Below are 57,874 nucleotides of genomic sequence, written 5' to 3'. Positions count from 1 at the left end.
TAATAATAAAAAAATAATAGGAAATATATAAATTAAACAAACACGACAAAATAAAATAATAATAATAGTAATATATAAATCAACAAAAATGCTAAATGCAGGATCAAAAATGCGAAAGCACTTTAACCGAAAATTACATATAAGGATAGTATAGTACTTTCGACTTTTCAGAGAAATACGTCAAAGGAAGAATCTAACTTGCCTTTATCCCTCATTTATTTGGTAGGTAGGGGTTATATAAAATAAGCCCCTTAATTAATCACATAAGTAATTGGGATTTGGGATCTAAAATTTGGGGGATTGATTTCATTATTTGATGTACATCAAAAGTGCTGCTTTATTTTATTTTATTTTATTTTATTTTATTCTATTTATTTTATACTCCCCCTCCCCTAATATTTGTCACTTTTGTAATTTTTTTATATTTCAAATTATTTGTTATTTTACTATTCCAATAAATAATTAATTGCAATTTTATTAATTTTGCCTTTTCTCACTCATAATTAATTGAAATATTTTATTTAAAAATCAATTAATGACATGGGCATTTTAGTGATTTCCTATACTTTTTGCTACTATCTATGCATATTTATTGAGTTTCGTAGTATGTGTGCAACTAACAAAAGTGACAAATAATGAGGGACGAAGGGAGTAATTAGAAATGGAAGCTCATTTTAATTGGTGCCCATCTTGGGGATTGTTTTTGTTTGACTTTTAAGGTTGACCAACAAAAATACTTTGTGGCGCTTGATTCTTTTATTTGATCGTTTTTCGCATGGAAATACTTTCCGGGCTCGTTGTATTCGCCATTGATGAAATTCTTTTCTTCTAATGTTTTCTCCGTTTTTGTTTCTTCTCCGGATAAATATTTTCTCTACATAGAATGAAACATAAATTAGGGGGGAGAGAGAGAGAACAAATCTTAATATTGTTGTGAGCCACCCCAAGATTTCGAGCATTGCATGCATGCAATGAAAAACACAGAAGAAGAAAAACAAGAACAAGAGATAATTTAGTTGACATTTGAAACAAACAAGATGTTATCTCTAATTTCAATATATAATATATATGTATATGTATATATCGATCACTTTAGCTTCATTCTTGTAAAAGAAATATATAATTGTGCCAAGAAACGTGCATGGAAGAAGATGAAGCACTCTATATTAGGGACCCCTAAAAACTTTAATTATGTACAAATACACCCAATTTTCAGATAGGGAAAAAAGAATGATCAGCAAAAATAAGGGCTCTGTACGTTGCTTTGATTTATATGATGAAGAATTGAAAGAGTCCAAAACATAATTTTTTTTCCCCAAGTCAAAAATAGAATTAAATAATTAATATAGCACTGATGATGCTAATATGTAGCTCACCTAGGGTGGTGTAGAAAACGAACTGGGAGAGCAAAGCAGATCAGTAGTTTGACAACTTGATGATCCTGAGGTACCTGCGATCATAGAACACATGAACTAAGCCGGGGGTTGATCCGGCGGAAACCCCTCCGACGCTCAAGTCAGACGTGTGGATAGTGAAAATAGTCCAGAGAATACAATTGTAGTATTGCTCAGTTAATAGGACGTACCTTTAGGAATGAGTTCAAATGTGTATTTATAGCTTAGTTGAGATTGTCGGGCCCAAACCTTGCTTGAAGGTGATTGGGCCTCGGTGATAGTGGTCTTTGATATTGGGCTCGTGGTCCAGTAGGTAAATAATTTGTAGGCCCATTGGGTTGGGCCAATTAGGCATATTATTAAGCTCCCCACTCTCGAGTCGATGTGGGGGCCATGTTGAAATGGGTGACATATCGTGTCGAGAGTAAAAATTGTAGTAGTCGACGGTGTGCGATAACGCGTTGGAGCGTGTGTCGGATGGGCGTGAATGCTCATTGGTGCATAGCGCGACCAAGTTGTCGCGATGTAAATTAATTGAGTCGTCGATTTTGTCCCGCGACGATGTAATAGCGAATTATCTCCTCGTGGGAGTTGTCTCGTCGCGGGGTAATAGTGTTGATCGAGTTATCTCCTCGTGGGAGTTGTCTCACGATAATGTAGTAGCACGGATCAAGTAATCTCCTCGTGGGAGTTGTCTCTAGGGTACTAGAGTTGATCGAGTTATGTCCTCGTGGAAGTTGTCTCACGATAATGTAGTAGCACGGATCAAGTAATCTCCTCGTGGGAGTTGTTATTTTTCGACATTGTCAATGTTTTGACGCGTTGCTTATATGTGTTTACATATAGCCTTGTGCGTGATGTACTTGAGGAGGGGATCCGACTCTCAAGATTTTTTTTATAGGGGTCATGCCCCTTGTTAGACCTTGTGGGTCTTAAGTATGTTAGGACCGTGGCCACGTTTTAATGAATGACCCATCGAAAACAAGTAGATAAATTTGAGTAATCAAGCTGGTCAGGCTATATAGATTCTCATAATATCTCTAAGTGCTTCTAGGGTTGTAATTGTGCTAACTTGAGCTTGCGATTATATAGTGAATTTCGGGCGAGTTGTCTCCTCATGGTGGTTGCACGTGGGAGTTGCCTTGCAACGGATTTGTAGTCGAGCGAGTTGGCTCCTCGTGGGAGTTGTCTCGCTGCGGGTTGTGGTACCGAGCGAGTTGGCTCCTCGTGGGAGTTGTCTCGCTGCGGGTTCGTAGTACCGAGCGAGTTGGCTCCTCGTGGGAGTTGCCTTGCTGCGGGTCGTAGGATGGATCGAGTGGTCTTCTCGTAGGAGTTATCTCGCTGTGCTTCGTAGACCCGAGGGAGTTGACTCCTCGTGGGAGTTGCCTCGCAACAGGTTATATGACTCAGCGAGTTATCTCCTCGTGGGAGTTGTCTTGCTGCCGGTTGTAGTACCGAGCGAGTTGGCTCCTCGTGGGATTTGGCTCCTCGTGGGAGTTATCTCGCTAAGGGTTCGTAGTACCGAGCGAGTTGGCTCCTCGTGGGAGTTGCCTCGCTGCGGGTTCGTAGTACCGAACGAGTTGGCTCCTCGTGGGAGTTGTCTCGCTGCGGGTTGTAGGACGGAGCGAGTGGTCTCCTCGTGGGATTTTCCTCGCAAGGGGTTGTAGGTCCGAGCGAGTTGTCTCCTCGTGGGAGTTGTCCCACTACGGGATGTAGGACAGAGCGAGTTTGCTCCTCATATGAGTTATCTCGCTGTGGTTTCGTAGATCCGAGGGAGTTGGCTCCTCGAGGGAGTTGTCTCGCAGCGGGTTGTCTCGCAAGCCCCCACTCTCGGCTCGATGTGGCAGCATAGTCGAAAAAGGTACCGAATCGTGTCGAGTGTAGATCGGTGTTGTGGTGTACCGTTAATTGCTGGCGTGGTGTGGAGAAATAATAATTTTTATTTATCCGTGTGAGAGCGTGCGCGTTATAGTGAGGCGCGCGGGAGAGCTCGCGCAATTTGGTGAAGCGCGTTGAAATTCTCGCGCGATTTGGTGAAGCGAGGTGAAATCTACGCTTAATTTGGTGGAGAGTAGTAAAAGTTGTGCCCAATTAAATGGGAGCACGCGCTCCAAGGTTGCCTTGGGAGGCGCGCGCGCATGGGAAGGCGCGCGCCTTTTCCCCTTTTTTGTTTTGTTTTGTTTTGTTTTTTTTTTTTTCTTTTTGCTGCTGGCGCGCGTGCAGTGCACGCGCGCGCGTCTTGCGCGTATAAGTCACGCGCGTGTGCTGTGCACGCGCGCTTCCTGTCCCTTCTTTTTTTTTTTTTTTTTTTTTGCTGACCCGCGCGTGCTGTGCACGCGCGCCCTTCCTTCTTTCTTTTGTTTTTGGCGCGGGCGCGCGCGGCTTGGCTGCACTTTTTTTTTTTTTTTTTTTTTTTTTTCTTTTTGCTGCTGGCGCGCGTGCAATGCACGCGCGCGCGTCTTGCGCGTGTAAGTCACGCGCGCTTCATGTCCCTTCTTTTTTTTTTTTTTTTGCTGACCCACTTGTGCTGTGCACGCGCGCGCGTCTGTCGCGTGTTCTCCACGCGCGCGTGCTGTGCACGTGCGCCCTTCCTTTTTTTTTTTTTTTTTTATTTCTTTTTTCTTTTATTCTCTTTTTTCTTTTTCTTCTTTCTTCTTACTTTCTTCTTCTAATTCTTCTTCTTTTACTCTCTTTTTTCTTCTTCTTGTTCTTGTATTTTTTTATCTTCTTCTTTCTTCTTCTATTTTTTCATCTTCTTCTTTTTTCTTTTTCTTTCTTCTTCTTTTTTCTTCTTTTTTGTTCTTCTGTTTTTTCATCTTCTTATTTTTTCTTATTTTTTCTTCTTCTGTCTTTTTTTTTGTCTTTTTTTTTCATCTTCTTCAAGGGTCTCGAGTGCGCGATTTTACCCCCCGCCCCCCTTTTTTTTTTTATTTTGGTGGTTGATATTCACCTCCTTGGGGATGTTCTATTTTTTGAGTAGGAACATTATCCTCGTCTCTTGCGATTTGATGTGAATGCCCTTGGGGATGTTCTATTTTTTGAGTAGGGAGATTATCCTCGTTCATTGAGATGGGATGTGCACCCCCTAGGGGATGTTCTATTTTTTGAGTAGGGAGATTATCCTCGTTCCTTAAGATGGGATGTGCGCCCCCTTGGGGATGTTCTATTTTTTGAGTAGGGAGATTATCCTCGTTCCTTGAGATGGAATGTGCACCCCCTTGGGGATATTCTATTTTTTGAGTCGGGAGATTATCCTCGTTCCTTGAGATGGGATGTGCACCCCTTGGGGATGTTCTATTTTTTGAGTAGGGAGATTATCCTCGTTCCTTGAGATGGGATGTGCACCCCCTTGGGGATGTAAGGTAAGGGTGATGCCCAACCTTAGGATGGGGATAACTGCCCACTGTAGGATGAGGCGCTCGAGACCTATGGTCTGAGGTGGATGCGCACGGTTGTGCCATTGGTTCGCGCGTGCGCGTCAAATCCTTTTTTCTGTTTTTTGAAGTAGGGACGTGAAACACTTGATGGGATGTGAAACCCCTTGGGGTTGAAAGGTAAGTGGATGTACCACCCTTGAGATGAGATACCCAACTTTAGGATGGGATAGCCCCCCATTTAGGATGAGGCGATCACGAACCTCTGGGGTGAGATGCCCAACCTTGGCGATATATGGTGCTACTGATTCAGTGGCAGCACGAGTTGAATCTTCCGCGATCATACGCTGAAGGTCTTCTTCGGTTATCTGAACCGTTCGAGAAGTAAGTAGAAATTGATCATGTTGAGGACCCAGTGGGGCCTCACGAGGAGGAGCGTTGGCTCCTGCTATGACGATGTATGGTGCCACTGCTTCAGTGGTAGCACAAGTTGAAGCTTCCGCGATTATACGCTGAAGGCCCTTATCGGTTATCTGAACCGTTAGAGGAGCAAGTAGAAGTTGATCTTGTTGGAGGTTCGGCGATCATATGCTGAAGGTCCTCTTCGGTTATCTGAACCGTTCGAGGGGGGCGGAAGTAGACCCCCAGAGAGTCGATGACCCATGGCGAATGAAATGTTTTGGGGGCACTGTGAACCCCCAGGGAGTCGATAACCCTTGGCGAACGAAATATTTTGGGGGCAGATGTAAGCCCCCAGGGAGTCGATAACCCTTGGCGAACGAAATATTTTGGGGGCGATGTAAGCCCCCAGGGAGTCGATAACCCTTGGCGAGCGAAATATTTTGGGGGCAGATGTAAGCCCCCAGGGAGTCGATAACCCTTGGCGAGCCAAATGTTTTGGGGGCACTGTATACCCCCAGGGAGTCGATAACCCTTTCTAGTGTTGAAGGGTCTCCTCGGTTGTCTGAACCGATCGAGAGGCGAGAAGAAGTGAATCCTATTGAGGATCTAGTGGGATATCCGAGAAATATCTCGTGGTGGATCCCAAGCACGAGGAGGAGGAAGTGGCAAGCCAGAGCCTCCACGGATCGGGAGGTTGCTAGCTCTGTCATTTTCTCTCCGAGCAGACGCCTCAGGAGGATCTTGTTGGCTACGTGATCTGGTTTGCATCGTTCCCACAGACGGCGCCAAAATGATGATGCTAATATGTAGCTCACCTAGGGTGGTGTAGAAAACGAACTGGGAGAGCAAAGGAAATCAGTAGCTTGACAACTTGATGATCCTGAGGTACCTGCGATCATAGAACACATGAACTAAGCCGGGGGTTGATCCGGCGGAAACCCCTCCGACGCTCAAGTCAGACGTGTGGATAGTGAAAATAGTCCAGAGAATACAGTTGTTGTATTGCTCAGTTAATAGGACGTACCTTATGGAATGAGTTCAAATGTGTATTTATAGCTTAGTTGAGAGTGTCGGGGCCCAAACCTTGCTTGAAGGTGATTGGGCCTCGGTGATAGTGGTCTTCGATATTGGGCTCGTGACCCAGTAGGTAAATAATTTATAGGCCCATTGGATTGGGCCAATTAGGCATATCAAGCACCTATTATTATATATTAATTTAAGCAATAAAGCAAGAGCCATATGTCTAGTTTTGTTTGCACCGAGGATCACCCCCTATTTTCCTTGTCTTTGCCCCCCAACCATTACATTTTACATTGAAAATGTATAATGGCCGGTAAGTGGTAATTTTTTAAATTTTTAATTTTTTTCTTCTGTATTTTTCATTGCATGCATGCAATGCTCGAAAACTTGGGGTGGCTCACAACAATATTAAGGTTTGTTCTCTCTCTCTCCCCTAATTTATGTTTCATTCTATGCAGAGAAAATATTTATCCGGAGAAGAACAAAAATGGAGAAAACATTAGAAGAAAAGAATTTCATCAATGGCGAATACGACGAGCCCTGGAAGTATTTGCTAGTAATACTTTCGGTTGACAAGATTCACACTTATTGAACACGCTACAAAAGTTAAGTCATCAGTTAAATGTTATTATTCATTAGCCAAATTAGATCAATTGGAGATAAAGAAGTTTTGGAGTTTTGACTAAGTTGTAGATATTTTAAGGAAAGTTTTATCAATTTTTCGATGTATATTTGAGTAAAGAGGCCTCCGTTGTCGTTACCCTCTAGAGATTAACTAGAATTTTCTTGGAAAGCTCTCGAGCCATTGACAACCATATAATTGAATCAATCTCCGCCATGGATTAGTGAGTGAAATAGTATAAATAATAGTCCATAAATGGTGGTCAAACAAGAAAAAAACTAGTCACTAATATAACCCTGTATAGTAAGCTACATGTTCCTTAAATCCATGTACATCCTAAACCCTAATTGATGAAAAATATATATTCATGTACGCACACAAAATTGTAAGAACATAAAAAAAAATACTAAAAAAACAAATTTAGGAAGTATTTGCTACGTTTTCTATTCCGGCTATTATTCTCCAATAAAGTCCCTAATTGATGAATAAAGGGTTTGCTGCACCGATTCTCCCTCATTCATCAAATCCAAAATTGTATCTACACATGCACGTTCCGCTCGGATGCCCTGTACGTGCTCCTCCACCGAAATGGGCGCAAACGGAGAGAGAATCTGGTAAAATTCGCGGCAAACTGTGGCCTCCCGGCCCTTTGCTTCCAAAGAAAGCCTCGCGAAGATCAAATGTGACAGTTCGAAGGGAAGGCCCCACCCAGGTTGCGCGGGCCCCTCGTCTTCGATCAGATTGAGTACTAGGGCTACTTCTTCAGTCGCACCACGGTGTTGGTTGATTTCTAGGGTTGCTTCCGCCGCAGCACGATGTTGGTTGATTTATAGGGCGGCTGCTTCCGTCGTAGCACAATGTTTGGACTCCTCCGCCGCCGCAGCCCTGTTCGAACCCCCTCGGCTTCAATCAATTTCCCCATTAACTTTTTTTTTTTTTGAATTTTTAAATTCTAATCTCAATTTCTGATACTCATTTTACTCTCTCTCTAACTGTTCAAAGTATTATTATTTTAAATCTGCTCAAAGTATTATTATTTTAAATCTATGAAGTTGTTTTTTCGCATCCTTTTATATATACATAGGGGTGGAAATCGGACGGATCGGATCGGATTTGGGTGTTTCGGAAAATTTCCGATTTTTTTCGGAAGTCCAAAACGCCTTCCAATTCCGATTCCGATTCCGATTTTTTCGGAATTCAAAAATTGATTCCGATTCCGATTTTTTCGGAATTTTCGGAAAATCGGAATTTTTCGGAAATCTTCATTTTCGGAATTTTCGGAAATTTTCGGAAATTTTTCGGAAATTTTCGGAATTTTTTCGGAAAATTTCGGAAATTTTTCGGATTTTTCCCAAAAAAAATAAAAAAATTGAGTTTTGACTTTTGTATGTTTTAGAAAATTAAAAAATAATAATATGTCCATATATATATATATATATATATATATATATATATATATATATATATATAATAATTGGAAAAAATATTTGTAATATACTAATATATATTACTAGTAATTAGTACAGACTGCGGATAGATATAGACATATAGTATATATTATATATAGTAATAAATCGGAATAAATCGGAAATAATCGGAATAATTTCGGATCGGAAATCGGAAATTCCGAAATTCTGTTATGTATTTCCGATTCCGATCCGATTTTTTTCGGAATTTTCGGAAATCGGAATTTCGGAATTCGGAATTGAAAAAGTCGTTCCAAAATCGGAATATTACGGATCGGATTCGGCGGAAATCGGAATTTTCGTTCCAATTTCCACCCCTAATATACATAATCCAATTTGATGACATTAATCACCACCAAACCCCCTTAGCTAATGTCAAATTATGGAAAGACTCCCCCAACCCCACCCCTTTTGTTTGTATATAATTACAACTAACCCCTCAACTATGAATGACCACTCTTATGGTGTCAAATTCAACAATATCTTCTACATTCCCTGGAATCTTCTAGATGCTGGTCGTATTTTAATTTTTTTCCCTTTCTTTTTCTTCTTTTAATTAATTAGGGTTTATTGCATTCAACAGCAACGTATAATGTATAAAATGGAATTATAAGACAATAATATGGTAGTATATATGGAAGGAGAACCCATTAAAGTTGTATCCTATTTTTTTTGAGCTTCGAAATCGATTTTGAAGTTTTTTTTTTTGAAACCCGCCGGCAATTTTCGACACATACAGGTCGATTTTTTGGTCAATTTTCGACACCAACGTGTCGAAAAATATATTTAGAAAAAAAAAAGAAAATTCGACACATACCTGTCGAAATTTCCCAATTTCGACAGGTATGTGTCGAAAAACACTATTGGTAAAAAAAAAAAAAATCTAAATATATTTTTCGACATGTTGGTGTCGAAAAATGACCAAAAAATCGACCTGTATGTATCGAAAATTGCCGGCGGGTTCCAAAAAAAAAAACTTCAAAATTGACTTCGAAGCTCAAAAAAGACATCGATACTTACCTTAATGTGTTCTCCTTCCATATATACTACCATATTATTGTCTTATAACTCCATTTTATAAGTTTTGTGAGGTTTTATTTTCTTTAGTTTTGAGATTTTTTAGAAAGGTTTGTCGTGAGGAAGAAGAAGGAAGAGGTTGAGGGATTTGTGAAGAAGAAGATGAGTTTGAGAGATTTTGTGTGTTGGTATTGAAGAAAGAAAAATGAGATTTTTAATATTTGTATGAGATTTATTTTTATTAAGGGTATTTTCATTACTTATTTATTATTCAATTTTTATTTTTTTAATATTGAAGTGAGAAAAATTTGGGATTCGTTATAGTCATCCCCATTCTAGAATAGAAGAAAATAAAATAAAGCATTTCTTTTCGTACACAAATAAACCTCTATGAATTAAGTTGGGATTAAAAAGTTCTATTAATTTAGCGAATTATTATATTATTGAGTTAATAATTTAACACATTTTCATTCTAGATCGAGAAAAACTATTATTTAATCGAAGTTATTAATTTATCGAGGTTCTACTGTACATCAAATAATCAAATCAATCCCCCGATTTACAGATTAATTAATTAGTGTCGTATAATTATGTGATTAATTAATTACAGTAGAACCTCGATAAATTAATACCCGATAAATTAATAACCTCGCTTAAATAATAAATTTTCCCGGTCCCGACTCGGAAACAACGTGCTAAATTAATAATTCGCTAAATTTATAAGATAATACACATTCGAAAAATTTAAAAAGCCCCATATAATATATAAATTAATAATGCATAAAATAACTCTTAAATTACATGGTTTAGTACATATTTTATATATCTATAAAAGCTTATTATAATATAATTTAATTGTTGCTTGTTTCTTGTTGAAGTTCACATTACCATCAATCTCGTCCCTCACTTTTCTTAACATGGTTAGAACTTTCGGTATTGGTTTGTCATAACTCAACATAAAATCATTCTATACCATTGCTGCTTTAAGAGCTTCCGTTCGTGAAACGTGCTCTATAATGCATTGAACTAATGGTACAATGAATAATATACACGTAAAAAAATTTAAAAAATGTATTTATTGAAAATAATAATAAAAGTAATTTTATAAATTAATAATTTATTAATTAATGTATAAATTAATAATAATTAATTTATCGATAAGTTAATATTTCGCTAAATTAATGAAATTTTGATGGTCCCAACAGTATAATACTATAGAGTTCAGTTTAACTGTAATTTAGTGTCGCATAATTACTTATGTGATTCGCCGGCCACACACTACACACTGAGATTGAAGAGCAACATGAGCGAGAAACGGTTATTCCGGCGAATATTGCCTCCGATCTGCCGCACCACTCCGATCGACTACAGTTCGCCGCCTTGTAACTTGGTGCACTGGAAACGATAGTGACGTCACCGTTCCGGCGAATCGCTGTGGACGGCGTTTTTCTGGCCGGTAATTTTATTTTTTCTGATAAATGTATAAAATTGCAGGTGAACTAGGGTTCATTCTGTGGAGAGTATCAACGATCCGTGAAACTCGGTCCCGATTATTGGGAGTTGAATTTTTCGTCTATTGATTGGTACTGAATACTGATATTGATTGAATTATTACCCAAAATTTCAGTACTTGTTTCATCTTAATTTTTCAACGCTGATAATTGTTAAAGTCTATTTTAATTGTTAATTGTTATTACAATTTTTTTTTAATATATAATATTAGACTCATGTGATCTTGTATAATTGTTAATTGTTATAATTTCATTTGATCTTGTACACTAAGTAAACAACAAGAAAATTCAGTCAACTCTCTCCAAAAAAAAAAAAAAAGGAAAATGGCACCGTTTCTGAAGGTGGCGGTGATCGGAGCCGGTGTGTCGGGCCTGGCCACAGCCCGAGCCCTCAAAAGTGAAGGTTTTGAACAAGTTGATGTTTTCGAAAAATCGGACAATCTTGGTGGCACGTGGGTTTACGATCCTAAAATCGAATCCGATCCATTAAGTCTTGATCCAAACAGAGAAATTGTACATGGCAGCTTATACCTTTCGCTCTGCACTAATCTCCCTAGGCAGCTTATGGGGTTTTCCGATTATCCGTTCGTAACTAGAAAGTACGGTGATTCGACGACTTTTCCTAGTCATGAGGAGGTGCTCGAGTTTTTGAATGAGTTTGCGGTTGAATTTGGATTGGCTGAGATGATAAGGTTCGAGACCGAGGTTGTAAGAGTCGACCGAGTTGACTCGAGGAACGATCAATGGGTTGTTGAGTCGAGAGCGAATGATTTGAGCTTGAACGAGATCTTTGATGCAGTAGTTGTTTGTAATGGTCATCATACTCAACCGAAATTGGCTGATGTTCCAGGTATACCATACAGTTCATCTTATGATTTCAATCATAAATTTGAAATATAGTATTTGTGTTTAGTCAAATGAACTTTTTTTTTTTTTTTCGATTCATAATTGGCAAGGCTTAGAAATATGGCCTGGAAAACAGGTGCACAGTCACAATTATCGAGTCCCCGAGCCATTTCGGGATCAGGTGATTAGCCACCATAGATTCTTCCATATTTTTTTTCGGATCAATTCTTCACTGGAAAATCGAGGTATAGAAAATGCATAACTCTCGATTCGTTCTGATTGTATGTGTGGTAATGTAGATTGTGGTGGTAATTGGAAGTGGACCGAGCGCAAAAGATATTTCTCGGGAAATTTCCAAAGTAGCCAAAGAAGTTCATGTTTCTTCAAGATCCCCGAACGTTGAAGTTTCCAAGTTGGATTTTGCCGATAATATGTGGCAACACTCGGAGGTAATAGCACAAATTTCACCCGACGTTGATCATCAATATAAAAATAATAAAATAATCACGCTCCATGCAGATCAATCGTGTCGATGGAAATGGAGAAGTTATGTTCGAGGATGGTGCCTCTGTTTACGCAGATATCATCTTCCACTGTACAGGGTATGAATTATGATCGCCAAACTACCCCTCAATTTCCTAGTTTCGATTTTTTTTTTCACATTCACCGAACTATTGAATACATTTATACGAAATTTTCCTAGGTTCAAATACGATTTCCCATTCTTGAAAACCGATGGAATTGTGACGGTTGATGACAACCGCGTGGGACCTCTTTACAAACACATCTTCCCTCCAAAACTCGCCCCCGGCCTTTCCTTCGTCGGTCTTCCATATTTTGCGGTTAGCTAATTTCTTTGTAAACATATATAATTTAGTATTATAAGCGAACTTAAATTAGCTTATTCGATTATAAACGCAGGCTCCCGTACTAGCTATATATGATTTACAAGCTAAGTGGATAGCGCGTGTTTTATCCGGAAAGACCTCTCTACCATCCGAGGAGGAAATGTTGGCCGATACTCGAGAATACTACCGGAATATGGTTGAGAAAGGAGTACCGAAACACCATACTCATAGCCTTGGTCATGAGGTTCGTCTTTTTTTTTCGGGGTTTATTGCATTCAACACCCTTGTGTTTTCTGTAATTGCAAAAGAACCCCTCGTGTTATTTTATTAGCAAAAAATCCCCTATGATTCGCAAACTACCCCTAAAAAGTAAAAAATCACAATTTAGGGCGTTGTTTGCCAAAAAAAAGTAATTGCAAGGGTTTTTTTTGCTAATATTAATAACATATGAAGTTTTTTAGCGGTTTGATATAACACAGGGGTATGAAATGCAATAAACTCGATTATATTGGGTTAAAGTTGTTATGATGGCTAATCTCGAGCGTTGGTTTTGTCAACAGTTTGATTATGCGGATTGGTTAGCGAGTCGAATGGGATTACAAGGAGTGGATGAACGGACGAGATCGATACAAAAGAGTTACTATAAATTCCTCATCAAGAATCGTGGATGGAGGAATAGAGAGTGGGAATTTAGTGATGGAGTTCAAGAAGAAGTCAATTAGATTTGATGAAATTTGTTGTAATATTTATCAGTCCTATTAACCCGTGATTTGATTACTCTTTTAGTGCTTGATTTATTCACATTTTGGTGAAAATATATATTGAATTAAATCATGCCATTGTGAATTATCTTTGATTAGGTTTTGTTTTGAATGTGCAGAAAGTTACATTTAGTTTTAACTATGTAGCACAGGCACAAAAACAACGATACGGGAAAACGGCATGTCCCGAAAATAGGGTTACGGGAACTTGGGGGAAAATGTGTAAATATTAAAAGTATTGGGGTATATTTATATATATGCTATACAAGCATATATAAGTTTTTATTTATTTATAAACTATTTTTAAAATAAATTTTACTAAAAAAACAATCATTTTACAATTGTACATTAAAACATGTAAATAATCAAGAAAGTAAAAAAATATTTGAAAATTTGTTATTCATACATGTTTTTAACTCTTTAGGAATTGCGAAATGGCTCGTAGGGTGTTCGGCAGGTGTCTTCGAGTTTCTGACAAACATGTGAAATGCGAAAACGTTAAGAAGTTGAAGTTTTCGTACTACATAGAGTTTTGACTTTTAAGTAAAGTAAATTTATTTTTCCCCTCTTTTTAATTAGGATAAATTACAAAAAAACCCCCTAAACTTAGGGTCCATAACGCAAAACACCCTCATGTATTTGTAATTACCAAAAATTTCCTGAGGTTTGTTTCCGTCTTACACCAATCTCTTACAGTGTGATTTTTTACGGATTTTTTTTATCCCAGGGAATAGACTTTACATAATCTCAGATATATTTTTTTATTTCTCACCTATTTAATAGAAATTATAATAGACTGTACACATTTTCTGTAAAAACTCAATCAACTGTTCATAATTTACCCTTATGATTATTATTATTTTTTATTTTTATTTTTATTTTTTTATCATCTATTATCTCCACCACTATCGACGGCCACCTCAAACTAGACCTGACCACCGATTCGGTTAGAACCAGAACCGGAACCGAAATTGAACCGGGGTCAACGGTTTTAGAACCGAACCGAAATCGGAACCGGAACCGAAAAAACCAGTTCGGTTCCGGTTCCTCGTTTTTGGAACCGGGAACCGACGGTTAGAACCGCGGTTCTAACCGTTTGAACCGGCTTTTTAAAAAAAAAAAATATATATATATATATATATATATATATATATATATATATATATATATATATATATATATATATATATATATGTATATATATATATACGTTAAATGCAACAACATCCCCGTGTTAATCCTAAAGACCAGAAAACCCCATGTGATAAAAAAAGTGACCCATACCCCCCTATAATCTATTTAAGCAAGTACACTCGACCCTTTTTTATTTCACCTGTTGACCACCTGCGAAAAGACAAAAAAGCCCTTCAGTAAAAGCGTGGTATTATCAACAAATTTACACACTCTCTCTGATATGATCCAGCCATTGATCGAGGTTAATGCCGAGCTGACCAAAGTGCAGACTCTCAGTGTGAATGTTGATGAGATGGCGGTGCCTAGAGAGATGCTTGAATCATTCTCTATACAGAGGTTGAACGCATTGGGACTTCAAGCTACAAAATACTCACGGTCATATCCACTTCAATGGCTGCTAGATAGTGTGTTTGGTGATGTGGTGCAGAGATGTGTAAGTTCGCTACCAAACAGAGAGATCGATCTTGTTTACACTACTTGTGATATTTGTCCGGATTCGAGGACGAATCCTTTTAAAGAGGGGGAGAATGATATGATCCGCACAAGCTCCAAGACAAAGAATTGGAAGAAGAGAAAGCGAGTGAGATTAATGGAGCCGTTTGTGTTGGGATTGAAGAATAAAGGCTAGAATCAGGTCTTTGAAGAGTCCGTGGTTTGGAATTGGAAGAAAAGAAAGAGAAGAATTCGTTGGACAAGTCGAATTCCATGCATCCGAGATTCTCGCCTATTCTGGCAGAGTTTACCAATCGAGTTATAACTCTCGCATCTGAAGTCCATTTAAGCTGATTCAAAATAATTCGGAAAGCTAACTGAAAGATCTACAACTTTCATGTTTTGAGCGAAGAGATATTCGAAGTGGAACAGTGTCGAAATTGAGCTTTAATTGCTTGCACGCGCACAACCCAATGTCTCGAGTTAAGATGGGTGATCGAGAAGTCGACTTGAAGATGAAGTTATCTAATTTATTTATGCACGTTTTTAATTAAGTATTTATTATGTTTTTATTATTTTAGAGTCTTTTATGGTTAGGATTTGCTTATTTACAAGTTTCCTTATTATAGTTTAGGTAGGAGTCCTTTTCCTTGTGAAAAAGGAGTCTTTTTAGCACTTATAAGGGCAAATGGCAAAAAGGCCCATCACATGGGACTTAAATATATTTTGGTCCACAAAAAAAACAGTTCTCAATTAAGCCCATCCCCATGTCTTTAGTCTAAAATACCCTCAATAATATAATTCTTATCAATTCCACCCATTATGATTTAACTTCCTTAATATTACACATTGACCCCGGATTTAAACAAATATATCACATTAACCCCCAAAACTTTTTTTTTTCAGAAAATAATTTTTTTTTCTGAAATGTCCAGATTCCGGCGTTGACCGCCGGAGACCGCAAGTCTCCGGCGTTGACTTTTTATTATTATTTTTTTTTTGAAAACCTTTTTTTTCCTGAAATTTTTTCCGGTCGGTCAACCACCGTTGACCGCCGGTCTCCGGCGTTGACTTTTTTTTTTTTTTTTTTGAATTGTTTTTTTCTTAGAAGAAAAAAATATTTTAATTAATATTACTGTTTTAGCTACTAAATTACTGTCTCAGACAGTAATATTATTGTTTGGGACAGTAATATTATGAATATTATTTTTTCTGAACAGTAATATTATGAATATTATTTTTCCGAACAGTAATATTATTAATATTATTGTCTAAGACAGTTAAATTACTGTTGAAGACAGTAATTTAGCATCTAAGGCAGTACTATTAATTAATTTTTTTTTTAAGAAAGAAAATGAAAAAAAGCCAATTAACAGTTAAATTACTGTCTCCGACAGTTAAATAACTGCTGGAGACAGTAATTTAGCAAACGAATACAGTAATATTAATTAAAAATATTTATTTTAAGAATAAAAAAGTCAATTAACAGTTAAATCACTGTCTCCAACAGTTAAATAACTGCTGGAGACAGTAATTTAGCAACGAATACAGTAATATTAATTAAAATATTTTTGAAGAAAAAAAAAATCAATTAACAGCTAAATTACTGTCTCCGGCAGTTAAATAACTGCCGGAGACAGTAATTTAGCAGCCAAGACAGTAATATTAATTAAAAAAAAAATTAAGAAAAAACAAAATTATAAAAAAAAAAAAAAAAAAGTCAACGTAGGAATCTGGCCGGAAAAAAAAAACATTTCAGAAAAAAAAATATTTTCTGAAAAAAAAAAATTTGGGGGGTTAATGTGATATGTTTGTTTAAATCCGGGGTCAATGTGTAATATTAAGGAAGTTAGAGCATAATTGGTGGAATTGATAAGAATTAGGGTTAAAATTGGGGTCAAAATTGAAATTAAGGTTAAAATTGGTTAATTGATGAAATTGAGCTAAATTGGGGTGTAAATCATGAAATTGGAGTTGAATTGAGTTTCAATGAATTAGGGGTAATTTTGGTATATATAAAATGATTTTCCTTATTTGCAAATAAGTTTGAATGGGGTGGATTTATTTGAAAGACAAAAAAGTTGGATGTCCCTCTTTTAATTAAGTGCCCTTGTCATGGGCCTATTGCCATTACCCCTTAAAAACCCCCACTTATAAATAGGTTGCCAATTTGGCTAATTTTATAGGACGAATTTTGATAATTTAATCATCAAAATTCTTTTGGTTCGAATCCACGCAAGGTGAAGTGAAGCGATTGAAGCTATTGACATGAAAATATACAAGACTGTTGAGGTGAGTTTTACCCTTATTTTTTCGGATCTTCTGCTTGTTATGTCCCGTTTTTTGATGTTTGGATTGTGGTCCTGCATATACTACTTTATGAGTCTGAAATTTAATGTTTTTTTGTCGGTTTTTCTTTGTTTATGTTTGATTGTTGTTGGGTCTTGTTCTATATACCAAAAAATAATAATCTATGCACATGGCTAATATTTAAGAATATTTGTGGCTACAGAGCTTTGCAGTATCGAAGTTGAATATAAAAGTAAATTTTTTTTGTCTCAGTTTTTGAATTAAATAATGTTTCATTGCATTTAAACTTTAAAACATGGTTCATCTTTTGATTGTTTAGAATTTTGTCTTTATACAGGATGGACCACTATTGTACATTTAATGTTTGGTTGGATGGAAAGTTTGTTCAAAACAAGAAATTAACTTATGTTGGAGGAAGACATGACCAAGTCCATGATGTGAATTTAGACTACCTCAACTTGGACACACTTTATAAGATTTATAGGCTCTGTGGAGGAAAGAGGTTTGATATACAATTCTACTTCTTGTGTCCTGGGCAACCACTTGATTATGGGTTGAAGGTTGTGGAAAGTGTCATTGGTATCCAATTTTTGATTGATGTACACCAAGGACTAAACCATGTGACATTGTACACAGGGGAGCTTGGTATAGAACCAGTTATATCAGTTACAGAAATGGGAACATTATTCATCCAGCACCAGAAAAATAAATTCCTCTGTTATTGCAAGAACCTGAAGAAGTTCAAGCAACTAATGAAGAATTGCCTCTAATTTCTGATGAAGTGCAACCAACAACTGAAGAGGAATCATCAACAAATGAAGAATTGCCTCCACTTACTGATGAAGTGCAACCAAGAGCTGAAGAAGAATTGCCTCCAATTAGTGATAAAGTGCAACCAAAAGCTGAAGAAGAATTGCCTCCAAATAGTGATGAAATGCAGCCAAGAACTGAAGAAGAATTGTCTCCAAATACTGATGAAGTGTAGCCAATAGCTGAAGAAGAATTGTCTCCAATTACTGAAGAAGTGCAACCAAGAGCTGAAGAAGTGCTAGTGCCTCCAATTACGGAACAAGAAGATGATTTTGATGCATGGGCAACAAATTTTGCTTCCAATTTTGTACAGGCTGAAGAGCCTCCAACAACAAATTATACAAGCTCTTCTGAATTTGATGATTCATCTGATACAGACTACATTCAACCTGATTATGATGCTGATGACATAGATTCAGATGCTCCAACTGAAGTGTTGGAAGACATTGAAGGGTCTTCAGAAGATGATATTTTTGTTGAAAAAGTTATCACTAAACAAGACCAAGTGAAGAAGCTGAAAAATATGTTGAGGAAATCTAGAAGAAAAAGGCCCAAATTGCAGAAGTATAGTATTGATCCATCTCCATCAGAGTAGTTTAGTGATGTAGATGATGATGATGAAATTGAGAATCTAGATGACATAAATGAGTGTAACAGGTATCCTATATACACTGAGGGGCAGAATATGAAAAATAGGGACTTGGAAGTTTGTATGAAGTTTCCAAGTATTGAATTATATAGAGAGGCTCTTAGAGATTGGGTTGTGAGAAGTGGATATGAGTTGGAGTATGTGAAGAATGAAAGAAAAAAAGTTACTGCAAAGTGCAAGGTAGAGGGATGCAACTGGAGGATTCATGCATCAGTTGTTCAAGGTGGTCCAGTATTCAAGGTATAACTAATACTTTTAAAATTTTAATATGACATTAAAACTTGTTTATAACATGTTTATGAACTTATATTGCAGATCAATACTATTTTAGATGAGCACACATGTTGTAAAGTGAAGGTCAACAGACATGCTAATGCCAAGTATATTAGGAAGAGATTGGAACAAGGAATTAAAGATAATCCAGACATTTCTATAGTCAAGCTGCAAAATACCATCTTACGAAAAGTTAGTGTGGATGCTGGATACTGGAAGGCCAAGAGAGCAAAAAAAACAGCAATGGAGAGGATTAGAGGAGATGATGCAGTAGAATACAAGCTATTGTGGGACTATTGTGAAACAGTGAGGGACAAAAATCATGGTTCTAAGATGTTACTCAGAAAGGTACTCTATTCAGAACCCCCTATCTTTGATAGAATGTATTTCTGTCTTGATGCAATGAAAATGGGATTCATGTCTGGTTGTAGACCTTTGAATGGCTTGGATGGGAGTTTCCTTAAAACATTTCACGGGGGACAACTTTTGGCTGCAATTGGTAGAGATGGCAATGAAAATTTGTTTCCTATTGGACTTGCTGTTGTGCCTGTTGAGAATATGGAGACATGGACTTGGTTTATTAGTGCATTACTTGAAGATATTGGTGGTGTAGAAGAAACCAAATGGACTTTGATTTCTGATAGACATAAGGGGTTGCTGGAGACATTGAAAGAACTAGCACCTGGTTGTGCTCATAGGTTCTGTGTGAGACATATATACCAGAATTTCAGAAGTAAGTGGCCATCTGAAGATCTGAAGACACTGTTATGGAAAGCTGCATCAACTGGAAACAAGAATACATTTGCAATGCATATGACTGAGATTCAGAAGATTGATAGAGCTGCAACAGAATGGTTAAGAAACATCCCACCTTGTCATTGGACCAGATCACACTTCACCACAAGTTGCAAATCAGATGTGCTAGTCAATAATTTGTGTAAATCTTTCAACAACATGATCCTTCAAGCAAAGGAGAAGCCTATAATCAGCATGTTTGAATGAATTATGAGAAGATTGACAACTAGACACCAAACAAAAAGAACTGGGATAGAGAAGTATGAAGGCACAATTTGTCCAAACATTTTAAGAAAAATCAACAAGTTCCAGAAGACAGCAAGAATTGCTTTCCTACTTGGTGTGGGAGGGATGAATTTGAGGTTCAACACTGCTTGGATACATACATTGTGAAGTTGACTGATAGAACTTGTTCATGTGGCATATTTCAGCTGCGTGGGTTCCCATGTGCTCATGCGTGGGCATGCATTGCGGAGAGGAGATACAAGTTGGAGGATTATGTGGACAACTGCTACAAAAAAAACATGTATTTGAAGACATTTGAACACATGATACATGATGTTCCAGGGCAGAGAGATTATTTGAAGACTGCTTATGAACCACTTGCAGCACCAACTCCAAAGATAAATAGGGAGAGACCTAAAAGAATGAGAAGAAAAACACCTGATGAGCAACAGATGCCCTCATTCAGAAAAGGCTTGACCCATACATGTAAGAATTGCATGCAAAAAGGCCATAATAGTAACACATGCAAGAATCCAAGAGCTCCAAGAGCACCAACAGCTTCAAGTGCACAAAGAAATGATCCTAATGCACAAAGAAATGGCCCTATTGCATCTTTTGTACCTCCAGCAGCTCCAAGAGCAGCAGCTCCAAGTGCACAAATAAGTGGCTCTAATGCATCTTCTGCCCCTCCAACAGCTCCAAGTGCACAAACAACTGGCCATACTGCATCTTCTGCCCCTCCAACAGCTCCAAGAGCACAAACAACTGGCCATACTGCATCTTCTACCCCTCCAACAGCTCCAAGAGCACAAACAACTGGCCATATTGCATCTCCTGCCCCTTCATTGGTAGTGAAGTCAAGAACTCCAAGAGCTCCTCAATTTATGAGATCTAGATGTACTGGATCTCCATCAGTTTCCTCTCAAGAGTCAATGGTTGTGAATACAAATGCAGCTCAACCATCAAGGGTAAAATGTAGTTTTCTTGATTTGTAGATTAGTGAGTTTACTTGAATTTAACTTACTTTCTATTCATTGTAGGTTTACCAGGGGAGAAGAAATGCAGCTCTGCTTGGACATGAAAAGGAGGCCTCATCAACTTTTTTTGCTCCTTCAAGAGAGGCCTTATCAACTGTAGAAGGTGGTGCTAGTTCAACCAATCCGAAAAGAAAAAGGAAGGTCCAGATTTCTGAAGTGCAAAACATCAAAGATAGGTCCAAGAAGAAGAAGATGTGGAAGATTTAGAAAGCAAGTGATGATGATAATCCAGTTTTTGTTATTGTTTATTATAAAGCCTTCTTGAAAAAACAATACTTTTGAAATTTCTAATGTAACATGGCTTATTAATTACTGTATTAGTAACATTTAGCCATTGTAAATGCTTATTTTGTATGTTTTTAGCTTCTCATGAAGATATTAGTAAAACTCAGTTTGTTTGAATGTTCTCAATATATTTATTTGACATTATTGTTGTTTGAAGTTAAAACAAGTTTGGGGAAAGTGAAAATTTAAGATTGATCTTGCCATTTTTTTTTTCTGAGTTGGTTGGTTATGTAAGATTATGTTGATTCTTTTTTTTCCAGTAAGAATATTTGGCAAACAACAACATAAAAAATAAAAAAATGAAATTGGAACAAACCCAACTATATTTTCATTAGAAATTGGAGCAATTGGAACATTGAATACAAACAAGACAAACATAACATGTACTACTTAGTCCATCAATAACTACAATATCCATCACTGCCTCTAAATGTTCTAAATCTTCTGCAAAAGTACCATCACCATAACAAACAACAATGCGCATATAACCCACGAAATTTGAAAATTGTTACCACAATCTTTTGCACTCGATTTATGAACACTTGTGCATCTCGAAATTATTTCATCCTCCTCCTCAACTTTATCCTGCACTACATCTTCCCAAGTTTGATATTTGATAGGAATACCAACGGGTTCCCACGTAGCTCGACTCAGGTCGCACCATTCGAAAAATTTACACCTTCGGATTTCGCAGTTATGATACAACCTACCTATTGACGGTTTTGTTGTTGATTCAACAATATTTAGAGAAGACCGTTGCCCGTAATAACAAAACAGAGGTGTTGTGTAACGCAAATCCATATACAACTTCATATTTCTTCTCTTTGCAGCGGTGTTGGACTAAGAGGAAGACATGAGCTCGAGTGACCCCTAATTTCGGTTTGTGAGAGGAAATATAAACCCTAATTTCGGATTGTAAGAGCGAATATGCCCTCTTTACTAAGAAGTCAATACCAGAGGGGCAATCATGTCCTTTTGCATAAAAATCGTGCATAATTGGGATGAGTAGTCCCACAAATAGCGCGTGAACGACACAGACGATCTGGAGGGGGGAAACGACTTTGACTATAGATTACAGGGGGGTATGGGTCACTTTTTTTTATCACATGGGGTTTTCTGATTTTTAGGATTAACACAGAGGAGGTTGTTGCATTTAACTCTTAACTCTTTTATATATATATATATATATATATATATATATATATATATATATATATATATATATATATATATATATATATATATATATATATATATATATATATATATATATATATATATATATATATATATATATATATATATCATCTATATATATATATCATCTATATATATATCAGTATATATATATATATTTAGTATTAATAAAAAAAAATTATGTATTTAATTTTTTTTTTAAATATACTTTCCACTTAAAAAAACTATTTTTTAAGTTATATATATATATATATATATATATATATATATATATATATATATATATATATCAGTATATAAATATATTTAGTATTAACAAAAAAAATTAATGTATTTAAATTTTTTTTTAAATATACTTTCCACTTAAAAAAACTATTTTTTAAGTTATATATATATATATATATATATATATATATATATATATATATATATATATATATATATATATATATATATATATATATATATATATATATATATATATATATATATATATATATATATATATATATATATATATATCTTATATACAAAAGAAAGAAACTCTGGGCAACCCTAAAAAACCCTAATGGTATTTATGTAATTATTTATTTTTAATATTTTTTTTTCTACTAATTTCAAACTATATTTTTTAACAACTATCAAAATTAAAACTAACTCGTGAAGAATCCTACCTTATTGCTACTTATGTAATTATTTATTTTTAATATTTTTTGATGTACTAATTTTTTAACTATAATTTTCAACAATTATTAATCTCCTATTTTTCATCAATATATCTCAAATATTAATAGATAAAGCTAGAAATTCCGCATGGGTGTAGCTCAACTGGTTCCGGAGGTGGTAAGTTGGTGCAAAGTCCTATGATCGAATCCTGGCAGCCGTAGTGTGGGAATTTCAACTCCAATGAGGGTTGGTTCCTTGTAAGCACCAGGTTCGGGTCCGCTACTTTAACGGGCCGTTGATTTACTATGATTTACATTCTTCCATCAATCCTTGTCGGGCCAAGGGATGAGGCACTAGGCCAAAACGCAAGACTGGCGACGAAAATTCGCGACGAATTTTATCTCCTAGCGACGTTTTATCACGATTAGCGACGTTTTATTTTCGTCGCCAAATCAGTCAAAAATCGACGTAAAATGCCCCGTCGCAAAGTCAGCGACGAAAATACAATTGCGTCGCCAAGTTTGGCGACGAAAAAAACATTTTGTCGCTAAAACCGTATTTTCTAAAAAAAATATTTATTTATTTTTCGCGACGGATAATACATATTCGTCGCACGTTGTTGCTACGAAATTTCATATTTGGTCGCAAGTTCATTGAATCTTTTGGCGACTAAATAGTTTTTTCGTCGCCCGGCTTTAATTAATTTGGCGACGTTAACGGAATTATATTTCGTCTCAAGTACTCATTTTTGTTTGTGACGATTTTTTTTTCGTCGCAAACATTTTTTTTTAATTAGTTTATTTATTTTAATTATTTTCTATTACAAAATAAAATCAGCTGTTAAAAAAAAAAAAAAAAAAAACCAAAACCATATTTACTCAAAAATATTAAAAACCACGATTACCAATTAAATATCAAAATACAACACCAACATCAATTCAAAAATTACATAAAAACTTGAAACCATAAATGTATTAGTTGAAGAGGCACACTAATTTCATCCCGTGTTCATACTCCACTATTAAAACGGTCGAGCAAGGTGTTCAAAATACCTCGGGTTTCTTGCAATTGCTCTTCTAATCGATCAACTTTTGCATCTTTAACTTTATTTTGTTCTTGCATTGTTTCTCGGGTTTCCTGCAATTGTTGTAAGGACTCAATTTAACTTAATTGAAACTTAATGACTCAATTGAACTTTTGAAACTTACCCAAACTAGAAATTGATTGAAATGAAGCTCTGGTTCTTCTTCTCTTCCATGGGAGTTTCTCCCCCACTATTTTTTTCTTGACTAACAATACCCTTTGAAGGGTAACCTCTGCCCATGTGCATCAAAATTTATGGAGACAAATGGAAAGAAAGAAGGGGCCCAGCGGCGACGGGAGGCCATAAGAAGTGGTCTTTTTTTTACCAAGACCACTTAATGAGAAAAATACATTTATCAATTCCCCTGCAAGTCCGAGTACAAAAACTTAAACCCAATATAAAACATCAAGAATATACTGCAAGAACATATATAACACAAGATTAGCAATAGATAAGACGAATTAATCTGCAAGTGTGGGCAACAATTATACCTAGAAATTGGGAAGGGTCACAATTATTAAAATCACAATTATTCTATCAAGTCAAAGTTACATTCATAAACTAAAACTAAATTAAGGTAGTAGTCGCAACGAGAAAGCTTTTCAATTTTTAATTGACATCAATTTTCAATTTTCAACGGGAAAGCTTTCAATTTTTAATTGACATCAATTTTTAATTTTCAACGGGAAAGCTTTCAATTTTTAAAGTTGTGTTTGAATTTAATTTGAATTTTGTAAGCCTATCATACTTTAACTAAATCGGACACAAACTATAGCACAAATCAGAGCTGCTGTCGATTATTTTTATTTTTACAGTTTAACATTTTCTTCTAATCGAACACAAAAACGAGTTTGAGCCAAGTATATAAGCATTTCTAGAACACAAATACGAGTTTAAGTTTATTTCGTACTGTTAACAATGAGTTTCAATAATCGTTCGAAAGTCAGTAGTTTAATTTTTTCTTGAATTATCGAATGTTATGGAATATAACATTCGATAATTAAGGATTAGTAAACAGTATATATCTTGTTCGTCCCACGACGAAACTCATTTCAAATTCTTAAACGACATTTAGAAAAATCCGTTATTTTTAAGGTTTCGACATGGTTTAGTATAAGAGATAACATTAACTCTTGAAATTAACAATCACCAATCTAACAACAGTTGATTGACAAAAAACAAAAATGAAGCCGCTTTCTCAAACCCCAAAATTGGAGACAACAGATATACCAGATCATAAACAAACACATACGCATTTCTTCAAGGGACTAAACAAACGGTTCATCATAGATTTAAGTTCATGCTAAGGGTAAAAAAAAGGATTTGCGTACCTGCTTGGCCTTGTAGCCGAGGCGGCGGGCCTTGTCGGGGCGAGTGGGGTGGGTGACACGTACAACAGCGGGAAGCTGACGGTACTCCCAACAGCGAACCCTAAGCAAAAACCGCATCACATCGGATTGCTTCTTCTTCCATAGCTCAGAAACGTAAGTGTAGGCACCTGCAAATTAGAAAATGGAATCAAACTCCTGAAGAAAAAAAGAGGGGAATTAGGGTTCGGAGGAAGAAGAAAGTAATACCCACCACTCAATCCGAAACCTTAAAAATAACGGATTTTTCTAAATGTCGTTTACGAATATATTTATCAATTGAGGAAGCACACTTAGCTTTGAGGTAATTAAGGATATATTTTGACAAAAAAAAAAAAAGAAAAAAAAACCTTCAATATAAACTTAGCAGCAAACAAAATTACCAATATAATTCTGGACGGAAGAGGGCGGACGGAGGACGGCTGGCGGCAGAGGTCTGGCTGCGACGGAGAGGGCTGACGGCGACGGCGACGGCGGCAAGGGCTGGCGGGAGACTTCTGCGGCGGAGGGCTTACGGGATCGGCAGCGATTAGGGTTCACGGAGGAGGGCTAACGCCGGTGGGCTGACGGGGAACGGCGGGCAGCGGACGGCAGGCAGCGGGCGGCGGACAGCAGGCGGCGGTGGGCTGATCGGAGAAGGAGAGAGAGAGAGAGAGAGAGAAATTTTAGAGAGAGACAGCAAAGTGTACGAATTAGGGTCTGTGCAGAATAATTAATCTAAAATTTGCGACGTTTCTAAATTAAAGTCGCACGATAATATTTATTTAAAAGGAACCCTAGCGACGTATACAGGTTTACGTCGCCACCAAATTCAGGAAAAAACAAAATTGAAAATATATATTGCGACGGTTTCCCCGATCCGTCGCAAACAAAGATATATATATTTTTTTTTAATACAATCATGGCGACGTTTCTTCAAATTCCGTCGCCATATATTAATTATTATTAAATAATCGGGCATTACTAGCGACGTTTCAACATAACCGTCGCAAAATATATTATTTTACTTTTTTTAAAAGAACTATGGCGACGTATTATACGTTTTCGTCGCGAGTTTTCAAATATAAAATTGCAAAATATGTAAATCGTGCGACGAAAGTCCTATTTCGTCGCAACAAATTTTTTTTTTTTTTTTTTTAATACGTGCGACGTTTTCATATGTTGCGTCGCTACCTAGAGACGATTATACAAATCGTCGCTAGGGTTTTTAACAAAACCGGGGTTTTCCACAAAAAGCGACGATTTTAACTCATAAACGTCGCAAACATGCTACGAAAATAAAACCGTCGCTAAAAAAAACGTCGCCAGTCTTGCATTTTGGCCTAGTGAGGGCTCTGGGGGCGAGGGATTTCGCCTTTTGGTGCAAGATAAAACTAGAAATTCGATTTGTTAAATCTTAGTCTATTTATTTGGAAATACTATTTATTAAATTTTATATAAAATATGAATAATACTATTTATTAAATTTTACTATATTAGAGTACTATATTTTCTCATTATGTATTAAACTGATTATTTGTTTTCACTATTTAAATATATCCGCTAGAAATTCGATTTGTTAAATCTTAGTCTATTTATTTGGATAATATTGTTTATTAAATTTTATATAAAATATGAATAATACTATTTGTTAAATTTTACTATATAAGTATACTATATTTTCTCATTATGTATTAAATTGATTTTTTTTTCACTATTTAATTATCTCCGCTAGAAGTTCGATTTGTTAAATCTTGGTTTATTTATTTGGATAATACTATTTATTAAATTTTATATAAAATATGAATAATACTATTTATTAAATTTTACTATATTAGTGTACTATATTTTCTCATTATATATTAAATTGATTATTTTTTTCACTATTTAAATATATCCCGTGTATCGCACGGGGGAAAAGGCTAGTATATATATAAAATTAAAAAAAATATATTATTAAGAACAGGACAGTTCTACGGTTCTAACCGGGAACCGAACCGGAACCAGTTAGGAACCGAACTGCAAGGAACTGGATTTTTCGGTTCGGTTCCGGTTCCTTCAAAATCGGAACCGGAACCGGAACCGAACCGAACCGTGGTCAGGTCTACCTCAAATGCACGCGGCACACGTGACACGTCACGACCATGGCGGCGGCGGCGATCGAATTCTCAGCAGCGGCGCGGCCGCTGATACGCTCTACGCACTGAAATGCAGGGCAACAGTATCGCCAAACCTTTGTCAGCGGAAGGAACTCCCACAAGCGGCGGCGCCGATCAACCCCTATCCACATCCAGCCACCGGAGAGCGAAGTACCGGCTCCGACGAACTACGGTGGTCATAGCATTGCAGATAACGAGCCGTCGTACACATGACTGAAACAGGTAATTGAGTAAATTAAGAGCTGAAACTACAATTCAATCCGCCATTTACTCTATTGGAAGTCGAAACCAAAATCGCTTACGAAACTTGTAACCTAACCGTATTGAGTTTGTGTTTAGATTTTAGAACCACATGACATTTACTCTATTGGAAGTCGAAATAAAATAATATAATTAACCTACATTGATGAAAAGGGAGAGGTTAAGTTCGAGGATGGTACGTCTGTCCATGCAGATATTATCCTCCACTGTACCGGGTATAAAATCCATAACACTGATCAGCATCTCAGTTTCGAATATTATCGTGCATATTCTGGCAAGCAAGCATTTTCAAATTTCGAACTTTTGGAATTAGCACACCTATAACAATCGGCACAAGGTAAGCTCTGTGCTGCACGTCGATGGCATCAATACCTTAGATATTTTGCATCTATCAATTTTTTTGTAAAGAAAAGGAAAATTATCCAAGCAATTTTCAAGATACCTAGCTAACATATCTGCTCCATACCAACCCTCAACTATAAATCTTTTTACACGTCTATCATTGCAGTTATAAATTTAGTGAAATTAATCTTCTAGATTATATGGAATATTCTCGATTTTGTACCCGTTTTATCCCATTCGAGCTCACATTTTGAAGCAAAATGATCGTAAGATGTATTTTTTGGCTTGTATATATCAGATTGTGGTGCATCAGAAACTATATTTTTGCACAAAATGAGTACAAACTAGAGAATATTCCGCAGAATATAGATAATTATGATGAATTTAATACCATAATGGTGGAGGTGTAAGAAGATTTATAGTGAAGGGGTTATGTAATTATTCAAATATAAGGGATTTTTTCGTAATTTGACCATACTTGAGGGGATGATTATAATTTACCCTTTTTGTTATATATTATATTGTTGAAAGGCCAAGCTAAAAAGACCCAAAACATAAATAAGAAATCGATAACTAATTAAGTTTGTCTCTCGTTATTTTTATTCTTTCATTATTTAACCCACGTTTTTTATTCTTCTTAATTGTGTTCATATTTTGAATTTAGTTATTTAGATCTTCTGTATTATATTGCATATTTTTAATGTCTTAGTTTTAGTATATCTTAACACAAAGCTCTTTAAATTTAAAAAAAATATTGGCAAAAAAAATACACAAAAAATGAAGTTGTGGATTTGTAGTTGGGAATCGAGTTGACAAGTCAAAATTAGGTTGGTTTCCTCTCGGGCCTCGGGCCAAGACCTAGTTATATACGATGGGAATTAATTTGAAGTGCTCATATAGATAAAATTGGAAATTCCATGAAACAAAAAAATGCAAACTAATCTGTGTTCTTGGCATGTTAATTGAAATAGAACAAACTCATAGGACTAAATTCTAAATAAATAGTATAAACACGAGTTCCACTCACTGTGTGTATTTCACCCGGTGCAGTGTAGTATAAACACGAGCTATAGTACTTAATCTTCAAGCAATAAAAATAAATAGTAGTGTAAGACTAATCTTCATAGTCATCGTCGTACCAATCACTGTGCATGATACGCTACCGAACCGCACGAAGGGCAATCTCGGTTGCCGTTCAACAGCCACCGAGTGTAACAGTGGGAATGCAACACATGGCCGCACCTACGCACCTCCGATACTTGACACCCTATAAACGGTCCCCACGAACAAATATCGCAAACCCTCATCATAGCCAACCCGTCTTCGATATCTCCAACCCTAGTCTCCTCCAAAAACACAAAATCTACAAGGTGCGCACGTTTGAGGTCCTCCCGATGCGAATTTGGAAACTCGAAAAACGGGACCAAGTTTTCCTCTCTGAGGGCCCGCTCCATAGCCACGCTAACGGCCTCTCCGTTTTGCTGAACAGTCCGGACCTTAAAGTCAACGAATACCGGTACTAAACGGCGAGGGGGATCCGCCGCATCTGCGGCCCGTCTCGCGAAAACAAGTAGGTCGTTCTCGAACCTACGTATTTCATCGTAGGTCATCCAATAATCCTCCAATCTTAAATTTGTTGAAACATTGATCACACCTTTCTTATAATAATACGTTGTTCTATCGTCACCGATCACGGAATGTAATACCTCCGAGTCGATAATCTCGTCCTCATCTTTGATTGTCTTTACGATGAAGCTAGCTAGTTCTAATCTTGAAGATTATATTTGTAAGATCATGATACAATTTGCGATTCGACACCGCCGTAATTAAGTAGTTCTTCTATGATACAGAAATCGTATTCGGACTCGTTGCCGGCAACTCGATGTATGATATTGATGTTGTAATAAGGTGCAGTTTCGTTTGTTGTGATTATTAGAAACATGGTTTTCGATCCATATATATACACGTAGTTGCACTCTTTTAGAACCGAAATAGCACAAATAGATGGAGACGCCTCGGTTAATCTAATCACGTTAGTGTCTCATCTCGGGTAAAGTAAGAACCTCCTAAAATTTATTGACTAAAATTATGTCAACAGTCAAATAAATCTAGTGCCAAACAAATTGTACATCGTTGTAATGGGGAGTTTAACGCAATTAAAAATTAATACAATGGTATTAAACGCAATAAATACATAACAAAAGGGTACCATTTGTGGCCTTTGAAAAAAAAATAACATGAGGGGTTCTTCAACAATTAAAAAAACATAGGGGTGTTGAATGCAATAAACCCTAATTAATTAAAAGAAGAAAAAGAAAGGGAAAATAATTTAAAATACGGCCGGCCAGCATCTATAAGATTCCAGGGAATGTAGAAGATATTGTTGAATTTGACACCAAAATAGCGGTTATTCATAGTTGAGGGCTTAGTTGTAATTATATACAAACAAAAGGGGTGAAACAAAAGGGGTGGGGTGGGGGGTCTTCCCATAATTTGACATTAGCTAAGGGGGTTTGGTGGTAATTAATGTCAAAACAATCAAATTGGATTCTGTATATATAAAAGGTTGCGAAAAAACAACTTAATAGATTTAAAAATAATAATACTTTGAGAGTTACAGAGAGTAAAGTGAGTATCGGAAATCGAGATTAGAATTAAAAAATTCAAAAAAAAAAAAAAAAAAAGAGTTAATGGGGAAATTGATTTTGAAGCCGAAGGGGGCGGATGATTCGAACAGGGTTGCGGTGGCGGAGGAGTCCAAACACTGTGCTGCGGTGGAAGCAGCCGCCCTAGAAATCAACCAACGCGGCGGAACAAGCCCTAGAAATCAAGCAACACTCAAAAAGAAGCCCTAGAAATGAATCTGATTGAAGAATAGGGGCCCGCGCAACCTGGGTGGGGCCTTCCCTTTGAACTGTCACATTTGATCTTCGCGACGCTTTTCTTTGGAAGCAAAGGGCCGGGAGGCCACGGTTTGCCGCGAATTTTACCAGATTCTATCTCCGTTTGCACCAGATTCTATCTCGGTTTGCGTGGGGCCTTCCCTTTGAACTGTCACATTTGATCTTCGCGACGCTTTTCTTTGGAAGCAAAGGGCCGGGAGGCCACGGTTTGCCGCGAATTTTACCAGATTCTATCTCCGTTTGCACCAGATTCTATCTCGGTTTGCGCCCATTTCGGTGGAGGAGCACGTACAGGGCATCCGAGCGGAACGTGCATGTGTAGATACAATTTTGGATTTGACGAAGGAGGGAGAATTGGTGCAGCAAACCCTTGACAAGGCTTGCTTCAAAACATGGGTTAAGGTATCTCGATTTCCTTGATGCCGTATAAGTTCTTGAAAGTCGTCGGCGTATCGACCTTTCTCTTTGGACTCAAGACTTGGTCGATCAAGAATTCGGCTCCGCTTCTCTTTATAATGGTAAGTAATATGTTTCGATTATTTATTATATTATTTTTTTTCAGAACATTCAATTTGTATTGGAATTTCTAATTTCGAATTTATTGATTATTCGTTTTTTTTTTTAGTTTTGACTTAATTGTTTTCAAGTTGTGCCTTGAACTTCTTCCGTTTGCGAATCGTACCAAATTCTTGATCGTTTCTTGATTTCGTGTGTGTTAGTGCATGGTTGCATTCTTGATTGATCGTTTCTCGTTAACTATACCTTTGTCCTTCTGCTATTGCAAAACTACAGCCGGCTTCGACTTTTAAAGAATTTTCAAGCTAATATACATTTCTTCTCCTCAGATCCTTACTTTTGAATTGATCGACGTCATTATTTTCGAATTGTGCTCTGTTGGTTGATTGAGATGGAAACGAATGAAGAACTTAAGAAGATAAGAGAGTTTGTAGGAAATTACTTTTATTACTTAGGTGCTTGTTGGATTTCTTGTATGGTTACAAATGAGGACCCTACCTCTATTTATACTAGACCATCTCCTCAATGGACGGTGGAGATCTATTTGATCTAACGGTTGGGAGTGGTTCACTAGAACCCTCCAAAGAATTCCTACAAAAATATCTACAAGGGAGGGTTCTAAAATATTTTCTAGAATCCTCCAAGAATCTCTACTTCTCTATACAATTGGGCCAACTTGGGCCTAACCCTATTTGGCTAAATCTTGGGCTTCTTAACCTCTCAACTCAAGGGAAACTGGCAAGGGGTTGGGCCAAAACTAGCGGGTCGTGACACATTTGTGGCCTTTGAAAAAAAATAATAACACGAGGGGTTCTTCAACAATTAAAAAAACATAGGGGTGTTGAATGCAAGAAACCCTAATTAATTAAAAGAATAAAAAGAAAGGGAAAAAAATTAAAATACGGCCGGCCAGCATCTAGAAGATTCTAGGGAATGTAGAAGATATTGTTGAATTTGACACCATAAGAGCGGTCATTCATAGTTGAGGGCTTAGTTGTAATTATATACAAACAAAAGGGGTGAAACAAAAGGGGTGGGGGGTCTTTCCATAATTTGACATTAGCTAAGGGGGTTTGGTGGTAATTAATGTCAAACCAATCAAATTGGATTTTGTATATATAAAAGGTTGCGAAAAAACAACTTCATAGATTTAAAAATAATAATATTTTGAGGGTTACGGAGAGTAAAGTGAGTATCGGAAATTGAAATTAGAATTTAAAAATTAAAAAAAAAAGAAAAAAAAAAAGAAAGAGTTAATGGGGAAATTGATTTTGAAGCCGAAGGGGACGGATGATTCGAACAGGGTTGCGGCGGCGGAGGAGCCCAAACACTGTGCTGCGGTGGAAGCAACTGCCCTAGAAATCAACCAACGCGGCGGAAGAAGCCCTAGAAATCAAGCAACACAGTGCTGTTGTTGAAGAAGAAGCCCTAGAAATGAATCTGATTGAAGAAGAGGGGCCCGCACAATCTGGGTGGGGCTGTGGTGATTGGCTGATTAAGGAGAGAAGGGGGGTCTTTTTGAATTTCAATACTACGTCGTTTTGTAAGAGTTGCGTTTTACTTATAAAAACGTGTTAAGTAGTTAATGTTTATTTTCAAAAGGTGGGGCTCGTGAGTAGCACGTGAGCTGGTTGCATGGCTGTCATAAACCCTACGTTTATGGTAAACCCTAGCTATATAAATGGAAAGTGGAGGAAATACTCTCCAAGTTTGGACTAGCTAGTGTAATTAGGGTAGGTAGCAGCAGTGATCCTTTAGCAGCTACCATCTGATCTTATGTAAGGCTTTATTTATTGTATTTGTTCCTTTCTTGTATGGATTCACAGCTCACTTTTGGAGTTGGCAATCAATGAAACCCTTTTCTGTTTTATTTTCTTTTGCTGAGTTCTTTATGTTAAAGCTAGTTCATGACATTTGGTAATCAGAGCATGGTTCTGGACATCACCTGTTCATTATCACTCAAGAATTACTCACATCATAATCACTAAACACATCACCACAAATCACTTCACTGGCACACAAAAAAAATGAGTAGAAATAGGAATGAAATCACAGATCCATTGCAATAGACCACAGGTGCGTTCAGGGAGGAGCAAAGAGAGATAAATACCAGACACCAAGCAGAGATGAGGACCTTGAAGGAAGAAATGACCAATATGAGCTTCAATATGGAACAAGTTAAGAAGTTACTTGAAGATATGACCAAGAACAACAAAGGGAAGGAACCAGTTTATATGGTGGGGCAGTCATCTCAAAACGACAGACTCTACACACCTCACCAAGATCATTTCTTGCCGGGCTTCACACCAGACAGAAGTACTAAGGGCAACAGAAGGAACCCCATGGAAGCTGAAAACTTGGGGTAGAGAGGGCAAGAGATGCAGATCTGCAACAACGCAAGGGGGCCGAGGGGTGAGTTTCCCAAATTCAACGGAGAGGACCCTATAACTTGGATAAGGAGGTGCAACAGGTACTTTGTCTTAAACCCTATAACTGATGTAGAGAGAGTAATGATGGTTGCTTTGAATCTGGAGGGCAAGGCTGAATATTGGTACATGGATTATGTGGAAGGAAGGGAGTTTGTGGGGTGGAATGTATTCTCCAATATGGTTTATGAAAGATTTATTGAAGAGAAGCCAGATGAAGGAGAAGTCTTAGAACAGTTAGAGGAAGTGCCAGAATGGGTGGAAGAAGAGACTATTGGCATATCTCTCACTGTATTGATTGGACAGTCAACTACCAACACATTGAAGGTCAAGGGCAAGGTCAAGAACAATTACTTGATAATGCTTCTTGACACAGGAAGCACTCACAGTTTCCTGGACCCTCAGACAGCAAGAAAACTAGGATGTGAAGTAATATACACTAACAATTTGTTAATCACAGTGGCCAATGGAAACCAAATGGATTGCAATGCTTAATGTCCAGCATTTCAGTGGGAAATGGGGAAGCATCACTTCATATTCGAGATGAGGCTGCTCAAATTAGGGGGATGTGATGCAGTGATTGGTGTGGACTTCATGCAGAAACTTGGACCAGTGCTATTTGACCATGTGAATCAATTTGTTACACTAAGACATGGTATCAAGGATATAACCATCCATGCTGACAAGCAAGAAGCCTCTATCAGCATGATCACTGGCCAGATGCTGAGTAAGATGTTTAAGAAGAGGCAAGAAGGACTAGGATGTTTTTTATGATGAGTGGAGAACATAAGGAACAAACCTCGGATCAAAATCAAACTGATAGCATGGGGAGGTTACTGTTGAAATACAAAGACATCTTCCAAGAACCTACAGGGTTGCCACCTAGCAGAAACATTGATCACTCAATCACCTTAAAAGAGGGAATTGTTTCTTTTAAGGCACAGCCATACAGATACCCTTATATGCAGAGGAAAAAAGTGGAAAAAAAAGGTAGAGGAGATGCTGAAAACTGGGATAATCCAAGCTAGCACCAGCCCATTTGCCTCACCAGTTCTTTTAGTAAAAAAGAAAGATGGGAGTTGGAGGTTTTGTGCTGATTACAGGAGGTTAAATGCAATCACTGTCAAGGATAGCTACCCTATCCCCATTATCGATGATCTCTTGGATGAATTGGGCCATGCAAGGGTGTTCTCTAAGATTGATTTGAGGGCAGTTATCATCAGATTAGGGTCAAATCTGAGGATATCTCAAAGACTCCCTTTGTGACTTCTTCAGGGCATTATGAGTTCAAAGTTATGCCGTTTGGGCTCACTGATGCTCCTGCAACCTTCCAATATTTCATGAATGACATATTTAGGAGGCAGTTGAGAGAATTTGTACTGGTATTCTTTGATGATATATTGGTCTACAGTGCAAATGAAGCCATGCATTTGGACCACTTGAGGACATTGCTAGAATTGTTGAGGCAGCACCAACTGTATGCCAAATCCTCTAAGTGCAGCTTCAATCAGAAAAAGGTAGAGTACCTTGGTCATGTAATTGATGAAAATGGTGTGGGGGTTGATCAAGAGGAGATTAAGACTTAGTATCAAAGAGTGGCCACTACCACAGACAGTTCAAGCTTTGAAGGGGTTTTTAGGGTTGACAGACTATTACAGAAAGTTTGTCAAGGGATATGGAACCATTGCCAAGCCCTTGACATCACTGCTCAAGAAGGGACATTTTGGCTGGAGTGATGAAGCTAACAAGGCATTTGAAGCACTGAAGGTAGCCATGGTCAACACACCGGTGCTGCAGCTTCCCAACTTCAGTAAAAGCTTTGTAGTGGAGACTGATGCATGCCAGCATGGGATTGGGGTTGTTCTTATGCAAGAGGGTCACCCCATTGCTTACCTCAGCAAAGCCTTGGGACCAAGGAATGTTGGATTGTCCATATATGAAAAGGAATTCCTAGCCATCCTCTTGGCAGTACAGAAGTGGAGATCATACTTGATTTGTGGAACCTTCACTATTAGGACAGATCAGAAGAGTCTCAAGTATCTCCTGGAACAGAAGTTGTCTACTCCACTGCAACACAAGTACCTAGCTAAGCTAATGGGGTTCAATTACAAAATAGAGTACCAAATTCTTGATCGTTTCTTGATTTCGTGTGTGTTAGTGCATGGTTGCATTCTTGATTGATCGTTTCTCGTTAACTATACCTTTATCCTTGTGCTATTGCAAAACTACAGCCGGCTTCGACTTTCAAAGAATTTTCGAGCTAATATACATTTCTTCTCCTCAGATTCTTACTTTTGAATTGATCGACGTAATTATATTCGAATTGTGCTCTGTTGGTTGATTGTATCTATGTAGTATATGTATGTATGTGTATGCATGTATGTATGTATATGTATGTATTTATGTATGAAAAGCGATGTATCGATTGAACTTCCTTTGTTTGACCAAATGCTTGATAGTCTTCAGTCTTGATCTCATATTCGACTTATTTCCAAATTTGCAGCCCTTTAACTATTTCCATGTTTGCCGATTTTCCTATTTAACATTTGGTTTCCCAAGTATTTTTTTTTTTAACTCGCAATCAATTTATATATCAAGTGTTTCGATCACTCAAACTTCTTAAATTGTAGATTTTCTGTTTCATCGCAAGTTGTAAAAAGGCGAATGAAACATTTTGTCTGTGGTCTGGTATGTCTGTGTTTTAAAAAATTTGATTGGTAGTCGTTTTATTCTTGATCATATTCTCATTATTATCTGTTTTCTTATACCGATACGTAAAACGGATCAGCAGGGTCGTTTTTTAATTCACTAGTTTTTTTTTCTTTCCTTGTTCGGTTTTGTTATGTTTTCTTATACGGATACGTAAAACGGATGAGCAAGGTCGTTTTCACTAGTTTTTTTTTTCTTTCCTTGTTCGGTTTTGTTATCAGGTCCAATATAAGAGACTGAAGAACGATGATTTGATACGTGAGTGGAGTTGGATACTCGAGTGCCTCGTTATACTTTTTTTTTTTTTTTTTTAAGAATTGGTCTTTTTGTTTAGGTTTCATAAACTACTCTTTCTTGACATATTATTAGTGGTATGTTCTTTTTTTACTATATTAGTAAACTCTTACCATTATAAAGAGAAGCAAGGCCGAATTCTGGATCGACCAAGTCTTGAGTCCAAAGAGAAACGTTCGATACGCCGATGACTTTCAAACCCATACCGCATCAAGGAAATCGAGATACCTTAACACATCTTTTGAAGCAAGCCTTGTCAAGGGTTTGCTGCACCAATTCTCCCTCCTTCGTCAAATCCAAAATTGTATCTACACATGCACGTTCCGCTCGGATGCCCTGTACGTGCTCCTCCACCGAAATGGGCGCAAACGGAGATAGAATCTGGTAAAATTTGCGGCAAACCGTGGCCTCTCGGCCCTTTGCTTCCAAAGAAAGACTCGCGAAGATCAAATGTGACAGTTCGAAGGGAAGGCCCCACCCAGGTTGCGCGGGCCCCTCTTCTTCAATCAGATTGGGTACTAGGGCTGCAGCTTCTTCAGCCGCAGCACGGTGTTGGTTGATTTCTAGGGTTGCTTCAGCAACAGCACGGTGTTGGTTGATTTCTAGGGCGGCTGTTTCCGCTCCGCAGCACACTATTTGGACTCCTCCGCCGCCGCAGCCCTGTTCGAATCATCCGCCCCCTTGCTTCAATCAATTTCCCCATTAATTCTTTCTTTTTTTTCAAATTTTTTTTTAAATTTTTTTCCCTTTCTTTTTCTTCTTTTAATTAATTAGGGTTTATTGCATTCAACAACCCTATATTTTTTTAATTGTTGAAGAACCCCTCGTGTTATTATTTTTTTTTCAAATGCCACAAATGGTATCCTTTTGTTATGTATTTATTGCATTTAATACCCATGTATTATTTTTAATTGCTTTAAACTCCCCATTACAACGTATGTATAATTTGTTAGGCACTAGATTTATTTGACATGATTTTTGTCCATAAATTTTAGGAGGTTTTTACTTTACCCGAGATGAGACACTAACGTGATTAGATTAACCGAGGTGTCTCCATCTATTTGTGCTATTTCGGTTCTAAAAGAGTGCAACTACGTATATATATGGACCGAAACACCATACTCATAGCCTTGGTCATGAGGTTCGTCTTTTTTTTCCCTCTTTTCAAATTGGGGTTTATTGCATTCAACACCCCTGTGTTTTCTGTAATTGCTAAAGAACCCCTCATATTATTTTATTAGCAAAAAATCACCTATGAATCGCAAACTACCCCTAAAAAGTAAAAAACTCAAAATTTAGGGCGTTGTTGCAAAAAAAAAGTCATTGCAAGGGTTTTTATTTGCCAATATTAATAACATATGGAGTTTTTTAGCGGTTTGATATAACACATGGGTATCAAATGCAATAAACTCGATTATATCGGGTTAAAGTTGTTATGAAGTCTTGAGCGTTGGTTTTGTCAACAGCTTGATTATGCGGATTGGTTAACGAGTCGAATGGGATTACAAGAAGTGGATGAACGAACTAGATCGATACAAAAGAGTTACTATAAATTCCTCGTAGGGAATCGTGGATGTAGGAATAGAGAGTGGGAATTTAGTGATGGAGTCCAAGAAAAAGAAGAATTCAATTAGATTTGATGAAATTTGTTGTAATACTTATCGGTCCTATTAACCCTTGATTTGATTTCTCTTTGAGTGCTTGCTTTATTCACATTTTGGTGAAAATATATATTAAATTGAATCATGTCATTGCGAATTATGAGTGATTAGGTTTTGTTTTGAATGTTCAGAAAGGTACATTTACTTTTGGCTATGAAGTACGGACACGAAAAAAGTGATTCAGGGAGACGATATGTACTGAAAATGGGGTTACAGGAATTTAGGGAAAACATGTAATTATTAAAAATATAAAAGTATATTTATATATATATTATACAAACACATATAAGTTTTTATTTATTTATAGACTATTTTTATACAAAAATATATAATTTTACCATCAATTATTATTTAATATTGAACATTAAATCATGTAAATAATCACGGAGGTAAAAAAAAATATTTATTTATTATTCAAACATGTTTCTAACTTTTTATGAATTACGAAATGGCCCATAGGGTGTTCGGCAGGTGTCGAGTTTATAACAAAGGTGTATGAAATGTGAAAAAAATTAAAAAGTTGAAGTTTATGTACTACATATAGTTTTGACTTTTGACTTTTAAGTAAAGTAAATATTTTTCCCTCTCTTTTCAATTAGGGTAAATTACGAAACTCCCCTAAAGTTAGGCTAAATAACAAAAGACACCTTTACCTGTTCGTAATTATCAAAAATTCCATGAGGATTGTTTCCGTCTTACACCAATCCCTTAGAGTGTAATTTTTCACGGATTTTTTGGATCCCAGAGTATAGACTTTACATAATTTCAAATATATTTTTTTATTTCTCACCTATTTAACAGAAAGTATAACAGGTTGTACATGAATTCTGTTAAAAAACTCGATCAACAGTTAATTAGAGGGGAATTTTGGTTATTACGTATAGATGGAGGCGTTTTTTTTCCGTTAGTTAGCCTAAGTTTATGGGGGTTTTTTCGTAATTTACCTTATTATTATTATTATATTATTATTATTATTTTTTCATCTCTTATCTCCACCACCACCGACGGCCACCTCAAACGCACACTGCACACGTGACACGACACGACTATGGCGGCGGCGGCGGTCGAATTCTCAGCAGCGGCGTGGCCGCTGATACGCTCTACGCACTGAAATGCAGGGCAACAGTATCGCCAAACCTTTGTCAGCGGAAGGAACTCCCACAAGCGGCGGCGCCGATCAACCCCTATCCACATCCAGCCACCGGAGAGCGAAGTACCGGCTCCAACGAACTACGGTGGTCATAGCATTGCAGATAACGAGCCGTCTTACACATGACTGAAACAGCTAATTGAGTAAATTAAGAGCTGAAACTACAATTCAATCCGCCATTTTCCAATCCACAGATTTGAAACCACCACCAAATTAACCCAATTGTTCGATATCTACTCAATTGCAGGTTAACCGAGAGGCAAAATTTCTAAAACTCAGTACCTGATTTTTTTTTAGGGCATGAATTTTCGGAGCAGGATTTTCATTCAAAATAAATCTAGTTTATAAATTATAGTAGTAATTTTGCACCACCTAGTTCAAATGAAGGTGGCGGTGATCGGAGCTGGTGTATCAGGCCTGGCCACCGCCTACGCCCTCAAATTGGAAAACCATCGAGTCGTAGTTTACGAGAAATCGGAACAAATTGGCGGTACATGGGTTTACGACCCGGAAGTCGAGTCCGACCCGTTAGGCATTGACCCGAGTAGAGAAGTTGTCCATGGCAGCCTATACCAATCACTTCGCACGAATATCCCTAGGCAACTTATGGGCTTTTTCGACTGCCCATTCTTCGCTCGCAAGTACGGCGAATCGAGTATTTTTCCTAGTCACGAAGAGGTGCTCGAGTTTTTGAATGAGTTTGCTAATGAATTTCGATTGGTTGAGTTGATTCAGTTCGAAACCGAAGTTGTTCGAGTTGAAAGAGTCGATTTGAGGAATGATCAATGGGTTGTCGAGTCGAAGATGAATGAGTTGAGCTCGAACGAGATATTTGATGCGGTGGTGGTTTGTAGTGGGCACCACACTCAACCTAGAGTTGCAGATTTTCCAGGTATATTAAGAGAAATATTAATTTGTGTATGATCAAATTAATCAAAACTAATCTTCTTTTTTCGTTGTTGGAAATACGCAAGGCATGGAAAAATGGCCTGGAAAACAGATGCACAGCCACAACTATCGAGTTCCCGAGCCATTTCAGGATCAGGTGATTAGATTTTCCTTTCGTTATTTTTCTTCATTTTCTTATTTGGGTAAATTACAACCATATGGTCAAATTACGAAAACCCCCCTCCTGTTTGAGTAATTACAATCACCCCTCAACTATAAATCTTCTTATTTGGGTAAATTACAACCACCCTTGCGGTTTTAAATTTAGTGGAATCTTCTAGATGATATGAAATATTCTCAGTTTTGGACCATTTTTTTATCCCATTCGAGCTCCACATTTTGAAGCTAGATGATCATATGAAGTGTTTTTTTGATTGTATATATATCAGATTAGTGCATCAGAACTTTATATTTGCACAAAACGAGTACAAACTAGAGAACATTTCACGGAATTTAGATCATTATGTTGAATTTGACACCATAAGGGTGGAGATGTAAGAAGATTCATAGTTGAGGGGTAAGGGGTAGATGTAATTATCCAAACATGAGGGTTTTTTTCGTAATTTGACCATACCTCAGGGTGGTTGTAATTTACCCTTCTTTTTTTGTTGATAAATATTCATTATGGTTTTATACGTGGGATGTAGATTGTGGTGGTAATTGGAGATGGACCAAGTGCAAAAGATATTTCTCTCGAAATCTCAAAAGTAGCCAAGGAAGTTCGTCTTTCTTCAAGATCACCTAACGTCAAAGTTTCCAGGTTGGATTTTGCAGATAATATGTGGCAGCACTCCAAGGTAATCGAGATTTTCGTATATTAATCTTGAACACACTGTTTGGAAAGCAAAAGGGAATGAATGCAGTATAAAGTTAAATTTGGAATCCAAAATCGATTACGAAACTTCTAACCATATTGAGTTTGTATTTAGATTTTAGAACCATACGACATCTACTCTATTGGAATTTGAGATGAAACAATATAATTAACCTACATTGCAGATTGATTACGTTGATGAAAAGGGAGAGGTTAAGTTCGAAGATGGTGCCTCTGTCCATGCAGATATAATCCTCCACTGTACAGGGTTTAAAATCCGTAACACTGATCAGCATCTCAGTTTCGAATATTTCTCGTCATTGAAGAATTTTGTGTGGATTTAATTATTTTCTCTTACAATTTTTTGACAGGTACAAGTACGATTTCCCGTTCTTGAAAACGGGTGGAATTGTGACCGTTGATGATAACCGTGTGGGACCCCTCTACAAACACATCTTTCCTCCAAAGCTCGCTCCCACCCTTTCCTTTGTCGGGCTTCCTTATAATTCGGTTAGCCAAACATAGTAACTTTCAATAAACGACAGTTTGAAAACACCATCGTCAGAAACAAATAGTGTAATAGGATCATAGAGACGCATGAAAATCCGTACAGTAGAACCTCGATAAATTAATAACCTCGATTAAATAATAGTTTCTCTCGGTCCCGACTCGGTGAAAACGTGTTAAATTATTAACTCGATAATATAATAATTCGTTAAATTAATAGAATTTTCCTAGTTCCGACTCTATTAATTTATAGAGTTTTTAACTGTATATGGCAACTTATGTTCGTTCAAGCACTAGCTAGAAAATAATTTCATTTGAACACGAGTTCTTTTTTTTTTTTTTTTTGTAAATTGCAGGGTGTTGTTTTTCTGATGATCGATTTACAAGCGAAGTGGATAGCGCATGTTTTATCGGGGAAAAGGAATCTCCCATCCGAGGGGAATATGCTTTCCGAGGTTGAAGAATATTACCGGAAAATGGATGAGAAACGAATACCCAAACACAACACTCACAGCCTCGTCCACAAGAATATTCCAACATCCCAGGTTCTTGTTTCTCTCCGATTTTCTAACATTATTAAACTTCATTACCATTTTGTTTGCTTTGTCGATTACTTTAAAAAAGCACTTACGAGGGACTAATTTAGAGTATTAAATTTGCGTTCAGTTAGATTACTTGGACTGGTTAGCTAGTGAAGTGGGATTAGCGGGAGTGGATGAACAAACACGATTTATTCAAAAGTGTTACCTAAAATACGTAATCGAAAACGGTGGATGGAGGAATCGAGAGTGGGAATTTGAGAATGGAATTCAATAAGAGCAATTTTGATTGTAGATAATTGTACTCTATTTTATATATATTTCCATCTTAAACTCTCATGATTTTTTCTAATATATTATAGGAAAATTTGAACATAACGATGTTTTAAAAATCAGAAAGATCACACATAGAACCGGGTAGTCCACTCGATCACAATCAGCCGAGTCAACTCAGTTTGGGTTTTTTTTCATAATTTAATCATTTATAAATAATTAGAGTGATTTATTTTGTAAAAATTCATTCAAAAGAATTTACCCATCATTAAGTATAAATTTATTAAATATATTTCATACAAATAAATTCAATTATCTGCTATCAATTTGTGATTGATTGTTAAATCACTTAAATAATTAGAGAAACAATAAAAATATTTAAAAATTTTGGTACTCCAATATGTTTCTATTTTTTTTAAAATTGAAAAGTGGCCCATAAAGTGTTCGGGACATATACGCGAGTGTCGGACACAAATCGTGTCCAAAACACATATGCGCCATGAAATTGAATTGAAGTGTCGTCCGTGTAACATAGGCAACAATCATAAAGCCAACATAGCTAAATATATGTGAGGCTAAATTAATTACTACCAATCCACAAGGGTAGAATCGGTATATCAGAAGACACCTTTCAATTCTGTGTCACGTTTACTATTTTAAAACATAAAAGTTAACCATTAATAACTCTATCAATTCAAAAAAAGCACCTATTTTTGCGAAAGGAAGTACACCTACAATAATTTTCACCCTAAATTACCCCTACTAAAAGAAGTTCAAAAAATACCAATAATGCCCTCAACAACCCTGCCCGATCCGTACATAACAAAGTCAGAGAAGCGGAGATCTTTGAGGGGTACCCTTTCTCCGGTTCAGCGTGGTCTCCGAGTTATAAATACCCGAAACCGGTCTGCACGCGGACCGGTGTCCGGTTTTCGAACTGCTCCTTTTCTTTCTCACAGCCTCCGTCGTCGCGGTGGTGGCGAGTGCACGGCACTCGCTGTATCCGGCTGCGCCGCCGCTGGAGCCGGACTCCGTCCTAGTCGAACCGGCCGGTTCCAACACCGAGTCAGGTGTCATTTGTCCGTCTTCCAAACCCGGTTCAGACAGTGCAAGAAAATCGCACTTGCGTAGATAGTTCGAGACCTTCTTCCCAGTTCTAATTATAGTTTGAAGCTACAAAAAAAAAAAAAAAAAAAAAAACCAGTTGTAAAAAATCGAAAATATGAAATGGGTCGGTGTTGAAATTTTCAAGAAAATTGTGCACTTTAGTGTGTGTAAATGTGTGTAAAAATTTACCTTGCAAGAGATACAGCAGAAGAGATTCGAATCTTGCACATTTCTGTCACAATTGATGCAATACTTGCCTGAAGCTGCTTTGCCTAATCTTGTGTGATGCCTCTTGTTCAAAAACACCACTTTTGCAAAGTTACTAGTATATGTCTGCAACCAAATTAAAAAATTAATTAAATTAAAAATTAAAATAAATTACAAAAATTAAAAAGAAGAGATAATTAATAATTTATTGGTTTACTTGGACTTGAGCACAGTCCATAAGTCTTTCAGCATCAACAAGCTTGATTACATTATGGTACACATATCGTCTTATCTGAAACCAAAAAAGAAAATAGTTAATTAATTTCAAGAAATATATATGTTTAAATTTAGATAATTAAATTATTATAGCTTCAAAAAAAAAAAAAAAAAAAAAAAAAAAATTCAGACCTGTAGTAGACGGTGAGAACGGTGACGGAGGAGGCAGTGAGGGCATATTCCGTCACAGCAATCCAAGCAAAACACGTTTTTCTCATTCCGTTTAACTTCCTCGTGAATTATGCACGCGTTGAAAAACTTCTCCGTCAACAGCGCCGTTAGCCAACCCGGAACCTCCGAATTACCCTCCAACTATACCCACATAAACAATTATAAAAAAAAACTATCAGTAAAAATAAAATCAAAATCTAGAGAGAGAGAGAGAGAGACCCACCATGACTTGTAGTTCGTTGGTTTGAAAGAAACTAGATACAGGAAGGAAATGCTCTATATATCAGTCATGATCACATTATATATATATATATATATATATACATACACAGAGATATACATATATGTATAGAGAGAGAAAGTAATACGACTGGGTGTTACTGTTACCGATGAAGGAACAGGAGTGGGGTGTGGGGGTGGGGGGTGGGGGGGGGGGTACATTTAAACTTTGGTTGAGTGTGGAGGTGGCGAAATTGCGTCTGCAATATAATTTTGGTGGTGGCATTTTCGTAATTTCTGGTAATCTGTGGTACTATTATTGATCACAGCATTGTACCAATGTTTTTTGTTTCTTTCCAACGTAGGATTTTTTGATTAATGATTTGTTTGTTTGCGCTTTGCTTATGAATTATGATTAAATTAATTAATTTTGCAGTTTAATTAACCCGGGTATATTATATGTGGGGTTAATTTAATCAGTTAATGCAGCCTAGACCAAGTAAACGCCGGGTTGATGAAAATAATGAAAAAATTAACTCATGTGGTTTTTACTTTTTACCCCCTAATATTAATGTATATTAATATACTATCCACGGTCTCGTATTATTTGTCTATTTGAAGAATTTGTTTATCCTGAATTATTTATCATTTTACAATTCCAATGAAAATTACAGCATTATTTGCAATTTTACCCTTATCGGTCTTAATTAATGAACTGAAAAATATTAATAATAAGGATACTTTAGTGATTTCTTATATTTTTTGCTATAACATATCCATATTTATTAATTTTCTTAATACGTGTGCAACAACAAAAAACGACGTATAATATGGGGCGGAGGGAGGACGTGTCATTTTCAATTGTTGCACGCATCAAGAAAACAAATAAATATGCATTGATTGAAGCAAAAATTTTGTTGTATAGAAAAATACTAAAATACCCTTGTCACTAATTGCTTCTCAGCTAATTATCTCTTAAATAAGTAAGAGTGGTGAAGGGTAAATTTGAAAATTAAAATGCAATTAACACATCATTAGAATTGAAGAATTATTTATTTGATTGTATATAAATTAGGATTACATATATGTTGATTTGAGTTAATAATTAGAGAATGGATTAAAGAAGAATAGTTTGTGGAGTAAATAGGCCTTATCACAAAACCCTAGAAATATAATTGCAATATCTGCAAAATGACAAGACTAAAGATGGTAGACTTTTTCACTTCTCGGGAAAAAATAGGGAATAGCAAAAATAAATGGTTAAATTAAATGATGATTTATTACAACAACTGAGTAGCTTCCCATTACACAAAAGCCTATCAAATCTCTTAATCAACATCTGGATTTTCTTGTGCAACTTTAATTTTGTGCTTCACTATTAATTACAATTTATAAAAAAAAAGAAAAAAATTACGGCTATTTGTATCTGAAAATTTTCAATTTTGAAACAATACTTCATTCAGTCGATTTTGAAACAATACTATGTATTTTATGTTATACGTGACTGAAAAATGAAGATGATGAATTTAGTCGATTTTGGAACAAAGCTTCTCATTTCAATTTTCAAAATTTCGATCATTCATTTTATGAAAAAACCTCATCTTAACAAATATAGGTGACATGTCATAGTTAAAGTATTTTCGATTTAATTCGAACTAGTTAAGTATTATGGAATGATTATTTTTCTCGGATATGGATAAAATTACTAATCAGTACTCCATTCGTTCCACAAAATTTGTCACTTTTGCAAAAAAAAAAAAAAAAACTGTCTTATATTATCTCTCGCTATAAAATTTTTATGTTACATTAAATACAATTTTTATTATTCCATTATTAACTCTTCAACCCCTCTCTGATTAACTAGTAAATAAGGAGTAAATAAGGGTGTTTTGGTCTAACAACATCCAAAAAAAAAAAGGAAAGCCTATGTAAAGGAATGCATTTCAAGTATTATGAAATATGGCTATATTTATTTTGGTGAAATATAATAATAGTTGGAAATATGAAAAGGCCAGAAAATCAGAGGGTCACTTTTTCAATTTTCCCTTTTTCAGCTTTCCTTAATTCCTCTGCACTTTTGTCCTCACTTCCAATCTTGAAACTATTACAAGTATATATATATATATATATATATATATATATATATATATATATATATATATATATATATATATATATATATATATATATAATTAATTTCTCTAATTTCACATCTTCATTAATTGTTAAAATTATCATAAATCTTGCCATCTAATTTGAAATGATTATATTATAATTAATATTTTAAATAATAAAATAATAATAATAATATTGTAATTAATTAAGATATGCACAAAATTAGCTATTAAAAATATTATGACTCACTGTATATCTTTCGCATGTTTGGACAAAAGGCAAATAAATGTTGGATTTGTCTTTTTCTATACTACAACTTGTCAAACTTTAATTTAGCCTTTCACACAAATGCAACAAAAAACACAATTAAAGTGCAATTGCTTTATTTCTCCAGAATGGAAAGTTTGTGCAGTAGATCAACTGTGCATTACTTTTTTACAGACATGTCATATATATATATATATATATATATATATATATATATATATATATATATATATAATGAATACAAAATTGCAGACAAAGAGGAGTTTAGAGAAAATTGCATGCATACATGCATGCATGCATGGGAACTGTACACAGCATCATCGCCAGCTGCACATATAACAGTCTGTACCAGAAATACACGCACACATGTGTTTGTGTGTGTTAGCTAGTGTGTGTGTGTGTGTGTGTGTGTGTGTGTGTGTGTGTGTGTATTATATATGTAACGTGAATTTGAATTTTCGTCGGTTTTATTTATACTCCTATATGTGATTTATACTCCTATATGTGATGCAGGGTCGAAAATTGTTCAACTTCTTCGAAAGTTATGAAAAACTAATTCGAATTCCGTTACACAAGGAATCGTAATCGGAATTTCGCTAATTACAAAATGTTAGGATATCAAACGACGGTGATTAGAAAATTCTATTTATTATTCAGCTATAATATGAAATTAGTTATACGTTTTAAATCGGAATTTTTGGAAATTAAAATCGGGCCGTAATCAGAATTTAAACTGGGCCTCTTGCCTTAGACCATTCTTCTCGGGCTTTATTACAATGTATATTGAGCCCAATTGCAAGTGCTAATACATTTTATTTAAGGCCCAATTGAAATTGGGCTTTCGTATATATGCAGACCATGTTATTTTGTTTTAATCAGCCATGCTGTTAATTCGCAAATTACGCACATATTTATTTATGCAAAAATAAATAATAATGAAAATATCTGAGCCATAAAATAAAATATTTTTTTATAGGTGACATCTCTTCAATAATTGATTTATTTGTCTAGTATTTTCTTTTTTTCCTTTTCATCTTTGTTGGCAGTTAGCAACTATTATTAAGTTTCTTGTCTACCTTTTGCTTCAATATATTGGGCAATATGTGTATTATAATTGACAGCTATTTTCTTTTATCTCAATTAATAATTATCTCAATTTTATGATGTATATCTGAAGTGTTGAATGTCATTTCAACTATATTACTAATATCGTTCAGACTTCGAACGGGATTTTGACACTTTTCTAGTTTGATTTTGGCAAAATTCAAAATACGAAAAATTGTAGCCCTCTAAGTTAACTTTCTACTAATACTTAAATCAGCTAAATTGGATGTCGGCTAAAAAAATTATGCATGAACGAGTTACATTTTGAATTTTAGATAACTCAAAATATTAAATTTTTGGGCAACGTACATTGATTCATGCATATCTTTCTCATCGGACATCCAATTTTGGTGATTCAAATTGTATTAGAAAGTTAACTCGAATATGTGTTTTGCGTTTTACCTACTTCAACTATAAAATGGTCAAAATCTCGTTTGAAATACAACACACTACACCATAAAACGTCATTGATAGCGTTTGAAAACCGCTATAATAGCCTATCATAGCGTTTTTACAAACGCTATGTCTGCCGGAGCTATAATAGACCCCCACTTTGTCATAGCGTTTTTCAAACGCTATCATACAAATTACTTTCATAGCGTCTATTCAGCGCTATTGTCCATCCTTCTATAGCATCTATGTAGTGTGATTGTTTAAATTATAATAGCATCTTTTAAATGCTATCGGTTATATGCTATTATTTGACTAATTGCAGCATAATACAAACGTTATGATAAGTTCATTTGCAGCATAATACTTATTTACGCTTCTATTTCTTTTCACAAAACCATCAGAACATAATATTATTATTATTATTTCATCTACATGATAAAAAAATAATAAATATATAATGACATTTTTATTAAACTCAAAATAATATATAGTATAGTACGAAGAACAATCCGTAAATTCTATCAAAAAGAAATTAAAAGAACTACCTATCATACTTTGCAGATCAATTATATACCATTCACTAGTTTACAAGAGGTTAAACTTTCAAGTATATTACAAAAAAACTAGACTTTCCGTTGCTCAGTCATACAGTTAAGGTTGCTCTCATTTTTCAGTTCCATGTTTCCTGTCCAACAAAACCATAAAAGTATATTCAGTAATCCAACAATGTCAATATACTACATCTTCTGAGGTACCAACTACGCACTAACAAAAAAAAACGTATACTTTTTCGCAATTCAGGAAATAAAAGATAACTTATTATCAAATATAGTAATAAGCAAATTAGTGCAGTCAATTAAACTAAAATCAGAGACAATAGAATCATCAGAGAAGTAGAAATATTACTATGAGCGTCTGATGAACAATTTCGTCCTCCAGTGATAATTTAACGCCATTCAAAATACTCGCACCATCTTGATTTAGCATCCGTAATCAACATCCTTACTTAGTGAATCTAAATGAAGTGAAATAGAGGGAGAACATTATTCATTCACAATTAAAATAATATAGTTATCTCACTAGGTTAATAAAAGTAACCAATTACATATCAAAATCATAACTCAATAAGAATACATATGATGTTTAACAAGTATAAATGTCAAGCAATTTTTGTAACAGTAATAGCAAGAAGCACAAGAAACTGTTGTCAGGATATTTATAGATCAGACATGAATAAATTGGGGAACTTCTCTACCTCATTTGTCATATTTTTAGGATCCGTATCTTCTTGTCATATGACCTACAATATTACAAATCAAAGGCATAATATTAATTATACGAACATTAGCGAAATTCACCACTTGTACCACTATCATTGATTGGTGCGACAAGAGATTAATATGTGGTGGTCCACATATATATATTTTGAGAAAATATTGCAACAATATTCTAAAATAAATAGTTCAAAGAACACTTGAAGATCATCGAAAAAGAAGAGAGCTTAATACATTAAGAATAACTCAGAAGGTTAAGTAATTCATTTTGCCTCAAGAATAACAATCTATAGAAGATAAACAAGTATTTATTTTCGTCTAGACTAGAATGCACATATATATATACATACCTTGCTCAGATAGTAGATTTATGATGAAAGGATCTCCGGTCATTGTAATTGAAGGGTACTTCTATGATATTTGGCTAAAATCCATCTTTTAAGCATTAACAAGAATAGAAAATTAGAAAACGAATAGTAATGCAACAAGTACATTTTCAAATTTCCAAAGTATTCCCAATTTTGAGCATTATCAAATACATGTTCAGTCCATGTATGTGTATGTATATACGCATTCAATACATATGAATACATATATAATATTCTAACAAACAATTTCAAGAACTATTTACTTCACCACTGAGACAAATTGTAAAATGAACGATTGAGTTAATTTTAATAGAGTATTCAATGAATGGGTCGAACCAGGCAGCTAAAAGTTATACACACACACACACAAAACAATAAACTATATTGTGTCATACTCAAAACACAAAGACACACATAAAAGAAACAATGAGATTTTTCTCCACGAAAGAGGAAAATCAACAGAACAATGGGTAAAATAGGAATCCATGGATCATAGAATACAACACTGCATATTAAAACCATAAGATATTAATGGCAATACACTATGAAAGATACGAACAACGTGAAAGGGGAATCCCCTTCAAAACACAGAACTGATAAAATAAAAAAAGATAATAATCATCTCCCATCAAATAAAAATGGTAAAACCTGATTTTAAGAGATGAATTGACACTCGGGCAAAGGGATGCAAGGACTTCGGCCATTTTTTTCGAATCTGGGCAATCAATTAGAGCAAAAGTAAACTTGATTAGGGCTTGAAAAAATCAAAGGAAAATTGAGACACATGATACACATAAAGAGAGAAATTGAATGTGAAATAAACATACGAGGATCGGAGAAGGGAGACGAACAAACAAACGGTGCGGCAACAGATCGATGGCACATAGAGATTTTTTTTTCGTCGAATGCCAGACAGAGATGTCGTTGGCTTAAGAGTAGGGCTTTATGGAAAATATTTTATCCTATTTTATTACCCAGAAAATATTACTCGTGAACTATAGCGTTTCTTTTTCCATTTATATTATTTATTTAATATATATAAAGCAATTATAGCATTAGCTAGGAAAACGCTATAATGTTATGCTATTAAAATCCATTTTTCTTGTAGTGACATATTCTATACGTCGTACAAATTATGCATGCAAATACAAATCTTAGTAGACTATAATTGAACTAATTGTGTCTATATATAATATCGAAGATTTTACTAAATTTGAAACTGTAAGGATGGGCGTGTAAGGAGATTTATATTTGAGATGATGGTTGTAATTATCCAAACAATTAGAGGGGGGTTTTGTAATTTAACCATACCTCAGGAGTGGTTGTAATTTACCCTATATATAATAATGCCTACACATTGACGGCTCCTACACCCGGTGATAAACACCGGGTGGGTCTTCTGCTGTTACGTGTCCTTTTTTTTATTTTTCTGAAACCCCTAAAGGTAAACCCTAGCGGAGAATATATTATAAAATACAAAAAAGAGACACGTGGCAGCAGAAGACCCACCCAGTATTTATCTCCGGGTGTAGGGTCGAACAAATCCACATTGACATACATGTAATTAAATAAACCAACAAAATTAATAATAATAAGAAAAAAGCTTCATTTTCAAATGGGTTTTAGAGAATAGTACATAGTTAATTAAAATCCTCTCAGACAACAACCATTTGAATTTAAAGCTAATTAAGCATAAATCCGAAAACATTATACAGTAATTAAATAAAAACAGACCTTCAAGACAGCATAATATAAAGACACATGAGATTAAAGAAAAATACTTAAAAACATAATTAACATATATTAATATAAAGAGAAGCTGCTGCTGCTGCAAGTTTTTAATTAATTTCTTAATTAGTAGGGAGAAACACCCACGTTTGCAGCTGCACCAAGAAACCCATCTTTCATTATCACATGATCATCTCCTTCCTACACATAATATCATTATACAATTAATTAATTAATTAATTAATAAATACTAATTATCTAATTACTAATGATTAATTAAGAAATTAAATACTGATTAGGGTTTCTTCTGTGTGTATATATATGTTCACACACTAACATAGCTCGAGTTAAGCTGGCTCGATAAAAACTCGAGTTCGAGCTCGAGCTCAAATATTAATTGGCTCACAATTTTTTTTAATTATAAACATAAATAATATAATGCATATAAAAAGTTATAAAATTAAATTTCGGTTAATTTTTTTATTTTTTTTTTTGTAACTTTTTTTAAATAATGAAAGATGTTATTAAAAAAAAAAAAGTAAAACAGTCAGGCTCGACTTGTTTACAGCTCTAATTGACACAAATTATGTTGTACGAAAAAAATCAAAAACAGTCAGGCTCGACTCGTTTACGGACGCAAATTAACACAAATTATATTGTATGAAAGAAGAAGAAGAAAAAAACTAGGGTTTTGATGAAGAGAGTTATATATATACCTGTTGGCACACGTTTGGTTTCTTCACGGGTTGATCTGGCATCAGTCCGAAGTGGATGTGTGGGAAGTGGGCCCACTATTTTGCAACAAAAGAAATTTAAATAAATTAATTTTCAATTAATAATTGAATAATACAAATATATACAAAACCCTAGTTATTAATATATAGAGGGTACATTTTTAGCAGCAGCACTGAAGGCTTCCCTGTGACTGATATCAGGGTTACCAGCTTTGATACGTTGGATCTCGTCCCTGCAAAATTCTTGTCTTAGATTTTCCTCTATTCAAATACTATTATTAATAAAATAATAAATGAAATTTTGTATAATTAGTTAGGCATTAAAAGAAGCTGCAATAAAGCTGCAAGAACACAAACCTATGCATACAATACCTGGGGGTTAGGGCTCCGTGGCTACGGTTATTACACAATATATATACTATTAATTAATTACTGTATATATATATATATATATATATATATATCTTATTAAATAATATATAATATACAAACACATATATACACACACACATACAATTACTAATTGCTTACTTGATGAAGCGGTTGTAAGCAGAGGGCACTCTCTGTCTTTTCTCCGGGGCTGAAAAAAATATATATTATATAATATATGATATATAATATTTATAAAACAAACAATAAAACAAAATTCAGACATTAAAATCACTTGGCAGCTGACTTCCTTTGGATCTCTCTCTCTCTCTCTAGATCTCTCTCTCTCTCTCATCACTACTTCATCATTATCTAATGATGATTTTCCCTTACAAGATTTTTATCAGATTACACTGTTTCCACACCATTGGATCACACACACACATATACACCGAGGTAAAACTTCTTGGTTTTTTCTAGTTCAAGGGACAAAAACTTAAAAAACCTAACTATAAAAAAAATAAAAAATAAAGATTTAGGGTTTGGAAAGTTTTAAATATATCCTCAAAATTGGAAAAATAATGTGTATATATTTATATATATAGATATATACTGTTGATGAACAATAAGCCACATCATATATATTATAAGGTTTGAATATTAGATGAGATAAAAGTGGAAATAATTGAAGGAAGAGGAGAAGATAAGCTACAAATGTTTGCACACAAAAAAGCTCACTCACTGTTCATGAACTAATAATTAAACTCCCAAAAAATAATTAAAAAATAAAATTAATTCAACTAACAATGTAAGCGATCGATAAATTTCTTCGTTTAATTAATTTTGAAGTGACTCAAAGGTGAAATTAAAGATATTATTCATATAATACATTATCAAGATCTGATGTGATTAAATTAAAGAATATAATGTGGCGGTATATATAATCTTACGCCGTTTAGCTGCGGGAGGCTTAGGAAGTTCGTCGATATCACGAACGGGTAACATCGATTCGTTCGGGATACTCATATTCATCATCTGCTGCTGATTCATCATCAAACTCGACGGCGAGTTATTCCTAATCTCCTCCTGTGCACACATACACATTTATTAACTAATTAAAAACACCCACAAAAATTAGCCAAAAAAATCAAGAATCTTATGTAAGTACATATATATATATATACAAATTTACTACAAGATGTGTTTTAGTAGCTATAGTTTAAGATGATTTTTTAGAACCCTAAATTTTCAACATTCAGAAACCCTAATCCATTTTCAGACAGTACACACATATATATATACATACATACATAGAGAGAGAGAGAGAGAGAGAGAGAGAGAGAGAGAGAGAGAGAGAGAGAGAGAGATACCAGAAGATTCTGAGGAGAGAAGAAGGAGTGGCCGAGATGAAGCTGATTGGGAGAAGGGAGAAGAAGTCCACGCATGTTGACCGAGAGAAGATTTGTGCAATGCCCACATCTCACTGTTACAGTCTTGAACAAGCTCGTACAAGGAACACTCACCTAACATTACATTTTTTGGTCGGTGGTGGTGAGATTCTGAAAAAAGATGAGTGTGTGTGTGTGTGTGTGCGCGTGTTTCTGTATCTATATATGTATGTATATATATATATATATATAAATATGTATTGTGAAGAAGAAGAAGGAGGAAAAGAAAAAAAAAATGTACCGCGAGGACAGTGTCACAAAAGTTGCAATGGACGTAACAGAGCTGCTCGGAAGGAGAGAGGTGATGGTGGTCCGGAGCAAATGCAGATGAAGATGACATTTTCTTTTTTCCTTTTTTTTCTTTTCTTTTTTTTTAAATAATTTCTCTCTACTATGATTCCGTGAGATTGATTTGATTGATTGATAGATTGACTTATCGAGGTATATATGTATATATGTATATAGTAGGGGGGGTGGGGGTGGGGGTGGGGGGTGGGAAGGGGGGCTTTTTGTGTTTTGACAGATTAACCACCTTGGATCTGATTTTCTGATCATTTGCTTGTTTTCTTTTTTTAAGGGGGTTTGTGTTAACCCTAAGGGGGAGAGAGAGAGATCTAGAGAGAGAGAGATTAGTATTAATTTTATGGTCAAATTACGAAAACTCCCTCCTGTTTTGTTAATTACAATCACCCCCTTAACTATGTATTATCTTACGAAAATACCCCTTAAGAGGTAAATCTAGAGATATTAGATCGGTAAAACCGAACCGAAATTTCGGTACGCCGACATTTCATACTGTTTACCGAAGAATATACTACGATTTTATTCGATAAATAACCGAATTACATACAATTTATGTAAACATATTTAAAAAGAGATGGATGGCTACTCGCTGTAATTACCCAAATAAGAGGGGTTTTTTTTTCGAAATTTGGCTATACCTTAGGGGAGTGGCCGTAATTTTGCCTAATTTTATTATTTAATCTTTATATGTTATATATGTACATGTGGAAAATTAGATAAAAGTTCCTCTAAGGTGGTGCAATTAAAAATAAGGATATGATCTACTTTTTAATTTCGAGTAAAGTACCTGAATTTATATTTTTCTTTGGCCTATATATATATCTAAGTTCCTCTGTTTATTTAAATTAGTTGACCAATCAACTAATCTATGCGACTCAATGTAACTCGGATTAATAGAAGGCGGACAATTCAAATACATTAACTGTATCGTTTGAGAATGTAAGAGACTTTTGATTGACAAAATTGAGAGGAAATAATTGCAATTTGCCCTTTAAGGTATATCACCGTCTAACGATATAATCTTGCCCTTGCGGCATGATGTCGATTATAACATAATCTTTTAGATTCTTCTAAGAGTATTCGTTCAACCTTTAGGGGTGTAATTGCATAATCTTTAATTTATTAGGGAGTAAATTGTAAGTCTTTTAAGTATTAGATAATAAACAAATCAATAGTATTTGAATTGTATACTTGTGACTTAACAATTAATGATCCATATGGTGAGACAACATGGTGACAACAAAATCATCAAAGTCATTAGTTGTGACTTAGCTAGTGAGAATACTTGTTGTTGCTAGTATACACGTGTCACTAACTAAGGATGATGATTTGCATGTCATCAATTATTAATTGATAGCACTATTAGATTAATGGAGTAATTTACTAAACACTCCTGGGTACTAATACTCTTTCGTATCGAGATAATCAGATTTTTGCAAGTTGTTAGTCATATGTTCTTCAGTCACACCTTCATCTTGTCTAACTAACTGCACTGCACTCTGCCAGATTCGTCCAACTCCATCCATTACTGTTAGTTTTCATAAGCAATCTTGTTAGACAGACTTTCGATCTAACGTCAGATCACAAAAGCTTTTAGCAAAAATGGCAAACGTTGCTTGTCCTTAAACCTATAAAAATATTTTTGAGGGGCTTTCAGCTAATTTTTCCTAAATTAAAATTTATAAAAATACTATGCAAATAAAACCAAATTTCGAGATTTGCTTCTCAAATTTGATCGAAAAACCAAGCCCAAATTCAAACAAATGTGGCAATTAACTTGAAAACAAGTCTTGGAATAAATAAAATCATCAAAGTCTTGAAATGCGCTCTAAGGAATAATCAATCCTCGATCACTTCTATAAAATAAAAGACTGTAAATTAATTAATTAATTAATTAAAGACATCGAAATTGGTTTCGAACACATATCTTTATAATACTTAATAATTTGTGGTCATCATTTAATAAGAAGAAAACATTCCATTAAAAAATGTTTTATCATGTCAACTCACGGTATATTCCTTATCAATACTTTTTGTTGCATCACATCGATCATTACACAACACATATACATATATAAACTGTATATATATGCATGCATATATATTATTTTTATAGAAAAAAGAAAAAAGAAAAAAGAAAAAAAAAAGACATGCTTCCGGGTAGGAACAAGTTGTTTGTGTTGTTAACCTGCTATGAACGGAAATTTTGCCGAGGCGAGTTGTCTCTGTCCTTAAGACGAAATTTCCCCGCAACGGTGCTAACGGATTAAATGGAAATTGTCTCCCAAGATACAACGGCAAAACTTGGAATAGGAGCACTCCAAATCCCAAGTACGACGAACTGTACTTTGTGTAGAACTTTTCGAGAGAATCTGTAAAGGGAAGGCTGAATATGCAGTAGGCTTTTATTTGGATTGAAGTGAGGAATCCTGGGAATGTTAGGGTCTATTTATAAGGTTTGAAAAGTAGTTTTGTTTGAATGGTTGCACCATTTCGAATGGAGCCAATTGGGAGTAATAGTTGCACCATTTCGGGTTGAGCCTGAATGGTTTGCATTGGTTCGGCCGCACCAATTCAGACCAGTCAAAAAAATTAATGTAGTGATTTGGGCCCGAGCCCAAATCCAAATCCGATACATACATACGTACGTACGTACGAACGAACGAACGAACGAACGAGCCGGCCGGCCGGACGGCGGCGCGCGCGCGTGTGTGGGCACGATTTG

General features: G+C 35.6%; 4 protein-coding genes and 1 long non-coding RNA gene across 7 annotated transcripts; 2 read left to right on the top strand and 3 right to left on the bottom strand.

The window, feature by feature from the left end:
- The first annotated feature begins 9,822 nt into the window (after nt 1–9,822).
- On the top strand, nt 9,823–13,334 carry LOC105958010 (flavin-containing monooxygenase FMO GS-OX5). The gene is made up of 8 exons (XM_088813624.1): nt 9,823–9,904; nt 10,537–11,656; nt 11,763–11,833; nt 11,952–12,101; nt 12,172–12,254; nt 12,356–12,494; nt 12,574–12,744; nt 13,061–13,334. Exons 2-8 carry the CDS (start codon nt 11,131–11,133, stop codon nt 13,220–13,222), a joined length of 1,302 nt encoding a protein of 433 aa, XP_088669750.1. The 5' UTR covers nt 9,823–9,904; nt 10,537–11,130; the 3' UTR covers nt 13,223–13,334.
- Nucleotides 13,335–14,147: 813 nt separating this feature from the next.
- On the top strand, nt 14,148–43,337 carry LOC105965570 (flavin-containing monooxygenase FMO GS-OX5). Of its 3 annotated transcripts, XM_088813443.1 has the most exons (9): nt 14,148–14,175; nt 27,667–27,945; nt 40,233–40,877; nt 40,960–41,030; nt 41,581–41,730; nt 41,933–42,015; nt 42,119–42,257; nt 42,611–42,799; nt 42,921–43,337. In XM_088813443.1, the coding sequence occupies exons 3-9, from the start codon at nt 40,367–40,369 to the stop codon at nt 43,068–43,070; spliced, it is 1,293 nt and encodes a 430-aa protein (XP_088669569.1). In that variant the 5' UTR covers nt 14,148–14,175; nt 27,667–27,945; nt 40,233–40,366; the 3' UTR covers nt 43,071–43,337. The 3 variants fall into 3 exon arrangements, with proteins under 3 accessions (XP_088669569.1, XP_088669570.1, XP_088669571.1); XM_088813444.1 differs by lacking the exons at nt 14,148–14,175; nt 27,667–27,945 and having other exon boundaries at nt 39,677–40,877; nt 42,921–43,168; XM_088813445.1 differs by lacking the exons at nt 14,148–14,175; nt 27,667–27,945 and having other exon boundaries at nt 39,857–40,877; nt 43,156–43,337.
- On the bottom strand, nt 24,006–25,075 carry LOC148765256 (uncharacterized). The gene is made up of 2 exons (XR_016029883.1): nt 24,343–25,075; nt 24,006–24,271 (listed from the first exon to the last, which is right to left on the bottom strand). It is a non-coding gene; the product is annotated as an uncharacterized LOC148765256 (long non-coding RNA).
- Nucleotides 43,338–43,720: 383 nt separating the features above from the next.
- On the bottom strand, nt 43,721–45,218 carry LOC105965578 (PLATZ transcription factor family protein). Its single transcript, XM_012990142.2, has 5 exons — nt 45,051–45,218; nt 44,789–44,968; nt 44,598–44,672; nt 44,363–44,506; nt 43,721–44,239 (listed from the first exon to the last, which is right to left on the bottom strand). The coding sequence occupies exons 1-5, from the start codon at nt 45,051–45,053 to the stop codon at nt 43,895–43,897; spliced, it is 747 nt and encodes a 248-aa protein (XP_012845596.2). The 5' UTR covers nt 45,054–45,218; the 3' UTR covers nt 43,721–43,894.
- Nucleotides 45,219–52,153: 6,935 nt separating this feature from the next.
- Nucleotides 52,154–55,276, bottom strand: AFO (Plant-specific transcription factor YABBY family protein). Its single transcript, XM_088813459.1, has 7 exons — nt 55,088–55,276; nt 54,769–54,921; nt 54,349–54,484; nt 53,561–53,609; nt 53,187–53,262; nt 53,012–53,086; nt 52,154–52,496 (listed from the first exon to the last, which is right to left on the bottom strand). The coding sequence occupies exons 1-7, from the start codon at nt 55,184–55,186 to the stop codon at nt 52,422–52,424; spliced, it is 663 nt and encodes a 220-aa protein (XP_088669585.1). The 5' UTR covers nt 55,187–55,276; the 3' UTR covers nt 52,154–52,421.
- Between the last annotated feature and the right edge of the window lie 2,598 nt (nt 55,277–57,874).

This window comes from Erythranthe guttata, chromosome 14, assembly GCF_056151865.1.
Source record: "Erythranthe guttata isolate IM_541 chromosome 14, IM_541, whole genome shotgun sequence".
NCBI lineage: Eukaryota > Viridiplantae > Streptophyta > Magnoliopsida > Lamiales > Phrymaceae > Erythranthe > Erythranthe guttata.
The sequence above is the reverse complement of the archived record's forward strand: the minus strand, read 5'-3'. Positions and strand labels throughout refer to the sequence as shown.

What these genes read in the sequence shown, in the direction of transcription:
- AFO (XM_088813459.1), bottom strand. Translation starts at nt 55,186, where the DNA reads ATGTCATCTTCATCTGCATTTGCTCCGGACCACCATCACCTCTCTCCT. An exon ending in TCAGTGCTGCTGCTAAAAAT is followed by an intron (nt 53,087 to 53,186) that starts GTACCCTCTATA and finishes GTTGCAAAATAG; the next exon opens with TGGGCCCACTTCCCACACAT. An exon ending in AACCAAACGTGTGCCAACAG is followed by an intron (nt 52,497 to 53,011) that starts GTATATATATAA and finishes TATTATGTGTAG; the next exon opens with GAAGGAGATGATCATGTGAT.
- LOC105958010 (XM_088813624.1), top strand. Translation starts at nt 11,131, where the DNA reads ATGGCACCGTTTCTGAAGGTGGCGGTGATCGGAGCCGGTGTGTCGGGC. An exon ending in CCGAGCCATTTCGGGATCAG is followed by an intron (nt 11,834 to 11,951) that starts GTGATTAGCCAC and finishes GTGGTAATGTAG; the next exon opens with ATTGTGGTGGTAATTGGAAG. An exon ending in ATATGTGGCAACACTCGGAG is followed by an intron (nt 12,102 to 12,171) that starts GTAATAGCACAA and finishes CGCTCCATGCAG; the next exon opens with ATCAATCGTGTCGATGGAAA.
- LOC105965578 (XM_012990142.2), bottom strand. An exon ending in TGGACTGTGCTCAAGTCCAA is followed by an intron (nt 44,507 to 44,597) that starts GTAAACCAATAA and finishes ATTTGGTTGCAG; the next exon opens with ACATATACTAGTAACTTTGC. An exon ending in TCTGCTGTATCTCTTGCAAG is followed by an intron (nt 44,240 to 44,362) that starts GTAAATTTTTAC and finishes TTTTTTTTGTAG; the next exon opens with CTTCAAACTATAATTAGAAC.
- LOC105965570 (XM_088813443.1), top strand. Translation starts at nt 40,367, where the DNA reads ATGAAGGTGGCGGTGATCGGAGCTGGTGTATCAGGCCTGGCCACCGCC. An exon ending in CCGAGCCATTTCAGGATCAG is followed by an intron (nt 41,031 to 41,580) that starts GTGATTAGATTT and finishes CGTGGGATGTAG; the next exon opens with ATTGTGGTGGTAATTGGAGA. An exon ending in ATAATCCTCCACTGTACAGG is followed by an intron (nt 42,016 to 42,118) that starts GTTTAAAATCCG and finishes ATTTTTTGACAG; the next exon opens with GTACAAGTACGATTTCCCGT.